The following is a 72089-nucleotide window of genomic DNA, read 5'->3' as shown; positions in this document are numbered from 1 at the left end:
ACTTTATGAGCAAGATGTGTGTTTTAATTTTCTCTCAAAAAAACTCACTTTTGAATACTTTGAAACTCGTTATAAATTGTGAACCCAGGCCACATATTTATAGGGTTATGGAAAGGGAATTGGAATCCTATTCAGATACAAATTAATTAAACCTAGAATCCTACAAGAACTCTAATTTAATTAATTTATCAAATAGAATTAGGAATTTAATCATTAACCGAACTCTGCACGTTTTAGGAAACGTGCACGAACACAAACACTTACGCACACACACACGGCAGCCACGATGGGCCGCCCATGCGTGCGTGCGAGCAGCAGCCCACGCAGCGAGGCCTGCGCGAGCCACAAGCCCACGCAAGCACCCGCGCGCGCTGCGCGCGCTGTGCGCGCTGCCACGGCCTGCTGGGCCTGGCCTTGCGCTGGGCCTGGCGTGGCTGTTTGTGTGGCGCGCTTGGCTTGCTGGGCGATGGCCTGGCTTCGTGCTGGGCCCTCGTCCGGCAGGCCTCGTCCGATGCTTATTCGTACGATACGCTTCCGATTAAATTTCCGATTCCAGAATTCATTTCCGATACGAACAATATTTAACATTTCCGATTCCGGAATTAATTTCCGTTTCGAACAAATATTTAATATTTCCGTTTCCGGAATTATTTTCCGATTCCGGTAATATTTCCGATTCTGACAATATTTCCGTTTCCGGCAATATTTCCGATTCTGGTAATATTTCCATTTCCGATAATATTTTCCGACACGTACCATGTTTCCGTTTCCGGCAACATCTACGACTTGGATAATATTTATATTTCCGATACGATCCATATTTCCGTTTCCGGCAATATCATCGTTTCCGGAGTATTCATTTCTTGCCTGTGACGATCTTAGCTCCCACTGAAACCAAGATCCGTCGGTTCCGAATATTCATAGATGGAGTATTTAATGCCATTAAATACTTGATCCGTTTACGTACTATTTGTGTGACCCTACGGGTTCAGTCAAGAGTAAGCTGTGGATTAATATCATTAATTCCACTTGAACTGAAGCGGCCTCTAGCTAGGCATTCAGCTCACTTGATCTCACTGAATTATTAACTTGTTAATTAATACTGAACCGCATTTATTAGACTTAACATAGAATGCATACTTGGACCAAGGGCATTATTTCCTTCAGTCTCCCACTTGTCCTTAGGGACAAGTGTGCATTTCCTAATTCCTTCGTCGCTCGATGCTTGCTCTTGAACATAAGGTAAGAGTTGTCATCCTTATTATGTCCAGAGGTGTTCCTCGGTTTCAGAGTTCAACTGATCAAATAAACAGATAATCATAGCCTATGATTCATCCGAGCACGGCCATGCATTTCACAGTTTCTAGCTCTCCGAGTGGCCTTGTACAACTTTTAAGCATCTCATCCCGATTTATGGGAGGACAATCCCAATCTTGCGATCTTGAGATTAGACTTCGTTTGATAGGTGATTACCTGAGCGTTGCCTTTATAGCCTCCTTTTACGGTGCGACGGTTGGTCAACGTCAAAGCAACCAGTTCTCAAACAAGTAATCTCAAATCACTCAGGTATTGAGGATTTAGTGTCTAATAATTTAATGAAATTTACTCATGACAGATTTTCATCTCTTACAGTAAAGTTTCATAGGTCTTGTCCGATACTAGTCTTCCCAAAGTAAGTATCTTTGCAAATGATTATGACATTGCCATGTCCACATAGTTCAAGAAACAGAACTACTAGTCATCTTGCATTCTAATCGTCTAACGTTTTCTATGCGTCCAATTTTATAGAAAACTCCGACTAGGGACCATTTTCAACCTTTGACATTCAAGTTCACTTGATAGACATTTCTTAGTCACAGGACTGGTCCTGACAGTCTATCTTGAATATATAGTCAAATTTGAAGGGACTCATCATTTAATACTAAACCAAGATTAAATGGAATATGAAAATACATTTCATATATGATAAATGTTCAACCCCAATGTTTTATAACCATGGGCCTCAAACCCATCTTCTAAAACAATTCATGGAATTCAAAGCTATGCTTGATTTCCAGTGCTACAACGTGAGTGTTGCTTCTCACTTGTTGCATAGGTTTAGTTATCATGCTTTGCCAATCTTAATATCCTTTTCATCGAATGTTCTTCGAGATATGATGATAAGATCTTTTCGAGTTTGTTTATTTTGTGATCTAGTCTTTCTTGCTACATTAGTGGTTCTACGCATTTTGCAATGAAGGACCATCAAGTTAGCAGACGTTTTTCTTGCTTTCAAGAGTGGTTCTGCGCATTTTTCAATGAAGAACCATCAAGCCAGCAGATAGGTGATCTACCCAAGTTCAGTGAAGAACTTTAAACAACTCTGTTTTATTGCTTTGTAGGCAATAATTACTTTTACTTCAACTTTATAGGTTGCTAGTGATGCTTTGTTTGGAATTACTTATCCAAGCAGTTCACAGATATGTGGAATACTTTCCAGCTGTATCTTAGAACATAGAAATTAATATTTTAATTTCCCACGCAACAACTCATGGTCTCCAATCCATGTTGCCATTTCAAAACACGATGCTCTATAGCTCGTCCTTATCAATGGTTAACTCCAAAGGGTCTTGCTTGATCCTTTGCCAGTGTTTATGCGTGTAGCATCAATATTTAGCATATCTTTATTTCCTTGAATCAAGAACTATTCCTATGTACCATTTCAAGTACCATAAGTATTCTTGATCTCAATCTAGTTGATCTTCACTTAGATCAATAGAGATTGGTATATGTTCGTCATGCCTAAAGTCATACGATACGTTTTTGGCGATCCTCATATTATATCATACATGATAAATTCTTTTGCAGAATATTTCCCAATTGAATTCTATTCATGTAACTTTAGCTTATCTAGTTTCAGTAGATACTAAATTCAGCTAAATTCTTTGACATATAATATAGGTTAAGAATCTCATTTAGACTCTTTGATGTTTAACTTAGTAAATGCTTATACATAGTTAAAACATCCTTTACTTAGATTTATTCACATGGGTCGAATATCTCCAATGGAGACTTTCGTGTTTGATTTAGTAAATGCCATTACTTAATCCAAAACAATATCATAAGATCTTTGTAAATAGATCTTAATACCCAGTATGTACTAAGTTTCGCCATGGTCCATCATTGATGAATAATCTCAAATCTAAGTCATTAGCATTTGAATGTTATTTTACAATAGAGAGATATGTGTGTGATACACATAGGACCAATTAAGTTTTTATGTACTCCCACTAAACTTCTTATACATCTATAAGAATCATGTACATTTTATGAAACTAAAATACTTATTAGCTTCACTAAAATACAGTTCCAACTCCCAATTGCTTGCTTAAATCTGTACTTAGATTTCGTAAGCTAGCTTTCTTTTCAAGCATTTATTTGGATCCACAAATCCTATGACATTCCATGTACATAGTTTCTTCCATCATTTGATTGAGGAATACGTTTTGTCATCCAATTGTCATATGTACCAATATGCAATCATTGCTTGAATTATAGACTTGAGCATTATGATTATGCATGAGGTTTCAACACAATCCATGCCATGAATTTGCTTGTAACCTTTAGCAACTAATCTAGCTTTGTGTGTGAACACAATTCTTGTTTGATGGTTTTTATCCTTAAAACAAACCTGCAACCAATAGGTGTGAAACTATTCTTGCAAATCAACAAAATTTCAATTTTGTCATCAAAACATTGAGTATGGTTTATGGCCTCTAACCATTTAAAACATTTGAGTCTATATATGGCCTCTAACCATTTTAGGGAATCTAGGTTTCGTCATAGCTTTCTTACAAGTCACAAACTCATTAATCTACATGATAATAGTTTGACTGCAAGTTGTAGGTTTCTTCACTATTTAATAGAAGAATCTCATAGTTTCATTGACCTGATCTCTATGTTTCTTTACTATCTAATAGAAGAATCTCATAGTTTCAGTGACTTGAATTCTATGCCTACTTGGGTATAGAACATCAAACATTAGAATATCAATAGCCACTTAAAGTCCTTTGAATATTCTGTTCTCCTTGAAGCACTTGTAAAGTCTTCTAAGAGATGTCTATTCTTTAAAGCCACTTCTAAAGTCTTAAAGAATAAGTTCGGATTTTCTGAAGCACTTCGAAAAGCCTCCGGAATGTCCGTTTTATGTTTGTTGTTCGCCTCGAAAACTTTCGAGGTCTATTTTCTCCCACTTGTCATTTTGGAAACGAATCTCCAAAAGGACATTATTTCGAGCAAACAAACATTATGTTCTCAAAAATTCGTGGTAGAAACAATACCCTTGTGTCTCATTTGAATAAATCACAATGAAACATATATCTATACTTGGGCCTTAGTTTGTTGAATAACAAACACTAAGCTCCCACTGAGTTTAGGAACTCTTTAGATATATTATGAAAAGATATTCTGAAATTACTTTTCAATAGCTTTGACGAATTTGGTTTAGTTTGGTGGTAGTTGAGCATTTTGTTTTAGAAATTATAGGAAAAGTCTTTATGATTCATCATTGATCGAATCAAGTACTAATTGACTTCGATCATTCCAACGTAGATATGCCATATCTTATGGAGCTAGATTGTGAAATTACAACACACAATCATTGATGATCATATTTGGTCTCAAGTAATCATCAACATGATCTAACCTAGATCTTTATGATTTCTTGCCAAGTGGATTTTATACTTCTGAATCTTTGAACTAGCCAAACAGATTCAACTTATATCACATTTGAGTAAATAAACCTATATTCACTCGAATCCATGTGAAATAATAAAGTCATAAAATCTTTCTTTAGCTTTGAACTCTATTGTCTAGGCGTTCTAACAATAGTTCATATCTTTTGTTACTTTCAACAAGTAAGACTAGTTGTCTTAAATTGATCTAGAAATCAATGAACTTTCAAAAGTCCATTAAAATAGAGCTTTTGAATGTTAACTTGTTGATATGGTCTAAGTAACAATGCCAAAGATTAGTGGAACTCAAATCAAGGGGTTGATTTGAACCTAGTAAAGTTCTTTAAAGTGTTGTTTGTTTTAATCAAGCATATTGACTCATTCCGTAAATGACCATTTCATTCAAATAAACAAACAAACAAGCATTTTTTTTTTTGTTCTTCTGAATGTGAGTCTTTCTGTGTTTGAAGCAGAAATTTAGGTATGCTGATTATGGAACAAAATAGCCATTTAGTTCCAGCCTTTGAAAGGACTTAAAACAAACTAGATGACCCTACAACTAATGTAGCATTGCCATGCTTCATTTCCCACTTGTAGGTCATTAGTGTATCCTAGCTTCCATTGTTTGAGTTATTACCGAAGTAAGAACCTCAAGCGGTATATGATACCAAGGAAGTTTGATTGCTAGGTCACTTCTCTTTAAACATAAACTTATAGGTAGAAACGGAATCGTAAATTCCTTTCATTTGTTCCTCGTTTTCCTATTTCTTGTACCCTTTCTTATAGTCTTAAGAATTGAATTCTTTAGTGTTGACTTTTATACTTTGTTAGACATGTCCAATGTCACCCCAACAAGGTTTTTACCATTTTAATTTATGTTGAATATTCTGTTTCAACTAGATGATCTTACAAGAAGCTTCTAAAGTTCTCTAAGCATCGATCTATTCGAATGTCTAGGGACTAGACTCATTCGAGAATTAAATGGACAAAGATATTAGGTTGTTAACCATTGGTAAAGCTGAGCGTTTAAGCTCAATGCTTTATGATCTCAAAACTACATTGTATTTTGAATTCACAAGCATCAATTGGTTTGCCATTCGATTTTGATCTTCGAAAACAACCATAAAAGTCGCTAAAAGAAACGTACATTTTAAATTGCTCACTTTCTCTCATTTCCGTGAATCGTTCTTGGATTCACTACCAATCGAGGAAATTTACTGTTACCTTTCTAAAAGGATTTATTGCAGTGCAAGATATTTAATTATAAACAATAATTAAAACATACATTGAAGCATGCAAAGTCTAAACATTTATCATGAATAATAACTTGAAATTAAAGCAACCATGCAATTCAAACAAGTTATTAGCATTTTATTCGATTTTATTGTTCCGGCAGGTGTGAATAAAATGATTCCAAGATCCTAAAATCATTGAAGAACTAAGCACAGTTTGTCGACTTAATCCTAAAACATCTTAGGTAAGCAAAAGCCTTTTGCTAATAGTCTAGAAACTACTCTTGGTTGATAGGTACGTCTAAGAACCTATTAGGTAAACCTATCGATTTTGCCACGACATAAAAGGACTCCTTACTTATATCGTTGAGTTTCACCAAAACTATCATGTACTCACAATTATTTGTGTACTTTGCCCCTTTAGGACCAATAAGTAACACCTCGCTGAGCGAAAACTATTACTAGATTGATGTAAAGGATATCCAAGCAAGTGTATATTTTGGCATGGCACCTTTTAACTCAATTTTTAAGTTTGGAACTTAAGGCTCTTACTATGTTGGTTAGATTTTAAGTGAACTAAAATCCTTCATCATGCAACATAATCAAGCCACAATCTTATGCATAATTAAGACATATTTAAAGCAATAAATAACTTAAAACATGCATAAGATAAATGTGATCTAGTATGGCCCGACTTCATCTTGAAGCTTTAACTTCAAAGTCCGTCTTGAAAATCTCCGTGGGAGGCACCATTTTCTTCAAATAGGATAAGCTATAATTAAAACTAATTACAACTATTTGATGGTACGCAGACCATATTTGAATTGAAAAACAACTTTGGTACTTTAGACCAATTACATTCAAATTAATGGTACGCAGACCATATTTTCTATCCTATTTGGGCCATACTAGTCACTTCATAACCTGCAAAACAGTACATATACAATATATACCATTCACCCATTCATTATCATGAATGGCCCACATAGCTGGTTAGTAAAACACATTATGCATCACGTAAACATTTGCAGCAATTAATCAAGGGCACCAATAATCTACCAATTATTCAGTCCTTATTAATTCTAATCAAGTTGTTTTAACCTTAAGGATTTGTAGACTTAATCAAGAGTTTATGACTAAAAAGCGCTCCCACTTAAACCAATAAATTTATATGCTTTACTAATTTTAAACATAAAAATGTATTTCTAGTCTAACCGGAAACATACAAATTTAATTAAAATTTAAAGCTCATATAAATTTATAATTGAATCCAAATTGTTTAATTTAATTTCAGTCGTATTTAAATTAATTCATGATTTTAATTTTAGTAAAATAATTAGAATAAATAAAATTTATTATAATTACAATATTCAAAATTAAAATCCAAGAAAATAATTTAAATTATTAATTTTAAAATTAATTAAAATTACGTGAACTGAAATTTTCAAATTAAACATTCAAAACGATCTTTAATCGTAACGCAAACACCCTACGCGTTGCACGCCCATGGGCCGCACGCGCACATGGCCATGTGCGCGCGGCCCATGCGCTCGTCGCATAGCTGCTGCATCCCCATCGCAAGCCTCCGCACGCATTGGTGCTCGCTGCGCGCGCCAGCGCTCATCGCACGCGAGCTATCGCTCGCAGTGCGCACGCGACATCGCTCGCTGGGCGCGCGACATCGCTCGCTGGGCGCGCGAGCCATCGCTCGCTGGGCGCGCGACATCGCTCGCTGGGCGGGCGACATCGCTCGCTGTGCGCGCGAGCAATGCTGGCTGTGCGCGCGAGTGCGCGCGAGTCCTCGCTCGTTGTGCGCGCGAGCAATGCTGGGCGCAGCGCTCGTGGCACGCGAGCTTGCGCTCGCTGCGCGCGAGGCTGCGCGCTCTTGTGCGAGGCAGCGCGCGTTGTGGCGCAGCTCGCTTGCTGCCCACACGCGACTGCCTTGGCTCGCCCTTCGCCCATGCCCATTCGTCCATTGCTCGTGGCACACGACACAAGGCAGGGCTGCTGCCTTGTGCTCGTGCACTACGCCCTTGCTCATTGCATTCGTGCCGCACGGGCGACTAGCTCCCTTGCTCGTCGTCGCATGCCCGCATTATACAACACCCCTTAAGGGTAACACGAAGCGTCCATTGCTTCGTGCGTGCAAGTTTTATGAACGAATCGCATAAAAATTTAAAATTTATATTTAAAATTAATGACAAATTAATAAATAATATTAATTTCATAATTTTAGGGCGAAAAATCGAAAATTTATTATCCAATTGATTTACAATTTTTATGGTGGTTTTTAATCATAGGTTTCTAATTAAATTATAATTAATTATGAAAATCAAATTAATTCTAAATTATTCTAATTTTCAACAAATTAATCATAATTACAAATTAGATTGCATAATTAACAAGGCTAGGCATTCAAACTTGTTAAACATATACAGTAGGTCAATCAAAAATTCAAGATTTATCAACAAGAATCGCAAATATTTAATTTAACATCTTAAATTTACGAAATTTTGCATTCGAAAAACTAAAACCTTCGAAAAGTCATAGTTGGGCTTCGAATTTGAGAATTCTGGGTTCGGCAGAAAAATACTAGTTTTGTCAAAATTTTAGAATGCCTTTTACATGCGGAATTGACACAAAAATCACTCAATTCGGATGAGTAACGAAGAAACTGCCGAAAAACTGCGTACGTATAATTAAATAAACGCAATTTGCAATTAATTAACAATTACGAAAATTAATCACCCCTTTTAATTCTTGCAAATTTGTAATATTTAACCATGTTCATGCAATTTAGATTATGAAAATAATAAGGGGCTCGTGATACCACTGTTAGGTTATGATACATATGACATTACATAGATCATGCGGAAACAACCATTAACCCAGGACAACATATTATTTACACATAATCATATAGCATAATTTAGATGCATACTCTTTGTTGCGTGCCCTCCCTAGCTGCGCCCGAACCGAACAAGAACAAGTCTTTAGGACTCCAAGTGTCGTCCCTCCGTAGATAGTCCACAGCACGTCCGGATCCGCCTTAAGATTGACCAACTAGAATCGCCCTTAAGGTACTAGAAAATTTCGGCACTTTATGAGCAAGATGTGTGTTTTAATTTTCTCTCAAAAAAACTCACTTTTGAATACTTTGAAACTCGTTATAAATTGTGAACCCAGGCCACATATTTATAGGGTTATGGAAAGGGAATTGGAATCCTATTCAGATACAAATTAATTAAACCTAGAATCCTACAAGAACTCTAATTTAATTAATTTATCAAATAGAATTAGGAATTTAATCATTAACCGAACTCTGCACGTTTTAGGAAACGTGCACAAACACAAACACTTACGCACACACACACGGCAGCCACGATGGGCCGCCCATGCGTGCGTGCGAGCAGCAGCCCACGCAGCGAGGCCTGCGCGAGCCACAAGCCCACGCAAGCACCCGCGCGCGCTGCGCGCGCTGTGCGCGCTGCCACGGCCTGCTGGGCCTGGCCTTGCGCTGGGCCTGGCGTGGCTGTTTGTGTGGCGCGCTTGGCTTGCTGGGCGATGGCCTGGCTTCGTGCTGGGCCCTCGTCCGGCAGGCCTCGTCCGATGCTTATTCGTACGATACGCTTCCGATTAAATTTCCGATTCTAGAATTCATTTCCGATACGAACAATATTTAACATTTCCGATTCCGGAATTAATTTCCGTTTCGAACAAATATTTAATATTTCCGTTTCCGGAATTATTTTCCGATTCCGGTAATATTTCCGATTCTGACAATATTTCCGTTTCCAGCAATATTTCCGATTCTGGTAATATTTCCATTTCCGATAATATTTTCCGATACGTACCATGTTTCCGTTTCCGGCAACATCTACGACTTGGATAATATTTATATTTCCGATACGATCCATATTTCCGTTTCCGGCAATATCATCGTTTCCGGAGTATTCATTTCTTGCCTGTGACGATCTTAGCTCCCACTGAAACCAAGATCCGTCGGTTCCGAATATTCATAGATGGAGTATTTAATGCCATTAAATACTTGATCCGTTTACGTACTATTTGTGTGACCCTACGGGTTCAGTCAAGAGTAAGCTGTGGATTAATATCATTAATTCCACTTGAACTGAAGCGGCCTCTAGCTAGGCATTCAGCTCACTTGATCTCACTGAATTATTAACTTGTTAATTAATACTGAACCGCATTTATTAGACTTAACATAGAATGCATACTTGGACCAAGGGCATTATTTCCTTCAGGCTCATTTTCCAAATTGGCAGCAATTGAAACATCAAGTGCTGCCAATATTTTGGCAGCACTTGAGAAACATCAAGTGCGGGCAGGCCATGTGCTGCACATGTAAAAGCCCGCACTAAACCCATTAAAATGAGCCCGCACTTGAGGTTTTTTCCTCTAGTGATATTCTACAGGTTCTTTTTTTACATCTTTTGTAAACCTGTTGACAGTAAGTTAGCTAGACATGTAACTACTGTAGTTGTGTTTAGTCATATCCAGTCCTATAATGTACCTAATAGTCATATCAATATAATCATGGATTTAGCTCTTATTTGCCCAGTTAGTAACTGCTTGTGTTGTTGGCTGCCTTGGCCCTGCGTTTTCATTTATTGTAAACTGTGGAACAGATGTCTTGCCTTGGTCATGCCTATGGTCTCTCTTTGGATCTCTAATTGGCTCCATTACAAATGGAGGAACCTGAGAATCAGGATGCTCTTTGTTTGGAACCTCTTAATTGTGTCCAAAGATGACCTGAAGCCCCTATCCTATGATGCAGTACGGATCATCACTTGGTCCCTACCTGAGGATCTCTTTTTTATGTCCATTTTACACTACTGCTTGCTCCCTACTATTCTCTGCACTAAGTGTTTCCTAAACCAGTTAACTATACCTTACTATACTGGATTAACTAAGCATGTCTTATCTTTTGCTCTCAGCTGGATGAAGACTAGTCTTTGCATTACACAGTACACGCCTTCGCTCTTATGGAGAATGTGCAAGCAAAGCCACTTAATTGATCAACACTTTGTAGCTTCCTTAAGCTCTTTCATTTTTCTCATCTTATACCTCAAATGGCCTCTTATATATTTGTCTGTTTCTATTCTTTTAGCTTTTATCTGTGACAACTGGAATCGGACTTTGATCCGCATGGAACTTTATGGGCTAAAGGCCTGTGTTTTTTCTGCACTTTCTTATGAGAATTCTTACATGGAATATACAAGGAGGTAAAAAGCTCCAAGCAATTGGTGTATAACTCACTATATCACTACCTTCAAGCCTGACATCCTATTTGTCCTTGAGACTATGACAGCTAATGCCACAAGCAAAAATGTAATCAAAGGATTTCGTTTTCAAAAACACATAATCATAGATCCACTCAACCATAGTGGTGGTCTATGGGTATGTTGGAATAATGACTCCTTACTTGTACAAAATTACACTCTAGTCAATAGATGTGCTCATCTGAACGTTCTATATAAACCAACCAACGAGCAAATTCTAATTTCAGGGGCTTATTTCCCAGCCCAGAATGAAGATAAACCTTCCTTTTGGGAGTCAATGTCCACTTTTTACGAAAACATTCATATCCCCTGGATCCTAGTAGGTGATTTCAATAAACTCCTACACCCCTCAGACAAAAATGGTGGTAACCCAATCACTCAAAGACAATGCCAAAGATTTCCACGTTTTTTAACACGCACAAACGCTACAGACATAACTTGCGTTCAGCAATCTTTTTCCTGGAAATCACAATCTCACCCAGGATTATATCAACGTCTTGATAGGGCTATCGCAAGCTATAATTTCATAGACAAATTCCCCAATGCAACAGTTAAATATGGTACCTTCACTAGCTCTGATCATGCACCTATGTTTTTCGATACAAATACAGACGTAATTATGGGAAATAGACTGTTCAGGTTCCAAAACTCTTGGACCCTGGAAGAAGAACCAACTAAAATTATTAAATCAAAATTGAATTCCAATATCCAAGGCTCAAGATTTTTTAGAATTCGAACCAAACTAAGCAGTATAAAAGACAATCTGAAAATTTGGGCAAAAGATAAATTTTCGCACAAATCTATGCAGCTGAAGGCTAATGCGAATAAAATTCAAGAATTAGAAGACAAGTTAATAAACCAACCCTTGAACCCTATATGGAGAAATCACCTTCTTAGAATGCTCAATCAGAGAGAGAGAATCCTTCTGCAAAAGCAATACCGCTGGAAAAACGTAGCAAAGAAAACATGGTTAAATCAAGGAGATAGGAATACTAGATTTTTCCACCAACTCATGAAACACATAGCTGCTAAGAACCACATATATAGACTAAAAAATTCTGACAACCAATGGGAGGAAAGACAAGAAAATGTTCAAAAAATTCTTTTTGACTCGTTTAAAGACAGATTCAAATCAGTCGTCCATTCTGGTCGTTCGATTAACCTGGACTTCCTCCCTCAAATAATTTCTAATGTTGAGATCGATAGTCTTTTAGCCCCCTTCTCCGACGAGGAGATTAAAGTTAGTTTCTTTAGCATGAACCCGCTAAAGGCCCCAGGCTCAGATGGTTTCGGACCTAAATTTTTCCAAACTTACTGGAATACAATCGGGCCTGAAATAACGTTAGCAATTAAGAGATTTTTCTCTCACGGGAAACTCCCGCCGTTCTTAAATCATACGCTTATAGCTCTTATCCCGAAAAATGATAATCCTGAAAACCCAAATCACTTTAGACCAATTAGCCTCTCCAACACGATCTATAAAGCTATCTCCAAACTTCTAGTTTCAAGACTAAGCCCCATTCTTCAAAAGCATATAAGCCATTTTCAAAATGCCTTCACACCTGGTAGATCCATACATGATAACCTCCTTTTAGTCCAGGAGATTCTTAATGTTTTTAAGAAATCAAAATCTAAGACGGGATGGTGCGCCCTTAAGCTGGACATGGAAAAAGCCTACGACAGGATAGAATGGGATTTCCTTTGGGCAGCGCTTGCAAAAATGGGCTTTCCCGAGGTCTGGATTAACTGGGTGAAAGCTACTGTAACAACCGTATCTTACTCCATTAAAGTCAACAACTCAACAACAGAAGTCTTTACCCCGTCTAGAGGTTTAAGACAAGGAGACCCTCTGTCTCCTTACCTGTTTATTTTATGCATGGAGGTTTTCATTATAATGCTTAATAATGCCAGCAATAGGCCCAGCCTGGGGCTGGGGTTTAAAATAGCACCTCAAACAACAAGAATCCCCTGTCTCATGTTTGCAGACGATAGTCTACTGTTGTGTAAAGCCACTAATTCTGCATGCCACAATCTACTAAAAGTCATCTCAGACTTCTGTAAACTGTTAGGCCAACTAGTGAATTTTCATAAGTCGGCAATTATCTTCTCGAAAAATATCAGCCATCCCAAAAGGGACTCTTTGGCTAGCATTTTCAACATGACTAAATCAGGTGCCCTAGGTAGATACTTGGGTGCCCACTTCTCAAATTATACACCCACGAGAGTGGATTACTTACGAATCATGCAAAAAAACGAAAGCCGTATTAACTCTTGGCAAGCCAACTTCCTCTGCAAAGCAGGCAGAACAACGCTTATCCAAAGTAACCTAAAGGCTCTTCCCTCTTACATCTGCTCTTCCTTCCTTCTGCCACAAAAGACTTGCCATCAACTGGACGTCATACATCGTCAATTTTTTTGGAACCAATCCAAAATAGGTAATGCGCTCCCCCTCATTGCCTGGAAGAAAGTCTGTAAACCTAAAGACCAAGGTGAGCTTGGGCTAAGAAGAACTTACCCTTTAAATAGAGCCTTCATTGCGAAGCTAGGTTGGAAAATCCTAACAGATGACAATAACCTGTGGGCAAATATTATGAGGAAGAAATATCTACAGAACACCAATTTCTTCTCTGCCAAGAGAAAATCCAGAGACTCGCCTATTTGGATTAGCATTTTAAACCAACGTAACCTACTTCGGAAAGGTATAAGATGGAAACTAGGGAATGAGAGCTCCATTGACTTTTGGAAAGATAACTGGGTAGGTCAATACGCTTTAGCTGACCTACCGGGCATCTCTCCCAATATTAGTATGGAAAATTTTAATGTCAACTCGGTTATAGATGAAACCAAAAATTGGGACCTAGAGAAACTTTTGTCGCTCCTCTCTCCTGTGATTGTGAAAAAAATTAAAGGCATTCCTATTCCGGTGAATGACATTCCTGACAACCCTATCTGGGGATGCACAAACTCGGGCGAATTCTCAGTAAAATCTGCAACCTGGCTAGCCCACGATCTACCCGCTACCAATGAAAAATGGAAGTTTCGTTGGATTTGGAAACTCAATATAGCGCCAAAGGTTAAAATCTTTCTATGGCAAATCTGTCACAATAGAATCCCAACTAAAGAAATTTTCTTCCACATGAAGATTATTCCGTCAAGTTGTTGCCCCAGATGCCAGTTAGCCAGTGAATTCATTGACCACTTATTTCTTACTTGTGAGCACTCAAAAGAAGTTTGGTCTCATAGATTAACTAAGAACTGGATGGGTTTCTCCTTCCCAATGACAGACTTTTTCAAAACCTTGGACTATCTTAGACGTAACCAGGTAGCTCTGCAAAAGTTCATTACCTTGGACAATTTGGAAGGAAAGGAATGCAATGGTTTTCTCAAACACCAAAGTATCCCCTTGTCGCTGCTACTACCGAGCCCTGAACACCTTCAAAGAATGGGAGCTCAGGCTCCGGATAGATGATCAACAACTTAAAGGTCTCCTTTCTTCCCTTTCCTCTCCTCCTAGCACCTCGCAACCCATCCTTGTGAGGTGGTTTCCGCCCCCGCCGGGCGCCTTCAAACTCAATTTCGACGGTTCACGTAAAGCTTCGTCAGCAGCTGGTGGCATCATCATCAGAGACAGCACAGGGAAAGCAATCATTGCAAAATCCTTCAATTTTGGTGATTCTCAAGTCTACATGGCAGAAGCCCTTGCCCTGCACAAGGGCATTCAAGAGGCAATCAACCTTGGCATTAAAGATATTTACATTGAGGATGACAATTTACTGGTTATCAACTCCCTGTCTGGTACCTGGAAGCCCCCTTGGAAACTCCAGAACATTATTCAAGATAGTAAGTTGCTACTTCAACACTTCAGCTCTACGCATATCAAGCATATCTTCCGAGAAGCAAATAGAGCAGCAGATTGGATAGCTAATGTTGGTCATCTTATCATTGATCCCATGTGTATCACCCCGAACTCCAGCCCCAATTTACATAATATTGTACAAACTGATTGCTTAGGTTTCACCCTTGTGCGAAGGGGAACCTAAGTACTTTTTCCTTACCTTTATAAAAAAAATGTACGGAGTACTCATTTGTATTATATATCTTTCCCATTTTCTATACTTTGTAGGTAGAAAGTTTTTTTTTTACGGGTACATATTAAGGTAATTAATTCTGCATATTTTGGATATAATAAATTTTCCACAATGTTGCTTATGATGTTTTCTCTATTCCAAATGAATGTACATAAAGAGTGTTATATTACAACTATATAAGTCATGAAAAGGACGTTATGGTAAATTAGTAGTTTCGATAAGCTAACATGACATTCACTATGATATTGTCTTCATGGATGATACCTGTCATTTTTTATGTTTTTTTTTACCTAGATAAATTTCACTAATAAGTTTTCTAAAAATTAACTAATATACTAAGAGATGCACGGTTGATATTGTGAGGGGGTCGAAAAAGCACGAGTCTAATGCATGACCTCGTCCCTCGTGGGCGTGACGTCGTCAGATCAAGTGTAGTTAAATTTCCTGTGAGTTTACACTCAATCGACTAGTAATATAGGAGTCGTCATTCAGTTTTTAACGAAAATGAGAAAAACTGACAAAACCCGGTTATCGTGACATAAAGGGAGTGCAATTATGTTCGACCACGACGGCCATAGGTTCCCTTGTGATCCCTGGTGTGGGGATCGCTCAACGTACACCCGCAGGGCAGAGATTGAGAGTTCAGGGGACTGTAACTACCAAGAGGAGTGCTCATCGATAACTCCAGAGGAAGGTTATCCTTACTAGCTCAGCATAAATAATTGAAGGGACATGCGTTAACTATTAAACTATTTTGAATTGATTTTAGCAATATGCAACACATAATACTAAATCGATCGTGATTATCTTGTTTAGATTGATTTAAGGTACCTAACATGATAGTTCGTTTGTCCAAGATGTTATCTTTATTAGGTGTGATAGATCAATCAGATTAATAGTTTAACAATTTTATAAAGGGTGATGAAAGCGATTAAATCATGCGAAGGGACACATTACGACGCACCCTTGAGAGGTGCGTCACGGTTCTCAGAAAACTAACCACTTGGCTTTGCTATTTCTCCTTTTATTTAACGAATCTCGGGTTTCCAAGCAATGTTCCAGTATTTAGGCTTAATTCATCAGCTGCAGGGGACAGGATACGTTATGTTCGACTTTTGGGTCGATTGCGACAGAACGCGGGATCAATTTCGCAGCGTGAGGCTTAGGCTTAGCGTTGGAGTCAATACTCAGATTTATGAATTGTGTGTCGTGTTGTGTTGTGTTGTGTTTTTCACGTCGGCTTTAGGGGTCTATTTATAGGAAAAACTGGCGTAGAAAGATAGATTTTCAGGAATATGAATACGAAACGGATTAGGAAAAGAATCCGTCCCAGGTATTTTCGGCGCCCAACACTGGGCGTCAAAGATTTCGGCGCCCAAGGCTGGGCGTTGAAAATAGGATCTGGGAAGAATTCTTTGTCAGATTGGACTGTAGAGTACGGAGTCCATTAAGAGACTTAATCCGAGTTATTTGGTGCATATCAATTTTTGACGGAATGCGTATGGGCCCTTTACGAACTCTAGGTTCGTTATGAGTTTAATTAATACGTTAACTCCTTTATCTAATTGCGATAGGAATAGAATTCCTTTTACAATTTCTATCTCTTTTAGGATTTATGTTGGAGTGCAACACCTAATTCTGACAGGTTTCTATCTTTTTATTCTTACTACTTTTAGCAATTACCTTTTACGGCAGCTATTATTTTTAGCAGGTTTCTATAAATGGAAGCTTTGGCTGAAATGAAAGGGTGATTTGAGATTCGTTATTTTATAGGAGATGCGTTGCCAAGTGGAGATTTATGTTCTCATCATCGAACCTTCCCTTTCGGGAATGGGGACAAAAGTAGGTGTCTACATTTAGCCCCCACTTTGACTGAGTCTTGGAATAAGACGATGGTCAAAGTATTAGACGGAGTGCGTCATACAAGTCATGGTGTATGTGACCTGTTTTGCGAGGGTCTCATGAGCCCCCGAGTGATAACATTTGACTTAAGGGTCATCACTTGAAGTGTTATCATATTCCTCACGTGTCATTGGAATTTTTTAAGTATAGAAACTCCCTCACTTTGTCATTTGAAGTACCTACAGATGTATAGAAACTCCCTCACATTGTCATTGGAAGTATCTACAGACGTTTTCGAAATCAAAGCTATAAAGTGTAACCAGGCCTGGCCAAGCCCGATCAGGAGGTAAAAATGTTTTTAAAGATTCTCATTTTCAAGGTTAGCTAAACGAGAAAACCCCCTTTGTTTTTATAGGACGTAAAACGAAGGAAAATCCAGCACATCGCTCTTTTTTGGAAAAACGAAAAACCAATCCTTTGATTTTTTTGGAAAAGGGAAACCATCCTTTGATTTTTGGGAAAAGCGAAACCATCTTTTGATTTTTGGAAAAAGATAAACCATCTTTTGATTTTTGGAAAAAGATAAACCATCTTTTGATTTTTGGATAAAGATAAACCATCTTTTGATTTTTGGAAAAAGATAAACCATCTTTTGATTTTTGGAAAAAGATAAACCATCCTTTGAATTTTGGAAAAGGATAAACCGGGAAAATTTATTGCTGCAATGACTAAGGACCTGCGCGGTTAGTGGCGCAGACCCCGCCCGCTGAAGGTGGGCGAGCCTATCCGCTGAGGGTGGACGCCCCATCCGATAGAAGTGGACGAATCTGTTTTGATGTTTTTGAAAATAAGGACCTACGTGGTTTGTGACGTAGACCCCGCCGGCTGAAGATGGTGAGCCTGTTTTGTGTTTTTGAAGATTTCATTTTCGAAAACTGAGGACCTGCGCGGTTAGTGACGCAGACCCCGCCGGCTGAAGATGGCGAGCCTGTTTTTGTCTTTAAGAAGAATTTATTTTCTTTCGAGGGATGCTTGGATTTAGTTGCAACCTGAATGTGGGTTGACAACGTGCTTAGACGGACCATTGTCTCGTGGTCATCATCTTTCATGGTTTTGAGCTAGTCTTTACGGCTCAATTTTGCCACTACTTGGGTCCTTGATTAGGGGACTATGTATAGGTATCAACGGCGACCTTTGTCTTGGGGTCGTAATCCGGTTTTATCTTTTGAGATTATCCAAACACGGGACTTCGTACAGCGTAGTCTGGGAATATTGTTTTAACTTTGCATACTCTCTTTTGAAATATATATTTTCTTTCGAGCCCCCAAGCACTCGTGCTTGACGGTCATTTCTTGTCAAAGAGGTTCCTTGGAGATATGTATTTTGTAATGTCCTTGATTATGTTTGGGATCGTGCTCGTAAGTGCGAGCGATCTTTGTAGTGGTGTGCTACTCTTAACAAAGCCGTGAGGTGCGACATTCAGTAAAGAAATCGGCAATTTTCGAGTCGAATGGATACGGCAGGGCCCTATAGAAGTCAGGGCTTCTTTTGGGCCTGGGCTCATTTTCGGCGCCCAGGCCTGGGCGTTAGAAATAATTCACGCCTAGGTAGGGCGTTCAAAATGTTGTTTGGGTTGTTCTTTTGATGACACAGTTGGCCTCTTGTTCGTTCGTTTATTTCACTTGGAAATTCTACGTATTCTCTTCTCTTTTGTTTTTTCCTTTATTTTTTGGAACGTAGAATTTTATTAGAGATCAAAGTTGTGAGGGGGTCGAAAAAGCACGAGGCTAATGCATGACCTCGTCCCTCGTGGGCGTGACGTCGTCAGATCAAGTGTAGTTAGATTTCCTGTGAGTTTACACCCAATCGACTAGTAATATAGGAGTCGCCATTTAGTTTTTAACGACAATGAGAAAAATTGACAAAACCCGGTTATCGTGACATAAAGGGAGTGCAATTATGTTCAACCACGGCGGCCATAGGTTCCCTTGTGATCTCTGGTGTGGGGATCGCTCAATGTACACTCGCAGGGCAGAGATTGAGAGTTCGGGGACTGTAACTACCGAGAGGAGTGCTCATCGATAACTCCAGAGGCAGGTTATCCTTACTAGCTCAGCATAAATAATTGAAGGGACATGCGTTAACTATTAAACTATTCTGAATTGATTTTAGCAATATGCAACACATAATACTAAATCGATCGTGATTATCTTGTTTAGATTGATTTAAGGTACCTAACATGATAGTTCGTTTGTCCAAGATGTTATCTTTATTAGGTGTGATAGATCAATCAGATTAACAGTTTAACAATTTTATAAAGGGTGATGAAAGCGATTAAATCATGCGAAGGGACACATTACGACGCACCCTTGAGAGGTGCGTCACGGTTCTCAGAAAACTAACCACTTGGCTTTGCTATTTCTCCTTTTATTTAACGAATCTCGGGTTTCCAAGCAATGTTCCAGTATTTAGGCTTAATTCATCAGCTACAGGGGACAGGATACGTTATGTTCGACTTTTGGGTCGATTGCGACAGAACGCGGGATCAATTTCGCAGCGTGAGGCTTAGGCTTAGGGTTGGAGTCAATACTCAGATTTACGAATTGTGTGTTCTATTATCCTCCTTTCATGTCGGCTTTAGGGGTCTATTTATAGGAAAAAGTGGCGTAGAAAGATAGATTTTCAGGAATATGAATGCCAAACGGATTAGGAAAAGAATCCGTCCCAGGTATTTACGGCGCCCAGCACTGGGCGTCAAAGATTTAGGCGCCCAGGGCTGGGCGTTGAAAATAGGATCTGGGCAGAATTCTTTGTCAGATTGGACTCTAGAGTACGGAGTCCATTAAGAGACTTAATCCGAGTTATTTGGTGCGTATCAATTTACGACGGAATGCGTATGGGCCCTTTACGAACTCTAGGTTCGTTATGAGTTTAATTAATACGTTAACTCTTTTATCGAATTGCGATAGGAATATAATTCCTTTTACAATTTCTATCTCTTTTAGGATTTATGTTGGAGTGCAACACTTATTTCTGACAGGTTTCTATCTTTTTATTCTTACTACTTTTAGCAATTACCTTTTACGGCAGCTACTATTTTTAGCAGGTTTATATAAATGGAAGCTTTGGCTGAAATGAAAAGGGTGATCGAGATTCGTTATTTTATAGGAGATGCGTTGCCAAGTGGAGATTTATGTTCTCATCATCGAACCTTCCCTTTCGGGAATGGGGACAAAAGTAGGTGTCTACATTTAGCCCGCACTTTGACTGAGTCTTGGAGTAAGACGATGGTCAAAGTATTAGACGGAGTGCATCATACAAGTTATGGTGTATGTGACCTGTTTTGCGAGGGTCTCACGAGCCCCCGAGTGATAACATTTGACTTAAGGGTCATCACTTGAAGTGTTAACACATTCCTCACGTGTCATTGGAATCTGTTAACCAATAGTATAGAAACTCCCTCACTTTGTCATTGGAAGTATCTAAAGATGTATAGAAACTCCCTCACTTTGTCATTGGAAGTGTCTACAGATGTTTTCGATATCAAAGCTGTAAAGTGTAACCAGGCCTGGCCAAGCCCGATCACAAGGTAAAAATGTTTTTTACAGATTCTCATTTTTAGGGTTAGCTAAACGAGAAAACCCCCTTGTTCTTATAGGACGTAAAACGAAGGAAAATCCAGCACATCGCTCTTTTTTGAAAAAGCGGGAAACCAATCCTTTGATTTTTGGAAAAGGAAAACCATATTTTGATTTTTGGAAAAAGATAAACCATCCTTTGATTTTTGGAAAAGGTAAACCATCCTTTAATTTTTGGAAAAAGATAAACCATCTTTTGATTTTTGGAAAAAGATAAACCATCCTTTGATTTTTGGAAAAGGATAAACCGGGAAAAGTTATTGCTGCAATGACTAAGGACCTGCGCGGTTAGTGACGCAGACCCCGACCGCTGAAGGTGGGCGAGCCTGCCCGCTGAGGGTGGACGCCCCGTCCGATAGAAGTGGACGAATCTGTTTTGATGTTTTGAAAATAAGGACCTACGCGGTTTGTGACGTAGACCCCGCCGGCTGAAGATGGCGAGCCTGTTTTGTTTTTTAATAATTTATTTTCTTTTTATTTTTCGAAAACTGAGGACCTGCGCGGTTTAGTGACGCAGACTCCGCCGGCTGAAGGTGGGCGAGCCTGTTTTTGTTTTTGAAGAATTTTATTTTCTTTCGAGGGATGCTAGGATTTAGTTGCAACCTAAATGTGGGTTGACAACGTGCTTAGACACGACCATTGTCTTGTGGTCATCATTTTTCATGGTTTTGAGCTAGTCTTTACGACTCAATTTTGCCACTACATGGGTCCTTGATTAGGGGACTATGTATAAGTATCAACGGCGACCTTTGTCTTGAGGTCGTAATCCGGTTTTATTTTTTTAAGATTATCCAAACATGGGACTTCGTACAGCATAGTCTGGGAATATTGTTTTAACCTTGCTTACTCTCTTTTGAGATATATATTTTCTTTCAAGCCCCCAAGCACTCGTGCTTGACGGTCATTTCTTGTCAAAGAGATTCTTTGGGGATATGCATTTTGTAATGTCCTTGATCGTGTTTGGGATCGTGCTCGTAAGTGCGAGCGATCTTTGAAGTGGTGTGTTACTCTTAACAAAGCCGTGAGGTGCGACTTTCAGTAAAGAAATCGGCAATTTTCGAGTCGAATGGATACGGCAGGGCCCTTTTTTGAGCCTGGGTTCATTTTCGGCGCCCAGTCTTGGGCGTTGAAATAATTCACGCCCTAGGTTGGGAGTTGATAATGTTGTTTGGGCTGGTCCAATGAGATGAGCTTATTTTCAGCGCCCAGAGCTGGGCGTCGGAATATCTGGCGCCTGGTCCTGGGCGTTGAAAGTGCGTCCCAGGCAGGACTTTCTCGTGATGATTTCTCAAGAAGCCGTAGCCGATTGGTGGACTACGGTGTTTGTCGCTTTGGGGCAATTATTTAAAGGAACTGCTGCTCTTAAGGCGTACAGTTATTGCAATAGTCAGGCTAGTCTATATGGCCCGAGGAACATACTTTGAGGCGTAAGACTTTGATCGCTCTTGTTGTTATTTTGAACGTATATTTTTTTTCTCTTGAACGTGTTCGTGAATGTTCGATACTTAGAATGTATGTGCGAACGAGCGTTCATAGAATGGCCGTTGCGTGCGGTCCATTAATCAGTTCGCTTGAATCATTTTGTTTTTGAGCAATGACTGATTGTTGAATAATTTGCTTAGAAGCTTGATAGGGTTCAGGCCCATTCATGAAGTGGGATCAAGCATCGTGCCCTTTGATCGTTCAAACATTTGCTTTTAGACTTTTTTTTATTTTTTTATATTTTGCTATGGTCGTTTCGTAGCTCGGACCCCCAAGCATGCATGTTGGGATGCTTCCTTTTCGCATACGATTTTCGTAGGTTCTTTCGAGAAAGATGCCTTGGGGTTCCGCTCGTGTAGGTGCGAGCTATCCCTTCCGTGGTAGGTAATGTTTTGCTACCTTTAATCCTTAATGTAGAATTCGTGTGGCTTGCATTTTGAATTTGGGCGATAAGTAGTCTTTGCCTCTTTTACACATGCTCTTGGTCGTGCCCGCATTAGTGCAATATGCCTTACTCTTTTTTTCATTTTTAAGACTTGTACCGTGGGATGGTTGAACTTATGGTGCGACGTAGGCTTGTGTGGCCTAACAGCGTGTCTTAGAACATTCCTCCAGGTGTTGGGGTATCATTATTATTTTTTGCATTGGAGTACTTCATCACGCCTCGTTCAGGTGCTCGAACAAGTGTAGCACCTTTTGCGTGGGTGTGCACGGCTTGTTACTTCGTTCGATGCGAGGATTCATAGATGTTTCTTTCTTGTTTTTTCCTTGATTTTTCTTTCGCTTTTGCTTTGGAACGACGTAGACTGTGTAACGGGCGCTTGTAGAGCGAGCGTTACGTGCAGTAGTTTGATCGGAGTTTTGGTGACTCGCGATTTTCAGTTACCCTTGTTAGTGGGGTGACTTTATATATTCTAAGTAGCGCTTAAAATTTGGGAGGGGTTGTAGCCATTCTAAGGTTCGTTTTACACGATCAAACCTTAGGATTGTGCCCCTATGACGTGTGTATAGCATTAGCGTCGAGGATTTGCGATAAAATCGTCATTTCGAGCATTTTTAGAGTGTTTTTCTCAATCCCCCAATTGTAGCTACGGGATTGGCCTGGTGCTATAATGCTTGGCATACGTTTTTATGCATTCATGGTGACATGGATCATGAATAGTTTGAACCAGACTTGTTTAGTGCGAGGTACGTTCGAGTAGTGGTTTGCTACTTCTCTTGTAAATGTCGTATTGTGCGACATTGGCATGGTCAAGGTAGTCACATGTTGAAGTGTGCCTTGACCAAAAGCTAGGTGCTTTTCTTTACCCATAATCATATTTAGAAATCTTTTTGACTCACTTGCAACATCGAGATAAACGCATACTTAGCTTAAACCAACGACACTTTATTATGTTCGAAGAAGTCTTTGAAAATTATTTGAAATCCGAGTCCTACTGTGTACAATCTGAGGTGTCCTAAGTAAGTTGACTTATAGAAGGGTTCGTACAGGATTACATGAGTGAATCAAAATACTGTTACGATTTTTGGAATGCTGTCTAAGGATTTGTTGGAAGCCAGGGTGCATGCGTCAAGATATTACTTGTGCCCGTGTGGCACATGCTTTAGGATTTTAGGGCCATCTTTTCCAGAATTGCGGGAATATAAACCGCTTTCAAATTGACTTATATTTACTTGGTGTATGTCTGTACAAAAGGTCAAGGTATACTTAGTTCTTTCCCTAGCTCTTTCATTTCAATTTTTAGCCCCCAGTTGCTATTATGTCTTCTCATTAATGATGCTTTCAGATTTCGATTTTAGATGTCCGTGTCATATGTCTGAGTAGGGTGAGCCTTGGTTAAGTGCCAAGTCCTATTGACAATGTCTGATTTTTTCAAAGGGGATTCGCAAGCATTTGAATTACCATGAATGGGTGCCCTGAGTTCGAAGGAACGATGGGGAGATGCCGTAGAACGATCCTCTTTATTGCAAGCTTACTGCCTTTACTACTTGTTGGCGATTATGACTGTGTCTAGTAGTGAAAGAAGGTCTTTAAGTGAGTTACTTTGCTTTAGGGAGGGTCAAGTCGAGTACTTTAGAGGTCATGGACGCTCGCGCTAGCCCCATTCAATTGAGGCAAAGCGATCTTTTGAGTCTTGGCTAAGTGCCTAGGAGTGTGAGTGCTCCTTCTGGCAAGGGTACATGCCCTTATTATTTTTCGATGTGTGCTCATTTTGACATCTTGATGACTTGGATTCTTCTTTTGACTTAAATTTTTCTTTCGACTTGGATTGCAAGTAATTAAATTTCAATAAGGGACTCTATTTTTTATTCTTGTTATTTTATAGGCTTTGACATTTTTGCAAATTGGTTGGACCTAATCATGGATTGCCTACGTATCCGCCTTAAATAGATTTAATTTGGAATCAGGTCTTGCGTAGTTCTTAGCCTGAAAATGGTTTCTTAGAATGCCGATTTCAAACAAGTACGTTCGAGTGGAATCGTAATGTTTGAAATAGGATGAGATAAGTGAAGTTCATTATTATTTTAATCTGCTGCTTTGCCGTAGGCCAAAAATTTGTTTCATTTTTTAAGTACATGTATTAGCACAAATCTTTTCATGTATTTTTTTGGTATGTATATCTGAATACGTGTTGTACCCCCCCAAGTGTTTCGTTATTTTTCCGTGTATGTGCGGATAAAATGACGAGCACTTCTGGACAAAATTTGGCAAGCAGAGAGATTCCGGCAGGGGCGTTAAAGATTCCGGCGCCCAGCTCTGGGCGTTGAAAATGATTCCTTCTTTTCGTTTTGTGCCAAATATTTGTGAATTTTTTTGTGCGCTAAATGCTCTTTTTATTTTTTAGACGAACTTTAAAGGTGCTTTGCAAAGTTTTTTTTTTACTATTTTTTTTTACGTTAAGCGTAGAATGTACTTTTCATTTGTCTTTTTTTTTTATTCGTGACTCAAGACGGCTTGAAAGATGGGTTGAATGAGATAGGATAATTTGTATAGATATTAGTCAAGCATGAGGATTGGGAAGGGTAGAAGATCGTTGAACTTTATGTAGTTTTTGTGGTATGATTTGGGTTGGTTGACTCAATTATATTCTTTTCCTTCGTTTACTTGGGTAAATTTCGCACTTTGGGAGGTACGGGCTGAGTATTCCATGGCTCGCTCTTTTCGTCTCCCTTTCTTTCTTTTTTTTCTTTTTTTTGCACTTTGGGAGGTACGGGCTAAGTATTTCAAGGCTCGCTCTTTTCGTCTCCCTTTCTTTCTTTTTTTTCTTTTTTTTGCACTTTGGGAGGTACGGGCTAAGTATTTCAAGGCTCGCTCTTTTCGCTCTCCCTTTTCTCTTTCTCTTTTTTTTTCTTTTTTTTTCACTTTGGGATTCCCCCCCCCCCCCCCTTTTTATTTGGGCTAAAAGGTAGATGGTTGTGGTCTTTGAGTCACGAGGCGAGACTGAGTGAGCCTCGTTTGGTAGGCCTATAGTGGACCTTTAATTTTAGTAGGCCTAGGGTGGACCTTTAAATTGTCTTACTTTGCAAGCGTATTTAGTCGTTTCTTAAAATGTGCAAATAGCGTAGATTCAAAATGTTGTTTTTACTTTATTGAAATTTAACGAAAGAATTACATCGAAAATAATTTTAAAAAAAATTTGCTTCTTTTCAGAAAATTTGCTTCTTTTTCAGAATGCCGTTTTTAAACAAGTACGTTCGAGTGGAATCGTAATGTTTGAAATAGGGTGAAATAAGTGAAGTTTATTATTATTTTAATCTGCTGCTTTGCCGTAAGCCAAAATTTTGCTTTATTTTTTAAGTACATGTATTTGCACAAGAATCTTTTCATGTGTTTTTTTTTGGTACGTATATCTGGATACGTGCTGTACCCCCCCCCCCCCCCCAGTGTTCGTTATTTTTCCGTGTATGTGCGGATAAAATGACGAGCACTTCAGGGCCAAGTTTGGAAAGCAGAGAGAATCAGCGCCCAGGCTGGGGCGCTAAAGATTCCGGCGCCCAGCTCTGGGCGCTGAAAATGATTTCTGGGCAGATTTTTTTTGGTGTGTTGCTTCTTTTCCTTTTGTGCCAAATATTTGCGAATCTTTTTTGTGCGCTAAATGATTTTTTCTTTTTTTAGACGAACTTTAAAGGTGCTTTGCAAAGTTTCTTTTTTTATTATTTATTTTTTTATTATTTTTTTTACGTTAAGCGTAGAATGTACTTTTCATTTGTCTTTTTTTTTATTTTTATTTTTTATATTCGTGACTCGAGACGGCTTGAAAGATGGGTTGAATGAGATAGGATAATTTGTGTAGGTATTAGTCAAGCATGAGGATTGGAAAGGGTAGAAGATCTTAGAATTTTATGTGGTATGATTTGGATTGGTTGACTCAATTCTTTTCCTTCGTTTACTTGGGTAAATTTTGCGCTTTGGGAGGTACGGGCTAAGTATTTCATTACTTAGTCTACACTTCTGACTCTTTCTATTGGTTTTCTATTCTCACTTTTGTTGGTACACTTTTGGCTCTTCTTTTGGTAAATTTCACACTTTGGGAGGTACGGGCTAAGTATTTCATGGCTCGCTCTTTTCGCTCTCCCCTTTCTCTTTCCCTTTTTTCCTTTTTTGCTTGGGATTTCTCCCCCTTTTTATTTGGGCTAAAAGGTAGATGGTTGTGGTCTTTGAGTCACGAGGCGAGACTGAGTGAGCCTCGTTTGGTGGGCCTATAGTGGACCTTTAATTTTAGTAGGCCTAGGGTGGACCTTTAAATTGTCTTACTTTGCAAGCGTATTTAGTTGTTTCTTAAAATGTGCAAATAGCGTAGATTCAAAATGTTGTTTTTACTTTATTGAAATTTAACGAAAGAATTACATCGAACATAATTTTTTGCTTCTTTTCAGATTCCAGTTTCCGGGATTTAATTGGAAGTTGTGATTTAATTAGACTCGAACTTTCATTAATTTTTCTGATTATAACCCGTGTATGAATACGAGGAGGTGGCCTAGACTCAAAATAATGACGTGGCGTAAGCCTATAATACTTGACCAAGCGACTTTCAGACTTAGGCTAATTGGACCATAACTTTCGTTGGTTGACACTTTAGATTTTAACCCTTGGGTGTTGATTTGTCATACGCCATTTTGCTTAATGTTGGCAAGGTAGTTAGTTGGGGAAATCGAATTTTCATTTTTTAAAGACTAGAATCATTAGTGCGGCTTCCCTCTTAGTGTGTATTGCCTTACCCTGATGGTAGCCTTATGGCATGCCGATTTGGGTATTTTCATTGTTCGTCATGTTGCATTCATGGAAAATCTTTTAGTCCGTACTTAGGAGTACTTCAAGGAGCGAGTGGCTCGAGAGGACTATGATAGTCGTGACCCAATGTGATCATAAGCCTTGAGGCCATTAATTTTTTATGCCAATGGTATTGACACCTTAGGCTCACTTTGGGGGTTGTGCGACTATGGAGGAATGACTTTCAGAATGTGACTGTTTCCATTTTGCAAATACTTGAATTACATAATATATTCTTTTTATTGGCGAGAGAGAGTATTGAGGCCGTAGATTCTTAGCAAGGGATGACAATTACATATGGGTGCTTATTGATTTCTTTTAAATGTTAGGAAGGGCGACTCAATATGGTTTAACCTTTTAACTTGCAGAACCACACCAAGCATTAGGACAGATTCTATCTATAAGACAACTAAAACTTAGGATTTAGATTGTACTTTGGCATAGCCTAGGCTAGACTCGGATTTATTTATTTTTTATTCGAACGTTATTTTTCCTTGAAAACTTTATTCGAACATCATTTTTTGAATACTTTGCCCATGTGACATTCAAGGTCATTTAATCAGCGTGCTCAGTTTTGATGCCGGACATTGTCGTCATAGGAGGCCTAATGACGACACAAGGAGTTATTTATTTTATAAGTCGTTCTTAAAATTGGGTGCCTTTTTCGTACGTCCTCGTAGCAAATTTGTTACGAATTATTTTTTATTGTTACGTATATTTTGTGCGTGGGCACCGAGGCTGCGGTGTCTGGCCAAAAGGCCAAGCAGCAACTTCAGCGCCCAGCAGGGGCGTTGAAATAATTGGTGCCCAGCCAGGGGTGCTGAAAATGCGTCCCGGACTGGTACTCGTATTTTGTTCGTCTATTTTTCTTTTCGTACATACGACTTAATTTTGCGTGCTTGTCCAATAACGTCCTTTGCGCGTTATGCAGCGTCGTGGGATCCGTTACAGGCCGTCCTGGGCGTCGCTTATTTTTGTGGCGATCGCCCGGGATTACGGGACACGTATTTAGGTATAACTCTTTGGCCAATTGGTGTTTATGAATGTTTGGGCAATTTTTAGGGTTGTTGGTTTTCTAGAGTTATTTGCCACACACAATCACAACACAATCACGTAATTCGCTACACATAACTAACATTACAACATGAAGCAATAATAATATGTCACGTAGTTTATGATAGGCTTCTATGGGTAATATTTGCGCCGGCTTGGTGCCGTTTCTATCGTAGATCCAACACATGCCCTGGTCGAGGTAGTGCATTCAACAGACGAATTTCATCCCAAGAGGCCAATCACGATGTAAGCCAAGGCGGCATGTGTGAGGGGGTCGAAAAAGCACGAGGCTAATGCGTGACCTCGTCCCTCGTGGGTGTGACGATTATTTTATTCAATCAAGTGTAATTGGATTCCCTGTGAGTATACACCCAATTGACTAGTAATATAGGAGTCGCCATTCAGTTTTTAACGACAATGAGAAAAACTGACAAAACCCGGTTATCGTGACATAAAGGGAGTGCAATTATGTTTGACCACGACGGCCGTGAGTTCCCTTGTGATCCCTGGTGTGGGGATCTCTCAACATACACCCGCAAGGTAGAGATTGAGGGTTCGAGGGACTGTAACTACCGAGAGGAGTACTCGCTCGTCGATAACTCCAGAGGCAGGATATCCTTACTAGCTCAGCATAAATAATTGAAGGGACATGCGTTAACTATTAAACTAATCTGAGTTGATTTTAGCAATATGCAACATATAATACTAGAGCGCCTAGGTCGGGACTGACGGGGCTCGAACCCGCAGCTTCCGCCTTGACAGGGCGGTGCTCTAACCGATTGAACTACAATCCCAGGAAAATTAGGTCTATAGCCTCCACTTTTTTTTCTTTTTTCATTCTATTTATTATAACCATTTAGTTTCGCTTTTGGAAAGATGATCTATTGGCTCACAATTTTTTGAATGAAAGAACGAGGTCAGCGGGCGTACATTACCAGCATTCCCAGGTGTGGGTTAAGCCCAGGGTCTTATCGGTACGTGTTGAAGCTCATCGATCGTGATTATCTGATTTAGATTGCATTAAGGGACCTAGCATGATAATGCAATTTCCCAAAAATATTATATTTGTTAGGCGTGATAGAACAATCAGATTTAGTTAGTTTAACAGTTCATAAAAAGGGCGAGGAAAGCAGTTAAATCATCGATAAGGGACACATTACGGCGCACCCTTGAGAGGTGCGTCACGGTTCTCAGAAAACTAACCACTTTGACTTTGCTATTTCTCCTTTTTATTTAACGAATCTCAATTATGGGACAGGATACGTTCTGTTCGATTTATGGATCGATTGCGACAGAACGCGTGAACGATTTCGCAGTGTGAGGCTTAGGCTAAGGGTTGGAGTCAATACTCAGAATATAATTATGTGTTGTGTGTGTGTTCTTTTCACGTCGAATTTGGGGCTGTATTTATAGGGCAGAGTTTGTGGAAAGATAGAATTGCAGAGCCCTAATCCACAAAGAATTAGGAAAAAAACACGTACCCAGGTATTTTCAGCGCCCAGTGCTGGGCGTCAAAGATTTCGGCGCCCAGCTTTGGGCGTTGAAAATAGGATCCAGGCAATTTCAGCGCTCAGGGCTGGGCGTTGAATTTGCTGTTTGGGCCGTTTCTTAGTCAGATTCGGATTCCTAGAATCCGGAGTGTTTGAGATTTAATCGAGTCTTTTAGTGCGTATCAATTTCATGACGGAATGCGTCTGGGCCCGTTACGAACTCTAGGCTCGTTAGGATTTTAATTAATACGTAACTCTTATTTCCGAATCATATTAGGAATAGGATTCTCGCAGTTTTCTATCTTATTTAGGATTTACGTTGGAGTGCAACACCTAATTCTGACAGGTTTCTATCTTTTATGACTTGCCACTTTTAGAAGCTACCTTTTACGACAGTTACTATTTTTAGCAGGTTTCCATAAATAGCAGGTTTCGGGTGAAATGAAAAGGGGAATTGAGATTCGTTTATTTTATAAGAGATGCGTTGTCAAGTGGAGATTTATGTTTTCATCATCGAACCTTTCCCTTTCGGGAATGGGGACAAAAGTAGGTGTCTACAGTTAGCCCCCACTTTGACTGAGTCTTGGGATGAGACGATGGTCAAAGTATTAGACGGAGTGCGTCACACAAGCCATGGTGTACGTGACCTGTTTTGCGAGGGTCTCACGAGCCCCCGAGTGATAACATTTGACTTACGGGTCATCACTTGAAATGTCGACATATCCCTCACGTGTCATTGGGATTTATCAACGGATAGTATAGAATACTCCCTCACTTTGTCATTGGAAGTATCTAAAGAGGCGTAGAAACTCCCTCACTTTGTCATTGGGAGTAGCTACAGATGTTTTCGAAATCAAAGCTGTAAAGTGTAATTGGGCCTGGCCAAGCCCAACCACGAGGTAAAAATATTTTTAAAGATTCTCATTTTCAGGGCTAGCTAAACGAGAAAACCCCCTTGTTTTTATGGGACGTAACACGAAGGAAAATCCAGCACATCGTTCTTTTTTGGAAAAACGGAAAACCAATCCTTTTATTTTTTGGAAAAAGGGAAAACCGAAAAAATTTATCGCTGCAGCGACTAAGGACCTGCGTGGTTAGTGACGCAGACTCCGCCGGCTGAAGATGGCGAGCCTGTCCGCTAAGGGTGGACACCCCGTCCGATAGAAGTGGACGAATATATTTTTGAAATTTGAAAATAAGGACCTACGCGGTTTGTGACGTAGACCCCGCCGGCTAAAGATGGTGAGCCTGTCCGCTAAGGGTGGACACCCCGTCCGATAGAAGTGGACGAATCTGTTTTTGAAATTTGAAAATAAGGACCTATGCGGTTTGTGACGTAGACCCCGCCGGCTAAAGATGGCGAACCTGTCCGCTAAGGGTGGACACCCCGTCCGATAGAAGTGGACGAATCTATTTTGAAATTTTTTTGTGCTTTTTTGAAAATAAGGACCTACGTGGTTTGTGACGTAGACCCCGCCGGCTGAAGATGGCGAGCCTATTTTAAATTTGAAGATTTTATTTTTCGAAAACTGAGGACCTGCGCGGCTAGTGACGCAGACCCCGCCCGCTGAAGGTGGGCGAGCCCTGTCCGCTAAGGGTGGACGCCCCGCTCGCTGGAGGTGAGCGAACCTGAATTCGTCTTTTCGATTTGGGATTCGCGTGGTTCGTGGCGCGATCTTGCCCGATTGAGGTGGGCAAGTCCCTATTTCTTTTGTTCATCGTGATTTCTTTTGAGAATTTCTTTTATTCATTCTTGTAAGAGCGAATTCTTTCGAGGGATGCTCGGATTTAGTTGTAACCTGAATGTGGGTTGACAACGTGCTTAGACGGACCATTGTCTCGTGGTCATCATCTTTCATAGTTCTGAGCTAGTCTTTTTGAAGGAAATAATGCCTTTGGTCCAAGTATGCATTCAATGTTAAGTCTAATAAATGCGGTTCAGTATTAATTAACAAGTTAATAATTCAGTGAGATTAAGTGAGCTGAATGCCTGACTAGAGGCCGCTTCAGTTCAAGTGGAATTAATGATATTAATCCACAGCTTACTCTTGACTGAACCCGTAGGGTCACACAAATAGTACATAAACGGATCAAGTATTTAATGGCATTAAATACTCTATCTATGGATATTCGGAATCGACGGATCTTGGTTTCAGTGGGACCTGAGATCGTCACAGGCAAGAAATGAATACTCCGGAAACGATGATATTACCGGAAACGGAAATATGGATCGTATCGGAAATGTAAATATTATCCAAGTCGTAGATGTTGCCGGAAACGGAAACATGGTACGTATCGGAAAATATTATCGGAAATGGAAATATTGCCGGAATCGGAAATATTGCCGGAAACGGAAATATTGTCAGAATCGGAAATATTATCGGAATCGGAAAATAATTCCGGAAACGGAAATATTAAATATTTGTTCGAAATGGAAATTAATTCCGGAATCGGAAATATTAAATATTGTTCGTATCGGAAATAAATTCCGGAATCAGAAATTTAATCGGAAGCGCGTCGTACGAATTAGCATCGGACGAGACTTGCTAGACGATGGCCCAGCACGAAGCCAGGCCTACGCTCAGCAAGCCCAAGCGCCCAAAAACACGCTGCCAAGCCACGCCCGGTCCAGCGCAAGGCCAGGCCCAGCAATGGCCTTGGCGCGCGCGCGGGGCTGCGACGAGTGGGCTGGCGCTGTGCGTGGGCCGCAAGGCCTGCGTGCGGTGCTAGCGTATCACTCGAAGTGTGTTACTCGAATCCTAAGGCTACCGGTATTTGTCATATGATTAAATCTAATCCTAAAAGATTTAGTTTATTTAATTTGAGTCATAGTAGGATTATAATTAAATAAATTTGTATCCTAATAGGATTCCAAATCCTTTTCCATAACTCTATAAATAGGTGCCTAGGGTCACATATTTACATAGAGTATTCAAGTATTCAAAGTGATTTTTGAGAGAAAAAATTCAGTCATACAATTGCCTATAAAGTGCCGAAAATTCTAAGTACCTTAAGGGCGATCCTAGTTGGTCAAGCTTAAGGCGGATTCGGACGTGCTGTGGACTATCTACGGAGGGACGACACTTGGAGTCCTAAAGACTCGTTCTTGTTCGGTTCGGGCGCAGCTAGGGAAGGCACGCAACAAAGAGTATGCATCTAAACTATGCTAAATGATTATGTGTAAATAATATGCTTTCCTGGCTTTATGGTTTTTCCGCATGATTTATGAATTGTCATATGTATCATAACCTTACAGTGGTATCACGAGCCTCTTATTATTTTCATAATCTAAATTGCATGAACATGGTTAAATATTACAAATTTGCAAGAATTAAAAGGGGTGATTAATTTTCGTAATTGTTAATTAATTGCAAATTGCGTTTATTTAATTATACGTACGCAGTTTTTCGGCAGTTTCTTCGTTACTCATCCAAATCGAGTGATTTTTGTGTCAATTCCGCATGTAAAAGGCATTCTAAAATTTTGGCAAAAATAATTATTTTTCGGCCGAACCCATAATTCTAAAATTCGAAGCCTAACTATGACTTTTCGAAGGTTTTAGTTTTTCGAATGCAAAATTTCGTAAATTTAAGATGTTAAATTAAATATTTGCGATTCTTGTTGATAAATCTTAAATTTTTGATTGACCTACTATATATGTTTAACAAGTTTGAATGCCTAGCCTTGTTAATTATGCAATCTAATTTGTAATTATGATTAATTTGTTGAAAATTGGAATAATTTAGAATTAATTTGATTTTCATAATTAGTTATAATTTAATTAGATACCTATGATTAAAAACCACCATAAAAATTGTAAATTTATGTTAAATTTTAAATTTTTATGACCAAGACTTGAATCATATCCATGTTAATCGGAAATCAATTGAATAATAAATTTTCGATTTTTCGCCCTAAAATTATGAAATTAATATTATTTATTAATTTGTCATTAATTTTGAATATAAATTTTAAAATTTTATGCGATTCGCTCATATAACTTGCACGCACAAAGCAATGGACGCTACGTGTAACCCTTAAGGGGTGTTGTATAGTGCGGGCATGTGACGACGAGCAAGGGAGCTCGTCGCCCATGCGGTACGAATGCAATGAGCAAGGCCATGGTGCACGAAGCACAAGGCAGCAGCCCTGCCTTGTGTCGTGGGCTGTGTGCAATGGGCGAATGGGCGAGGGCGAGAGCGAGGCACGAGCAGTCGCGTGTGGGCAGCAAGCGAGCTGCGCCACAGCGCGCACTGCCTCGCGCAAGCGTGCGGAGCCTCGCGCGCAGCGAGCGTAAGCTCGCGTGCCACGAGTGCTGCGCCAAGCATCGGTCGCTCGCGCGCAGAGAGCGCTGTTGTGCGTGCGACGAGCGCTGCGCCCAGCGATGGGCTGCGGCAGCATGCTCGTGCGTCTAGCGCTGGCGCGCGCAGCGAGCACCAGCTCGCGTGATGCCTTGCGATGGTGAGCAGCAGCGATGCGACGCAGCGCATGGGTTGCGCGCACATGGCCAGCGATGGTTGTGTGCGTGTGGCCCATGGGCGTGCGATGCGTGGGATTGTTGCGTTGCGATTAGATCGTTTTGAAATTTTAATTTGAAATTTACAGTTTACGTAATTTTAATTAATTTTAAAATTAATAATTTAAATTATTTTCTTGGATTTTAATTTTGAATATTGTAATTATAATAAATTTTATTTATTCTAATTATTTTACTAAAATTAAAATTATGAATTAATTTAAATACGACTGAAATTAAATTAAACTTTTTGGATTCAATTATAAATTTATATGAGCTTTAAATTTTAATTAAATTTGTATGTTTCCGGTTAGACTAGAAATACATTTTTATGTTTAAAATTAGTAAAGCATATGAATTTATTGGTTTAAGTGGGAGCCCTTTTTAGCCATAAACTCTTGATTAGGTCTACAAATCCTTAAGGTTAAAACAACTTGATTAGAATTAATAAGGACTGAATAATTTGTAGATTATTGGTGCCCTTGATTAATTGCTGCAAATGTTTATGTGATGCATAATGTGTTTTACTAACCAGCTATGTGGGCCATTCATGATAATGAATGGGTGAATGGTATATATTGTATATGTACTGTTTTGCAGGTTATGAAGTGACTAGTATGGCCCAAATAGGATAGAAAATATGGTCTGCGTACCATTAATTTGAATGTAATTGGTCTAAAATACCAAGTTGTTTTTCAATTCAAAAATGGTCTGCGTACCATCAAATAGTTGTAATTAGTTTTAATTATAGCTTATTCTATTTGAAGAAAATGGTGCCTCCCACGGAGATTTTCATGACGGACCTTGAAGTTAAATCTTCAAGATGAAGTCGGGCCATACTAGATCACATTTATCTTATGCATGTTTTAAGTTATTTATTGCTTTTAAATATGTCTTAAAATGCATGAGATCAAAAGCTTGATTATGTTGCATGATTAAGGATTTTAGTTCACTTAAAATCTAACCAACATAGTAAGAGCCTGAAGTTCCAAACTTAAAAATTGAGTTAAAAGGTGCCATGCCAAAATATACACTTGCTTGGATATCCTTTACATCAATCTAGTAATAGTTTTCGCTCAGCGAGGTGTTACTTATTGGTCCTAAAGGGGCAAGGTACACAAATAATTGTGAGTACATGTTAGTTTTGGTGAAACTCAACGATATAAGTAAGGAGTCCTTTTATGTCGTGGCAAAATCGATAGGTTTACCTAATAAGTTCTTAGACGTACCTATCAACCAAGAATAGTTTCTAGACTATTAGCAAAAGGCTTTATGAACATTGAATTATGCATGTATGCTAGAATTTAAGTTTATTAAGAGAAACTGTGAATGGTTATTTATTTGTTTATTCTTTTCAATTGTAGTTTTAAATATGGCAAACAACAATTCATTCAACATTCGATCAATTCTCGAAAAGGAGAAGTTGAACGGGAAAAACTTCCTTGACTGGCAAAGGAACTTGCAAATAGTTCTTATGCAGGAAGGAAAGGAGTATGTCCTAGAAGAGGCGATGCCCAAAGCCACAGGCGACGGGGTCACTCAGGCAGCCCTCAATCGTTGGATTGATGCCAACAAGGATGTGAAATGTCTAATGCTCGCCACCATGAGTGCAGATCTGCAGAAAACGTTCATCAACTCAGATGCTTTCACAATCATCAGTGAGTTGAAGAACATGTTCCAAGATCTGGCTCGAGTCGAAAGATTCGAGACTCATAGGAAATTTCTTGAGACCAAGCTTAAGAAAGGCGAGCCCGTAAGTCCACATGTTCTCAAAATGATTGGACTCATTGAGAATATGAGTCGGCTGGATCAGCAATTTTCTCAGGAAATGGCTATAGACACCATCCTCCATTCTCTTCGTAGTGGGTATGATCAGTTCAAACTGAACTACAGTATGAATAGTCTGGACAAAACGCTCACTGAGCTTCACGGTATGCTGAAGACCGCTGAAAAGACGCTCAAAAGTGATAAGCAGGATGTGCTTATGGTGCGTGGGGGCAAGTTCAAGAAATCTGGAAAGAAGAGGAATTCTAAGAAAGGTGGCAACAAGGCCAGCCCAACTAAGCAAACTGGCGCCAAATCTATAAAGAGGAAGGTCAGTCAACCCACTTCTGAATCCGAATGCTTCTACTGCAAGAAGAAGGGGCATTGGAATAGAGATTGCTTGAAGCTAAAGGAAGATCAGAAGAACGGAACAGTCGTTCCATCTTCAGGTATTTTCGTTATAGACTGTATACTTGCTAATTCAACTTCTTGGGTATTAGATACAGGTTGTGGCTCACACTTATGTTCCAATCCACAGGGACTAAGAAGAAGTAGAAAGTTAAGCAAGGGAGAAGTCGACCTACGAGTGGGAAATGGAGCACGGATTGCTGCATTAGCTGTAGGAACTTATTATTTGTCGTTGCCCTCCGGGCTAGTTTTGGAACTGGAAGAGTGTTTCCATGTTCCAAGTCTTACTAAAAACATCATTTCAGTTTCTTGCTTAGATGCTAAGGGATTTTCCTTTTTAATAAAAGACGATAGTTGTTCGTTTTATTTTAAAGAGATGTTTTATGGATTTGCTAGATTAGTCAATGGACTTTATTTATTAGATCACGACAAACAAGTATATAACATAAATACCAAAAAGGCCAAAAAGGATGATTCAGATCTCACCTATCTGTGGCATTGTCGATTAGGCCATATAAACTTGAAACGCTTAGAAAGACTTCAAAAGGAAGGAATTCTAGAACCATTTGACTTAGAGGATTATGGTAAATGCGAATCATGTTTACTTGGAAAAATGACAAAGCGACCTTTCTCTAAAGTTGGAGAAAGAGCAAATGAACTATTGGGTTTAATCCATACAGATGTATGTGGACCAATGAGTACAAATGCTAGAGGTGATTTCAGCTACTTTATCACTTTCACTGATGACTTCAGTAGATATGGTTATGTCTACCTAATGAAGCATAAGTCTGAATCCTTTGACAAATTCAAGGAATTTCAGAGTGAAGTAACGAATCAATTAGGCAAGAAGATTAAGGCACTGCGGTCTGATAGAGGCGGTGAATATCTGAGCTATGAATTTGATGACCATCTGAAAGAATGTGGAATTCTATCAGAATTGACTCCTCCTGGAACACCACAATGGAACGGTGTATCGGAACGGAGAAACAGAACCTTGCTAGACATGGTCAGGTCAATGATGGGTCAGGCCAAACTTCCATTAGAATTTTGGGGACATGCACTAAATACAGCTGCACTCACTATAAATAGAGCTCCGTCTAAAGTTGTCGAAAAGACTCCATATGAGTTATGGTTTGGAAAACCTCCAAATGTGTCTTTTCTTAAGATTTGGGGATGTGAAGTATACGTCAAACGATTAATTTCAGACAAACTTCATACAAAATCTGACAAATGTATCCTTGTGGGCTATCGAAAGGAAACAAAGGGGTATTACTTCTACAATACATCTGAGAACAAGGTGTTTGTTGCTCGAGATGGTGTCTTTTTGGAGAAAGATCACATTTCCAAAATGACAAGTGGGAGAAAAGTAGACCTCGAAGAAATTCGAGTCGAACAACAAACTCTAGAGAATGCTCAAGATGACATTCAGGATGAAACTCAGAGACCTTTAGAAGAATCTGGTGAGAATCATGGTCAATCTAGAAATGTTACCCCGCGTAGATCACAAAGATATAGATCTCAACCGGAAAGATACTTAGGTACTTTGACGAACGAGAGCTACGACGTTCTATTACTTGAAAGTGATGAACCTGCGACTTACAAACAAGCTATGACGAGCCCTAGCTCCAAGCAATGGCAAGAAGCCATGCAATCTGAATTAGACTCCATGTCTGTAAACCAAGTATGGGATTTGGTCGATTTGCCAGATGGCTACCAAGCCATTGGAAGCAAATGGGTTTTCAAACTGAAAAAGGACAAGGATGGGAAACTTGAAGTTTTCAAAGCTATATTGGTTGCAAAAGGTTACAGGCAAGTCCACGGTGTGGATTACGATGAAACCTTTTCACCTGTTGCAATGCTAAAGTCTATTCGGATAATGTTAGCAATCGCTGCATATTACGATTACGAAATATGGCAGATGGATGTCAAAACTGCTTTCTTAAACGGCGTTTTAACAGAAACTGTGTTTATGACACAGCCTGAAGGTTTTGAGGATCCAAAGAATGCTAAAAAGGTATGCAAGCTAAAGAAGTCAATATACGGATTGAAGCAGGCATCCAGGAGCTGGAATATACGTTTTGATGAATCAGCCACTGACTTTGGTTTCATCAAAAACGCAGACGAATCTTGTGTATACAAGAAGGTCAGTGGGAGCAAAATTGCTTTCCTAGTATTATATGTCGACGACATATTACTTATCGGAAATGACATTCCTATGTTGAACTCTGTCAAGATTTGGCTTGGGAAATGTTTTTCGATGAAAGATCTAGGAGAAGCACAGTACATATTGGGCATCAAGATTTACAGAGATAGATCTAAAATGATGATTAGACTTAGTCAAAGCACTTATATCAATAAGGTGCTTGATAGATTCAAGATGGCAGACTCCAAACGAGGCTACCTACCCATGTCTCATGGAATAACTCTAAGCAAGACTCAGTGCCCAAAAACACTTGATGAGCGTAGACGAATGAATGGGATTCCATATGCATCATTGATTGGTTCAATAATGTATGCTATGATATGTACACGCCCGGATGTTGCGTACGCACTCAGTGCTACGAGCAGATACCAGTCAGACCCAGGAGAGGCGCATTGGACTGCTGCCAAGAATATTCTGAAGTACCTGAAAAGGCACAAAGATGACTTCCTGGTCTATGGTGGAGATGATGAATTAATTGTTAAAGGCTATACGGACGCAAGTTTCCAAACCGACAAAGATGATTTCAGATCACAGTCTGGGTTTGTCTTCTGCCTCAACGGGGGTGCAGTAAGCTGGAAAAGTGCTAAGCAAAGCACCATTGCGGATTCTACAACTGAAGCGGAGTACATTGCTGCACATGAAGCAGCAAAGGAAGCTATATGGCTAAGTAAGTTCATAGGTGAACTTGGTGTAGTCCCCTCCATTAAAGGACCAATAGCCCTGTATTGTGATAATAACGGAGCTATTGCACAGGCAAAGGAGCCTAGACACCACCAGAGAGTCAAGCATGTACTTCGTAGATTTCACCTTCTACGAGAGTTCGTTGAAAGAAAAGAAGTCGAGATAAACAAGATTGGAACTGATGACAACATATCAGATCCATTGACTAAACCTCTGCCGCAATCGAAGCACAACTCGCACACTGCAGCTATGGGAATCAAGCATATTGGAGAATGGCTTTGATATCCCTGTTTAATGTTTTAAAGTTTTAGAGTTTAAATCTTTGTAAAACATTATTGGTTAATCATTCACAATAAATGAAAAGAATTCATTTTTTCAATTTAATTTGTGGTTTATTAAATGATGAGTCCCTTCAATTTGACGATATATTCAAGATAGACTGTCAGGACCAGTCCTGTGACTAAGAAATGTCTATCAAGTGAACTTGAATGTCAAAGGTTGAAAATGGTCCCTAGTCGGAGTTTTCTATAAAATCGGACGCATAGAAAACGTTAGATGACTAGAATGCAAGATGACTAGTAGTTCTGTTTCTTGAACTATGTGGACATGGCAATGTCATAATCATTTGCATAGATACTTACTTTGGGAAGACTAGTATCGGACAAGACCTATGAAACTTTACTGTAAGAGATGAGAATCTGTCATAAGTAAATTTCATTAAAATTATTAGACACTAAATCCTCAATACCTGAGTGATTTGAGATTACTTGTTTGAGAACTGGTTGCTTTGACGTTGACCAACCGTCGCACCGTAAAAGGAGGCTATAAAGGCAACGCTCAGGTAATCACCTATCAAACGAAGTCTAATCTCAAGATCGCAAGATTGGGATTGTCCTCCCATAAATCGGGATGAGATGCTTAAAAGTTGTACAAGGCCACTCGGAGAGCTAGAAACTGTGAAATGCATGGCCGTGCTCGGATGAATCATAGGCTATGATTATCTGTTTATTTGATCAGTTGAACTCTGAAACCGAGGAACACCTCTGGACATAATAAGCATGACAACTCTTACCTTATGTTCAAGAGCAAGCATCGAGCGACAAAGGAATTAGGAAATGCACACTTGTCCCTAAGGACAAGTGGGAGACTGAAGGAAATAATGCCCTTGGTCCAAGTATGCATTCAATGTTAAGTCTAATAAATGCGGTTCAGTATTATTTAACAAGTTAATAATTCAGTGAGATCAAGTGAGCTGAATGCTTGACTAGAGGCCGCTTCAGTTCAAGTGGAATTAATTATATTAATCCACAGCTTACTCTTGACTGAACCCGTAGGGTCACACAAATAGTACGTAAACGGATCAAGTATTTAATGGCATTAAATACTCTATCTATGGATATTCGGAATCGACGGATCTTGGTTTCATTGGGAGCTGAGATCGTCACAGGTACGAAATGAATACTCCGGAAACGATGATATTACCGGAAACGGAAATATGGATCGTATCGGAAATGTAAATATTATCCAAGTCGTAGATGTTGCCGGAAACGGAAACATGGTACGTATCGGAAAATATTATCGGAAATGGAAATATTGCCGGAATCGGAAATATTGCCGGAAACGGAAATATTGTCAGAATCGGAAATATTATCGGAATCGGAAAATAATTCCGGAAACGTAAATATTAAATATTTGTTCGAAATGGAAATTAATTCCGGAATCGGAAATATTAAAAATTGTTCGTATCGGAAATAAATTCCGGAATCGGAAATTTAATCGGAAGCGCGTCGTACGAATTAGCATCGGACGAGACTTGCTAAACGAAGGCCCAGCACGAAGCCAGGCCTACGCTCAGCAAGCCCAAGCGCCCAAAAACACGCTGCCAAGCCACGCCCGGTCCAGCGCAAGGCCAGGCCCAGCAATGGCCTTGGCGCGCGCACGGGGCTGCGACGAGTGGGCTGGCGCTGTGCGTGGGCCACAAGGCCTGCGTGCGGTGCTAGCGTATCACTCGAAGTGTGTTACTCGAATCCTAAGGCTACCGGTATTTGTCATATGATTAAATCTAATCCTAAAAGATTTAGTTTATTTAATTTGAGTCCTAGTAGGATTATAATTAAATAATTAGTATCCTAATAGGATTCCAAATCCTTTTCCATAACTCTATAAATAGGTGCCTAGGGTCACATATTTACATAGAGTATTCAAGTATTCAAAGTGATTTTTGAGAGCAAAAATTCAGTCATACAATTGCCTATAAAGTGCCGAAAATTCTAAGTACCTTAAGGGCGATCCTAGTTGGTCAAGCTTAAGGCGGATTCGGACGTGCTGTGGACTATCTACGGAGGGACGACACTTGGAGTCCTAAAGACTCGTTCTTGTTCGGTTCGGGCGCAGCTAGGGAAGGCACGCAACAAAGAGTATGCATCTAAACTATGCTAAATGATTATGTGTAAATAATATGCTTTCCTGGCTTTATGGTTTTTCCGCATGATTTATGAATTGTCATATGTATCATAACCTTACACTTTTCGGCTCAATTTTTCCACTACCTGGGTCCTTGATTAGGGGACTATGTATAAGTATCAACGGCGACCTTTGTCTTGAGGTCGTAATCCGGTTTTATTTTTTTATCCAAACTCGGGACTTCGTACAGCGTAGTCTGAGAATATTGTTTTAACTTTGCATACTTTCTTTTAGGATATATTTTTTTCTTTCGAGCCACCAAGCACTCGTGCTTGACGGTCATTTCTTGTCAAAGGGGTTCTTTGGGAATACGCAATTTGTGATGTCCTTGATCATGTTTGGGATTGTACTCGTAAGTGCGAGCGATCTTTGTAGTGGTGTGCTACTCTTGACAAAGTCGTGAGGTGCGACTTTTAGTAAGGAAATCGGCAATTTTCGAGTCGAATGGATGCGGCAGGGCCCACTAGAAGTTAGGACCCTTTTTTGAGGCTGGGTTCATTTTCGGCGCCCAGGCCTGGGCGTTGAAATAATTCACGCCCAGGTGGGGCGTTGAAAGTGTTGTTTGGGTTGGTCTTTTGATGACACAGTTGGCCTCTTATTCATTCGTTTATTTCACGTGGAAGTTAAGGCATACAGTTATTTCGATAGTTGGGCGAGTCGATATGGCCCGAGGAACATACCTTGGGGCGTAAGACTTTGACCGCTCTTGTTGTTGTATATTTTTCCTTTTGAACGCGTTCGTGAATGTTTGATACTTAGAATGATGATATTTATGTGCGAACGAGCGTTCATAGAATGGCCGTTGTGTGCGGTCCATTAATCAGTTTGCTTGAATCATATTTTTTTGAGCAATGACTGATTTTGAATAGTTTGCTTAGAAGCTTGATAGGGTTCAGGCCCATTCATGAAGTGGGCTCAAACATCGTGCCCTTTCGATTGTTCAAACATTTTCTTCGAGATTTTTTTATTTTGTTATGGTTGCTTCGTAGCTTGGAGCCCCCAAGTAGGCATGTTGGGATGCTTCCTTTTGGTGTACGATTTTTATAGGTTCTTTCGAGAAAGATGCCTTGGGGTTCCGCTCGTGTAGGTGCGAGCTATCCCTTCCATGGTAGGTAATATTTTCCCACTTTTAATCCTTAATGTAGAAGTCGTGTGTCTTGCATGATAAGTAGTCTTTGCCTCTTTTACACATGCTCTTTGGTCGTGCCCGCATTAGTGCAATATGCCTTACTCTTATTTTTTTAGACTTGTACCGTGGGATGGTTTACCTTATGGTGCGACGTAGGCTTGTGTGGCCTAACAGGTGTCTTAGAACATTTCTCCAGGTGTTGGGGTATCGTTATTATTTTTGCATCGGAGTATTTCGTCATGCCTCGTTCAGGTGTTCGAACAAGTGTAGCACCTTCTGCGTGGGTTTGCACGGCTTATTACTTCATTCGATGCGAGGATTCATAGGTGTTTCTTTCTTATTTTTATATCTGGGCAAAACTCGGCTAGCAGAAAGATTCAGCGCCCAGGCTGGCGTTAAAGATATCGGCGCCCAGCTCTGGGCGTTGAAAATGATTTCTGGGTACATTTTGACGGTTCTTATCCCTGATTTTTTTTCTTTCGCTTTTGCTTTGGAACGAGGTAGACTGTGTAACGGGCGCTTGTAGGGCGACCGTTATGTGCAGTAGTTTGATCGGAGTTTTGGTGACTCGCGATTTTCAGTTACCCTTGATAGTGGGGTGACTTTATATATTCTAAGTAGTGCTTAGAATTTGGGAGGGATTGTAGCCATTCTAAGGTTCATTTTACACGATTAAAGCTTAGGATTGTGCCCCTATGATGTATGTATAGCATTAGCGTCGAGAATTTGCTATAAAATCGTCATTTCGAGCATTTTTAGAGTGTTTTTCTCAAGCCCCCGATTGTAGCTACGGGATTGGCTTGGTGCTATAATGCTTTGCATACGCCTTTATGCATTCATGGTGACATGGCTCACGAATAGTTTGAACCAGACTCGTTTAGTGCGAGGTACGTTCGAGTAGTGACCTGCTACTTCTCTTGTAAATGTCGTATTATGCGACATCGCCATGGTCAAGGTAGTCACATGTTGTAGTATGCCTTGGCCAAAAGCTAGGTGCCTTTCTTTACCCATAGTCATATTTAGAAATCTTTTTTACTCACTTGCAACATCGGGATAAGCGCATACTTAGATTAAACCAACGACACTTTATTATGTTCGAAAAAGTCTTTGAAAATTATTTGAAAATTATTTAAAATCTGAATCCTACTGTGTACAATCCGAGGTGTCCTAAGTAAGTTGACTTATAGAAGGGTTCGTAAAAATACTGTTACGATTTTTGGAATGCTGTCTAAGGATTTGGTGGAAGCCAGGGTGCAGGCGTCAAGATACACTTGTGCCCGTGTGGCACATGCTTTAGGTTTTTAGGGTCATCATTTCCAGAATTGCAGCAATATAAACCGTTTTCAAATTGACTTAGATTTACTTGGTGTATGTCTGTACAAAAGGTCAAGGTATACTTAGTTCTTTCCCTAGCTTTTTCATTTCAATTTTTAGCCCCTAATTGCTATTATGTCTTCCCATTAATGATGCTTTTAGATTTCGATTTTAGATGCCCGTGTCATATGTCTGAGTAGGGTGAGCCTTGGTTAAGTGCCGAGTCCTATTGACAATGTCTGATTTTATTTTTTTTCAAAGGGGATTCGCAAGCATTTGAATTACCATGAACGGGTGCCCTGAGTTCGAAGGAACGATGGGGCGACGCCGTAGAACAATCCTCTTTATTGCAAGCTTACTGCCTTTACTACTCGTTGGCGATTATGACTGTGTCTAGTGGTTAAAGAAGGTCTTTAAGTGAGCGACTATGTCTAGTGATGAAAGAAAGTCTTTAAGTGAGTTAGTTCGCTTTAGGGAGGGTCAAGTCGAGTACTTTAGAGGTCATGGACGCTTGCGCTAGCCCCCATTCAATTGAGGCAAAGCGATCTTTTGAGTCTTGGCTAAGTGCCTATGAGTGTGAGTGCTCCTTCTGGCAAGGGTACGTGCCCTTATTATTTTTCGATGTGTGCTTGTTTTGGCATCTTGATGACTTGGATTCTTCTTCGTGCTTTCAATTTTTCTTTCGACTTGGATTGCAAGTAATTAAATTTCAATAAGGGACTTCTATTTTTATTCTTGTTTTTCTATAGGCTTTAATATTGGTTGGACCGAATCATGGATTGCCTACGTATCTGCCTTAAATAGATTTAATTTGGAATCAGGTCTTGCGTAGTTCTTAGCCAGAAAATGGTTTCTTAGAATGCCGATTTTAAACAAGTACGTTCTGAGGTGGAAACATATTATTTGAAACGGTAGAATAAGTGAAGTTTATTACTATTTTAATCTGTTGCTTTGCCGTAAGCCAAAAATTTGTTTTATATTTTTTGAGTACATGTATTTCTTGGTGGTACGTATATCTGAATACGTGTTGTACCCCTCCAAGTGTTCGTTATTTTTCCGTGCATGTGCGGATAAAATGACGAGCACTTCTGGACAAAAATTGGTAAGCAGAGAGAATCAGCGCCCAGGCTGGAGCGTTAAAGATTTCGGCGCCCAGCTGTGGGCGCTGAAAATAATTTCTGGGCGGATCTTTTTTGGTGCGCTAAATGCTTCTTTTTCTTTTTAGACTAACTTTAGAGGCGCTTTGCAAAGTTTCTTTTTTACATTTTTTTATTTTTTTTTATTTTTACGTTGAGCGTAGAATGTACTTTTCATTTGTCTCTTTTTTTATTTGTGACTCAAGACGGCTTGAAAGATGGGTTGAATGAGATAGGATAAGTTGTATAGGTATTGGTCAAGCATAAGGATTACATCTTCTAGGACTCACAATTTGCAGCCTCAAGCTAGTGTCACGAGTTTACATCAATCAAGGCCAATGAGTAGCATAGGGACGGCTCAAGGGTATATCAACAGGACGTATCCAAACCAGTTATATGGTCATTATGCTAATGGTGGTGTAAGAACAGGTTTGGGCTTTAAAAATAACGGGTATGACGCACGTGTCAATGGCCGTGCGTGGTTTGCGGTTGATAACAAGTTCAAAAAACAAGAGTTGAGGTAATGGTTTCTTGGGTTATGCCAATGAGAACATGGATGGGTTAAATGAGCTGAACAGGGACCCCAGAGCGAAGGCGTCTAAGAGCATAAGGATTAGAAAGGGTAGATATCGTAGAATCTTATGATTTGGATTGGTTGACTCAATTCTTTTCCTTCGTTTACTTGGGTAAATTCCGCACTTTGGGAGGTACGGGCTAAGTATTTCATGGCTCTCTCTTTTCGCTCTCCCTTTCTCTTTCTATTTTTCCCTTTTTGCATGGGATTTCTCCCCAGCATAAATCCTTTAGAGTTTTTATTTGGGCTAAAAGGTAGATGGTTGTGGTCTTTGAGTCACGAGGCGAGACTGAGTGAGCCTCGTTTGGTAGGCCTATAGTGGACCTTTAACTTTAGTAGGCCTAGGGTGGACCTTTAAATTGTCTTACTTTGCAAGCGTATTTAGTCGTCTCTTAAAGTGTGCAAATAGCGTAGATTTGAAACCTTGTTTTTACCTTATTGAAATTTAACGAAAGAATTGCATCGAAAATAACCCTTTTTTTTGCTCCTTTTCAGATTCCAGTTTCTGGGATTTAATTGGAAGTTGTGATTTAGACTCGAACTTTCATTAATCTTTCTGATTATAACCCGTGTAGGAATATAAGGGGGTGGCCTAGACTCAAAATAATGACGTGGCGTAAGCCTATAATACTTGACCAAGCGACTCTCAGACTTAGGCTAATTGGACCATAACTTTCGTTGGTTGACACTTTAGATTTTAACCCTTGGGTGTTCATTTGTCATGCGCCATTTTGCTTAATGTTGGCAAGGTAGTTAGTTGGGGAGATCGAATTTTTATTTTTGCGAGACTAGAATCATTAGTGCGGCTTCCCTCTTAGTGTGTACTGCTTTACCCCAATGGTAGCCTTATGGCATGCCGATTTGGGTACTTTCATGGTTTGTCATGTTGTATTCATGGAAAATCTTTTTAGTCCGTACTTAGGGGTACTTCAAGGAGCGAGTGGCTCAAGAGGACTATGATAGTCGTGACCCAATGTGATTATAAGCCTTGAGGCCATTAATTTTGTGCTAATGGTATTGACACCTTAGGTTCACTTTGGGGGTTGTGCGACTATGGGGGAATGATTTTCAGAATGTGACTGTTTCCATTTTGCAAATACTATAATATATTCCTTTTATTGGTGAGAGAGAGTATTAAGGCCGTTGATTCTTAGCAAAGGATGACAATTACATATGGGTGCTTATTGATTTAAATGTTAGGAGAGGAGACTCAATATGGTTTAACCTTTTAACTTGTAGAACGACACCAAGCATTAGGACCGATTCTATGGATAAGACAACTAAGACTTAGGATTTAGATTGTACTTTGGCATAGCCTAGTCAAGACTCGGATTTATTTTTTATTCGAACATTATTTTTCTTTGAAAACTTCATTTGAACATTATTTTGAATACTTTGCCCATGTGACATTCAAGGTTTAATTAGCATGCTTGGTTTTGGTGCCGAACATCGTCGTCGTAGGAGGTCTAACAACGACACAAAGAGTTATTTATTTTTTTATAAGTCGCTTTTAGAATCGAGTGCTTTTCATACGCCCTCGTAGCAAAAAAAATTTACGAAAATTTTTTTTGCTACGTATTTTCTTCATGCGTGGGCACCGAGGCTGTTGTGCCTGACCAGAAGGCCAGGCAGCAACTTCAGCGCCCAGCGAAGGGCGTGAGAAATTCTGGCGCCCAGCCAGGGGCGTTGAAAATGCGTCCCTGGCTGGTTCTCGTTTTCTGTTTGCGTCTACTTTTGTTTTTGCGACTTTAATTTTGCGTGCTTGCCTTATAACGTCCTTTACGCGTTGCAGCGTTTGTGGAATTCGTTACAGGCCATCCCGGGCGTCGCTTATTTTTGTGGCGATCATTCGGGTTTGCGGAACACGTGTTTCGGTATAACTCTTTGGCAAATTAGTCTATGAATGTTTGGGCAATTTTTAAGGTCGTTGGTTTTCTAGGATAGTTTGTCACACACAATCACATATTTTGCTACACATAACTACATTACAAATATGGATTTGAAAATTAAGTATGTCACGTAGTTTATGATAGGCTTCTATGGGTAGTTTATTTGCGCCTGGCTTGGTACCGCTTCTATCGTAGATCCAACACATGTCCCGGTCGAGGTAGTGTCTTCAACAGACGAATTTCGCCCAAGAGGCCAACCCGCAAGTGCAAGCCAAGGGGGCATGCAGGCGAGAGGGACCTAATGAGCGAGCGATTGGGTTCGGGATAGGTGTACTACCTGCACAAGTACCGAGTGGGCAACATGCGCGGCGTATGCACCCCCCTATTGGCGGAAAAAGGTATCCTTAGTCCCCAACTCCCGAGGGAGCCGAGATTCGTTATGCGGTTCTGCCCTTCACATTAATATGCTGATTTTTCAAGTCGTCCCAACTTGATGGGGAAATAAACGCGGGGTAGGATCGTTTCACCCTTCGGCTATTTTGATTACCTACAAGCACGAGTATTTCCTTCACTATCCCCAGTTGAGTCGCCACTGTGAGGGGGTCGAAAAAGCACGAGGCTAATGCGTGACCTCGTCCCTCGTGGGTGTGACGATTCTTTTATTCAATCAAGTGTAATTGGATTCCCTGTGAGTATACACCCAATTGACTAGTAATATAGGAGTCGTCATTCAGTTTTTAACGATAATGAGAAAAACTGACAAAACCCCGTTATCGTGACATAAAAGGAGTGCAATTATGTTTGACCACGACGGTCGTAGGTTCCCTTGTGATCCCTGGTGTGGGGATCTCTCAACATACACCCGCAAGGTAGAGATTGAGGGTTCGGGGGACTGTAACTACCGAGAGGAGTACTCGCTCGTCGATAACTCCAGAGGCAGGATATCCTTACTAGCTCAGCATAAATAATTAAAGGGACATGCGTTAACTATTAAACTAATCTGAGTTGATTTTAGCAATATGCAACATATAATACTAGATCGATCGTGATTATCTGATTTGGATTGCATTAAGGGACCTAGCATGATAATCCAATTTCCCAAAAATATTATATTTGTTAGGCGTGATAGAACAATCAGATTTAGTTAGTTTAACAGTTCATAAAAAGGGCAAGGAAAGCAGTTAAATCATCGATAAGGGACACATTACGACGCACCCTTGAGAGGTGCGTCACAGTTCTCAGAAAACTAACCACTTTGACTTTGCTATTTCTCCTTTTTATTCAACGAATCTCAATTATGGGACAGGATACGTTCTGTTCGATTTATGGATCGATTGCGACAGAACGCGTGAACGATTTCGCAGCGTGAGGCTTAGGCTAAGGGTTGGAGTCCATACTCAGAATATAATTATGTGTTGTGTGTGTGTGTTCTTTTCACGTCGAAATTGGGGTTGTATTTATAGGGAAGAGTTTGTGGAAAGATAGAATTGCAGAGCCCTAATCCACAAAGAATTAGGAAAAAAAACACGTACCCAGGTATTTTCAGCGCCCAGTGCTGGGCGTCAAAGATTTCGGCTCCCAGCTCTGGGCGTTGAAAATAGGATCCAGGAAATTTCAGCGCCCAGGGCTGGGCGTTGAAATTGCTGTTTGGGCCGTTTCTTTGTCAGATTCGGATTCCTAGAATCCGGAGTGTTTGAGATTTAATCGAGTCTTTTAGTGCGTATCAATTTCATGACGGAATGCGTCTGGGCCCGTTACGAACTCTAGGCTCGTTAGGATTTTAATTAATACGTAACTCTTATTTCCGAATCATATTAGGAATAGGATTCTCGCAGTTTTCTATCTCATTTAGGATTTACGTTGGAGTGCAACACCTAATTCTGACAGGTTTCTATCTTTTATGACTTGCCACTTTTAGAAGCTACCCTTTACGGCATTTACTATTTTTAGCAGGTTTCCATAAATAGCAGGTTTTGGGTGAAATGAAAAGGGGAATTGAGATTCGTTTATTTTATAGGAGATGCGTTGTCAAGTGGAGATTTATGTTTTCATCATCGAACCTTTCCCTTTCGGGAATTAGGACAAAAGTAGGTGTCTACAGCATGCACCAATGAGAGGGACCTTAGTGGGCGAGCGATTGGGTTTGGGACGGGTGTACTACTAGCGAAAAGTGCTGAGTGGACAACATTAGAAGCGTATGCACCCCCCGGTTGGCGATGGGTATCCTTAGTCCCAACTCCCGAGATGAAACATGCCAAGGGAGCCGAGATTCGTTATGCGGTTCTGTCCATTCACATTAATATGCTGATTTTCAGGTCGTCCCAACTTGATAAGGAAATAAACGCGGAGTAGGATCGTTTCACCCTTCGGCTATTTTGATTACCTACGAGCACGAGTATTTCATTAACTGTCCCCAGTGGAGTCGCCACTGTGAGGGGGTCGAAAAAGCACGAGGCTAATGCATGACCTCGTCCCTCGTGGGCGTGACGTCGTCAAATCAAGTGTAGTTAAATTTCCTATGAGTTTACACCCAATCGACAAGTAATATAGGAGTCGCCATTCAGTTTTTAACGACAATGAGAAAAACTGACAAAACCCGGTTATCGTGACATAAAGGGAGTGCAATTATGTTCGACCACGACGGCCATAGGTTCCCTTGTGATCCCTGGTGTGGGGATCGCTCAACGTACACTCGTAGGGCAGAGATTGAGAGTTCGGGGGACTGTAACTACCGAGGGGAGTGCTCATCGATAACTCCAGAGGCAGGTTATCCTTACTAGCTCAGCATAAATAATTGAAGGGACATGTGTTAACTATTAAACTATTCTGAATTGATTTTTGCAATATGCAACACATAATACTAAATCGATCGTGATTATCTTATTTAGATTGATTTAAGGTACCTAGCATGATAGTTCAATTGTCCAAGGTATTATCTTTATTAGGCGTGATAGATCAATCAAATTAATAGTTTAACAATTTTATAAAAGGGTGATGAAAGCGATTAAATCATACGAAGGGACACATTACGACGCACCCTTGAGAGGTGCGTCACGGTTCTCAGAAAACTAACCACTTGGCTTTCCTATTTCTCCTTTTATTTAACGAATCTCGGGTTTCTGAGCAGTGTTCCAGTATTTAGGCTTAACTCGTCAGCTACAAGGGACAGGATGCGTTCTGTTCGACTTTTGGGTCGATTGCGACAGAACGCGGGATCAATTTCGCAGCGTGAGGCTTAGGCTTAGGGTTGGAGTCAATACTCAGATTATGAATTGTGTGTTGTGTTGTGTTGTGTTGTGTTTTTCACGTCGGCTTTAGGGGTCTATTTATAGGAAAAAGTGGCGTAGAAAGATAGATTTTCAGGAATATGAATACGAAACGGGTTAGGAAAAGAATCCGTCCCAGGTATTTTCGGCGCCCAGCACTGGGCGTCAAAGATTTCGGCGCCCAGGGCTGGGCGTTGAAAATAGGATCTGGGCAGAATTCTTTGTCAGATTGGACTGTAGAGTACGGAGTCCATTAAGAGACTTAATCCGAGTTATTTGGTGCGTATCAATTTACGACGGAATGCGTCTGGGCCCTTTACGAACTCTAGGTTCTTTTAGTGTTTAATTAATACGTTAACTCTTTTATCGAATTGCGATAGGAATAGAATTCCTTTTACAATTTCTATCTCTTTTAGGATTTATGTTGGAGTGCAACACCTAATTCTGACAGGTTTCTATCTTTTTATTCTTACTACTTTTAGCAATTACCTTTTACGGCATCTACTACTTTTAGCAGGTTTCTATAAATGGAAGCTTTGGCTGAAATGAAAGGGTGATTTTGTTAGGTTATGATACATATGACAAAACATAAATCATGCGGAAAAACCATAAAGCCAGGAAACATATTATTTACACATAATCATTTAGCATAGTTTTGATGCATACACTTTGTTGCGTGCCCTCCCTAGCTGCGCCCGAACCGAACAAGAACAAGTCTTTAGGACTCCAAGTGTCGTCCCTCCGTAGATAGTCCACAGCACGTCCGGATCCGCCTTAAGCTTGACCAACTAGAATCGCCCTTAAGGTTGCTTAGGAATTTCGGCTACTTGGGTGCAAGTGTTTGGTTGATTTTTCTTAAAAACCTTACCTTTCAATACTTCAATTGTATCTATAAATTATGACCCTAGGCACCTATTTATAGAGATATGGAAAAGGAACTATAATCCTACTAGGATGTGGATTTATTAATTAGAATCCTATTTGAACTCTAAATAATAAATTTAATCTATTAGGATTAGGATTTAATCAATACACGAATTCCGATAAGATTAGGATTCGTTACGAACACGAGCGTCGTATGGCCACGAGCATCGCACCACCCGCGCAGGCCTTGCGGCCCACACGAACAGTCGTTGCTCGCAGCCCACGAGCACGCTCAGCGCGCGCGCCAAAGGCCTTGTTGGGCCTGGCCTTGCGTTGGGCCTGGCGAGGCTGTGGCAGATCCGTGTTTGGGCGCTCGGCTTGCTGGGCGCGGGCCTGGCTTCGTGCTGGGCCTTCGCCTAGCAAGCCTCGTCCGATGCTAATTCGTACGATGCGCTTCCGATTAAATTCTCGGTTCCAGAATTCATTTCCGATACGAACAATATTTAATATTTCTGATTCCGGAATTAATTTCCGTTTCGAACAAATATTTAATATTTCCGTTTCCGGAATTATTTTCCGATTCCGATAATATTTCCGATTCCGACAATATTTCCGTTTCCGGCAATATTTCCGATTCCGGTAATATTTCCATTTCCAATAATATTTTCCGATACGTACCATGTTTCCGTTTCCGGCAACATCTACGACTTGGATAATATTTATATTTCCGATACGATCCATATTTCCGTTTCCGGTAATATCATCGTTTCCGGAGTATTCATTTCTTGCTTGTGACGATCTCAGCTCCCGCTGAAACCAAGATCCGTCAATTCCGAATATCCATAGATGGAGTATTTAATGCCATTAAATACTTGATCCGTTTACGTACTATTTGTGTGACCCTACGGGTTCAGTCAAGAGTAAGCTGTGGATTAATATCATTAATTCCACTTGAACTGAAGCGGCCTCTAGCTAGGCATTCAGCTCACTTGATCTCACTGAATTATTAACTTGTTAATTAATACTGAACCGCATTTATTAGACTTAATATTATATGCATACTTGGACCAAGGTCATTATTTCCTTCAGTCTCCCACTTGCCCTTAGGGACAAGTGTGCATTTCCTAATTCCTTTGTCACTCGATGCTTGCTCTTGAACATAAGGTAAGAGTTGTCATCCTTATTATGTCCAGAGGTGTTTCTCGGTTTCAGAGTTCAACTGATCAAATAAACAAATAATCATAGCCTATGATTCATCCGAGCACGGCTATGCATTTTACAGTTTCTAGCTCTCCGAGTGGCCTTGTATAACTTTTAAGCATCTCATCCTGATTTATGGGAGGACAATCCCAATCTTGTGATCTTGAGATTAGACTTCGTTTGATAGGTGATTACCTGAGCGTTGCCTTTATAGCCTCCTTTTACGGTGCGACGTTTGGTCAACGTCAAAGCAACCAGTTCTCTAACAAGTAATCTCAAATCACTCAGGTATTGAGGATTTAGTGTCTAATAATTTTAATGAAATTTACTTATGACAGATTTTCATCTCTTATAGCAAAGTTTCATAGGTCTTTCCGATACTAGTCTTCCCAAAGTAAGTATCTATGCAAATGTTTACGACATTGCCATGTCCACATAGTTCAAGAAACAGAACTACTAGTCATCTTGCATTCCAGTCGTCTAACGTTTTCTATGCGTCCAATTTTATAGAAAACTCCGACTAGGGACCATTTTCAACTTTTGACATTCAAGTTCACTTGATAGACATTTCTTAGTCACGGGACTGGTCCTAACAGTCTATCTTGAATATTTCGTCAAATTGAAGGGACTCATCATTTAATAAACCACAAATTAAATGGAAAAATGAATTCTATTCATTTATTGTGAATGATTAACCAATAATGTTTTACAAAGAATTAAACTCTAAAACTTTAAAACATTAAATAAGGACATCAAAGCCATTCTCCAATATGCTTGATTCCCATAGCTGCAGTGTGCGAGTTATGCTTCGCCTGCGGCAGAGGTTTAGTCAATGGATCTGATATGTTGTCATCAGTTCCAATCTTGCTTATCTCGACTTCTTTTCTTTCAACGAACTCTCGTAGAAGGTGAAATCTACGAAGTACATGCTTGACTCTTTGGTGGTGTCTAGGCTTCTTTGCCTGTGCAATAGCTCCGTTATTATCACAATACAGGGCTATTGGTCCTTTAATGGAGGGGACTACACCAAGTTCACCTATGAACTTCCTTAGCCATATAGCTTCCTTTGCTGCTTCATGTGCAGCAATGTACTCCGCTTCAGTTGTAGAATCCGCAATGGTGCTTTGCTTAGCACTTTTCCAGCTTACTGCACCTCCGTTGAGGCAGAAGACAAACCCAGACTGTGACCTGAAATCATCTTTGTCGGTTTGGAAACTTGCGTCTGTATAGCCTTTAACAATTAATTCATCATCTCCACCATAGACCAGGAAGTCATCTTTGTGCCTTTTCAGGTACTTTAGAATATTCTTGGCAGCAGTCCAATGTGCCTCTCCTGGGTCTGACTGGTATCTGCTCGTAGCACTGAGTGCGTACGCCACATCCGGGCGTGTACATATCATAGCATACATTATTGAACCAATCAATGATGCATATGGAATCCTATTCATTCGTCTACGCTCATCAAGTGTTTTGGGGCACTGAGTCTTGCTTAGAGTCATTCCATAAGACATGGGTAGGTAGCCTCGCTTGGAGTCTGCCATCTTGAACCTTTCAAGCACCTTATTGATATAAGTGCTTTGACTAAGTCCAATCATCTTTTTAGATCTATCTCTGTAAATCTTGATGCCCAATATGTAATGTGCTTCTCCTAGATTCTTCATCGAAAAACATTTCCCAAGCCAAATCTTGACAGAGTTCAACATAGGAATGTCATTTCCGATAAGTAATATGTCGTCGACATATAATACTAGAAAATCAATTTTGCTCCCACTGACCTTCTTGTATACACAAGATTCATCTGCGTTCTTGATGAAACCAAAGTCACTGACTGTTTCATCAAAACGTATATTCCAGCTCCTGGATGCTTGCTTCAATCCGTAGATTGATTTCTTTAGCTTGCATACCTTTTTAGCATTCTTTGGATCCTCAAAACCTTCAGGCTGTGTCATAAACACAGTTTCTGTTAAAACGCCGTTTAAGAAAGCGGTTTTGACATCCATCTGCCATATTTCGTAATCGTAATATGCAGCGATTGCTAACATTATCCGAATAGACTTTAGCATTGCAACTGGTGAAAAGGTTTCATCGTAATCTACACCGTGGACTTGCCTGTAACCTTTTGCAACCAATCTAGCCTTGAAAACTTCAAGTTTCCCATCCTTGTCCTTTTTCAGTTTGAAAACCCATTTGCTTCCAATGGCTTGGTAGCCATCTGGGAAATCCACCAAATCCCATACTTGGTTTTCTGACATGGAGTCTAATTCAGATTGCATGGCTTCTTGCCATTGCTTGGAGCTAGGTCTCGTCATAGCTTGTTTGTAAGTCGCAGGTTCATCACTTTCAAGTAATAGAACATCATAGCTCTCGTTAGTCAAAATACCTAAGTACCTTTCCGGTTGAGATCTATATCCCTGCGATCTACGCGGGGTTACATCTCTAGATTGACCATGATTCTCACCAGATACTTCTAAAGATCTCTGAGTTTCATCTTGAATGTCATCTTGAGCATTCTCTAGAGTTTGTTGTTTGACTCGAATTTCTTCGAGGTCTACTTTTCTCCCACTTGTCATTTTGGAAATGTGATTCTTTTCCAAAAAGATACCATCTCGAGCAACAAACACCTTGTTCTCAGATGTATTGTAGAAGTAATACCCCTTTGTTTCCTTTGGATAGCCCACAAGGATACATTTGTCAGATTTTGGATGAAGTTTGTCTGAAATTAATCGCTTGACGTATACTTCACATCCCCAAATCTTAAGAAAATACACATTTGGAGGCTTTCCAAACCATAACTCATATGGAGTCTTTTCAACAGCTTTAGACGGAGCTCTATTTATAGTGAGTGGAGCTGTATTTAGTGCATGTCCCCAAAATTCTATTGGAAGTTCGGCCTGACCCATCAATGACCTAACCATGTCTAGCAAGGTTCTGTTCCTCCGTTCCGACACACCGTTCCATTGTGGTGTTCCCGGAGGAGTCAATTCTGATAGAATTTCACATTCTTTCAGATGGTCATCAAATTCATAGCTCGGATATTCACCGCCTCTATCAGACCGCAGTGCTTTAATCTTCTTGCCTAATTGATTCTCTACTTCACTATGAAATTCCTTGAATTTGTCAAAGGATTCAGACTTATGCTTCATTAGGTAGACATAACCATATCTACTGAAGTCATCAGTGAAAGTGATAAAGTAGCTGAAACCACCTCTAGAATTTGTACTCATTGGTCCACATACATCTGTATGGATTAAACCCAATTGTTCATTTGCTCTTTCTCCAACTTTAGATAAAGGTTGCTTTGTCATTTTGCCAAGTAAACATGATTCGCACATACCATAATCCTCTAAGTCAAATGGTTCTAGAATTCCTTCTTTTTGAAGTCTTTCCATGCGTTTCAAGTTAATATGGCCTAATCGACAATGCCACAGATAGGTGAGATCTGAATCATCCTTTTTGGCCTTTTTGGTATTTATGTTATAAACTTGTTTGTCGTGATCTAATAAATAAAGTCCATTGACTAATCTAGCAGACCCATAAAACATCTCTTTAAAATAAAATGAACAACTATTGTCTTTTATTAAAAAGGAAAATCCCTTAGCATCTAAGCAAGAAACAGAAATGATGTTTTTAGTAAGACTTGGAACATGGAAACACTCTTCCAGTTCCAAAACTAGCCCAAAGGGCAACGACAAATAATAAGTTCCTACAGCTAATGCAGCAATCCGTGCTCCATTTCCCACTCGTAGGTCGACTTCACCCTTGCTTAACTTTCTACTTCTTCTTAGTCCCTGTGGATTGGAACATAAGTGTGAGCCACAACCTGTATCTAATACCCAAGAAGTTGAATTAGCAAGTATACAGTCTATAACGAAAATACCTGAAGATGGAACGATTGTTCTGTTCTTCTGATCTTCCTTTAGCTTCAAGCAATCTCTCTTCCAATGCCCCTTCTTCTTGCACTAGAAGCATTCGGATTCAGAAGTGGGTTGACTGACCTTCCTCTTTTCAGATTTGGCGCCAGCTGGTTGCTTAGTTTGGATGGCCTTGTTGCCACCTTTCTTAGCATTCCTCTTCTTTCTAGATGTCTTGAACTTGCCCCCACGCACCATAAGCACATCTTGCTTATCACTTTTGAGCGTCTTTTCAGCGGTTTTCAGCATACCGTGAAGCTCAGTGAGCGTTTTGTTCAGACTATTCATACTGTAGTTCAGCTTGAACTGATCATACCCGCTATGAAGAGAATGGAGGATGGTGTCTATAGCCATTTCCTGAGAAAATTGCTGATCCAGCCGACTAATATTCTCAATGAGTCCAATCATTTTGAGAACATGTGGACTTACGGGCTCGCCTTTCTTAAGCTTGGTCTCAAAAATTTGCCTATGAGTCTCGAATCTTTCGACTCGAGCCAGATCTTGGAACATGTTCTTTAACTCACTGATGATCGTGAAAGCATCTGAGTTGATGAACGTTTTCTGTAGATCTGCACTCATGGTTGCAAGCATTAGACATTTCACATCCTTGTTGGCATCAATCCAACGATTGAGGGCTTCCTGAGTGACCCCTTCGCCTGCGGCTTCGGGCATCGCCTCTTCCAGGACATACTCCTTTTCTTCCTGCATAAGAACTATTTGCAAGTTCCTTTGCCAGTCAAGGAAGTTTTTCCCACTCAACTTCTCCTTTTCGAGAATTGATCGAATGTTGAATGAATTGTTGTTTGCCATAATTAAAACTACAATTGAAAAGAATAAACAAATAAATAACCATTCACAGTTTCTCTTAATAAACTTAAATTCTAGCATACATGCATAATTCAATGTTCATTAAGCATTTTATTCAAGTTATGTGTTCCGGCAGGTGTGAATAAAATGATTCCAAGATCCTAAAACCCATTGAAGAATTAAGCACATTATGTATTTAGACTCAATTCTAAAATCTTTTAGGTAAGCAAAAGCCTTTTGCTAATAGTCTAGAAACTACTCTTGGTTGATAAGTACGTCTAAGAACTTATTAGGTAAACCTATCGATTTTTCCACGACATAAAAGGACTCCTTACTTATATCGTTGAGTTTCACCAAAACTAACATGTACTCACAATTATTTGTGTACCTTAGCCCTTTAGGACCAATAAGTAACACCTCGCTGAGCGAAAACTATTACTAGATTGATGTAAAGGATATCAAAGTAAGTGTTTATTTTGGCATGGCACCTTTTAACTCAATTTTTAAGTTTGGAACTTAAGGCTCTTACTATGTTGGTTAGATTTTAAGTGAACTAAAATCCTTAATCATGCAACATAATCAAGCCACAATCTCATGCATAATTAAGACATATTTAAAGCAATAAATAACTTAAATCATGCATAAGATAAATGTGATCTAGTATGGCCCGACTTCATCTTGAAGCTTCAACTTCAAAGTCCGTCATGAAAATGGATTGAAAACTCCGTCTTGAATTTCACCGTGGGAGGCGCCATTTTCTTCAAATAGGATATGCTATAATTAAACTAATTACAACTATTTGATGGTACGCAGACCATATTTAAATTGAAAAACAAATTTGGTGCATTAGACCAATTACATTCAAATTAATGGTACGCAGACCATATTTTCTATCCTATTTGGGCCATACTAGTCACTCCATAACCTGCAAAACAGTACATATACAATATATACCATTCACCCATTCATTATCATGAATGGCCCACATAGTTGGTTAGTAAAACATGTTATGCATCACATAAATATTTGCAGCAATTAATTAAGGGCACCAATAATCTACCAATTATTCAGTCCTTATTAATTCTAATCAAGTTGTTTAACCTTAAAGGATTTGTAGACCTAATCAAGAGTTTATGACTAAAAATGCTCCCACTTAAACCAATAAATTCATATGCTTTACTAATTTTAAACATAAAAATGTATTTCTAGTCTAACAGGAAAAATACAAATTTAATTAAAATTTAAAGCTCATATAAATTTATAATCGAATCCATTAATTTAATTTATTCCAGTTGAATTAAACGAATTTAAATTAATTCAAGATTTAATTTTAGTAAAATAATGAGTATAAATAAAATTTATAATAATTATAATATTCAAAATTAAAATCCAAGAAAACAATTTAAATTACGAATTTTAAAATTAATTAAAATCGTTTCCGAACTGAAAATTAAAATTAAATTCAAAACACATCAATCGGGTCAAGACGAGGCCATGGGCTTGCGCCCATTCCCCGTCGAGTCCACGAGGCAGCATCGCCCCTCACGAGTGATCGCACAGCAAGGCACGAGCAGCTGCCACGCGCAAACGCAGCAAGCCAAGCCAAGCTTGCGCGCAGCATTGCTCGCTGGCTTCGTAGCGCAGCAGCTGCTTGGCGAGGCTGGGCGAGGCAGCGCTCGTGCTGCGAGGCACCCCTCGCTGCCCGCGCGCGCGCCTGCCATCACTCGCTCGCCTTGCTTCTTCGCCCATCCGCCCATGCATCATCGCAGCACTCGACGCAAAGCAGGGCCACTGCCTTGTGCTCGCGTGCCACTCGCCTTGCTCGCTGCATTCGTACCGCATGGGCGATGAGCTCCCTTGCTCGTCGTCGCATGCCCGCACTATACAACACCCCTTAAGGGTAACACGTAGCGTCCATTGCTTTGTGCGTGCAAGTTTTATGAGCGAATCGCATAAAAAATTAAAACTTTTATTTCCAAAATTAATGACAAATTAATAAATCATATTAATTTCATAATTTTAGGGAGAAAAATCGAAAATTTATTAATCAATTAATTTCCGATTAACATGGATTCAAATCTAGGTCATAAAAATTTAAAATTTAACACGAATTAACAATTTTTATGGTGGTTTTTAATCATTGGTACCTAATTAAATTATTAATTAATTATGAAAATCAAATCAATTCTAAGTTATTTGAATTTCAACAATTAATCATAATTACAAATTAGGTTGTATAATTAACAAGGCTAGGCATTCAAACTTGTTAAACATATACAGTATAGGTCAATCAAAGATTCAAGATTTATCAACAAGAATCGAAAATATTTAATTTAACATCTTAAATTTACAAACTTTTGCGTTCGAAAAACTACAACCTCCGAAAAGTCATAGTTAGGCTTCGAATTTGGGAATTCTGGGTTTCGGCGAAAAAAACTCTTTTTGTCAAAATTTTAGAATGCCTTTTACATGTGGAATTGACACAAAAATCACTCAATTTGATTGAGTAACGAACATTCTGCCGATAAACTGCGTACATATAATTAAATAAACGCAATTTGCAATTAATTAACAATTACGAAACTTAATCACCCCTTTTAATTCCTTGCAAATTTGTAATATTTAACCATGTTTATGCAATTTAGATTATGAAAATAATAAGAGGCTCGTGATACCACTGTTAGGTTATGATACGTATGACAAAACATAAATCATGCGGAAAAACCATAAAGCCAGGAAACATATTATTTACACATAATCATTTAGCATAGTTTAGATGCATACACTTTGTTGTGTGCCCTCCCTAGCTGCGCCCGAACCGAACAAGAACAAGTCTTTAGGACTCCAAGTGTCGTCCCTCCGTAGATAGTCCACAGCACGTCCGGATCCGCCTTAAGCTTGACCAACTAGAATCGCCCTTAAGGTTGCTTAGGAATTTCGGCTACTTGGGTGCAAGTGTTTGGTTGATTTTGCTTAAAAATCTTACCTTTGAATACTTCAATTGTATCTATAAATTATGACCCTAGGCACCTATTTATAGAGATATGGAAAAGGAATTATAATCCTACTAGGATGTGGATTTATTAATTACAATCCTATTTGAACTCTAAATAATAAATTTAATCTATTAGGATTAGGATTTAATCAATACACGAATTCCGATAGGATTAGGATTCGTTACGAACACGAGCGTCGTATGGCCACGAGCATCGCACCACCCGCGCAGGCCTTGCGGCCCACACGAGCAGTCGCTGCTCGCAGCCCACGAGCACGCTCAGCGCGCGCGCCAAAGGCCTTGTTGGGACTGGCCTTGCGTTGGGCCTGGCGAGGCTGTGGCAGCTCCGTGTTTGGGCGCTCGGCTTGCTGGGCGCGGGCCTGGCTTCGTGCTGGGCCTTCGTCTAGCAAGCCTCGTCCGATGCTAATTCGTACGATGCGCTTCCGATTAAATTCCCGGTTCCGGAATTCATTTCCGATACGAACAATATTTAATATTTCCGATTCCGCAATTAATTTCCGTTTCGAACAAATATTTAATATTTCTGTTTCCGGAATTATTTTCCGATTCCGATAATATTTCCGATTCCGACAATATTTCCGTTTCCGGCAATATTTCCGATTCCGGTAATATTTCCATTTCCAATAATATTTTCCGATACGTACCATGTTTCCGTTTCCGGCAACATCTACGACTTGGATAATATTTATATTTCCGATACGATCCATATTTCCGTTTCCGGTAATATCATCGTTTCCGGAGTATTCATTTCTTGCTTGTGACGATCTCAGCTCCCACTGAAACCAAGATCCGTCGATTCCGAATATCCATAGATGGAGTATTTAATGCCATTAAATACTTGATCCGTTTACGTACTATTTGTGTGACCCTACGGGTTCAGTCAAGAGTAAGTTGTGGATTAATATCATTAATTCCACTTGAACTGAAGCGGCCTCTAGCTAGGCATTCAGCTCACTTGATCTCACTGAATTATTAACTTGTTAATTAATACTGAACCGCATTTATTAGACTTAATATTATATGCATACTTGGACCAAGGGCATTATTTCCGATTCCGGTAATATTTCCATTTCCAATAATATTTTCCGATACGTACCATGTTTCCGTTTCCGGCAACATCTACGACTTGGATAATATTTATATTTCCGATACGATCCATATTTCCGTTTCCGGAGTATTCATTTCTTGCTTGTGACGATCTCAGCTCCCACTGAAACCAAGATCCGTCGATTCCGAATATCCATAGATGGAGTATTTAATGCCATTAAATACTTGATCCGTTTACGTACTATTTGTGTGACCCTACGGGTTCAGTCAAGAGTAAGTTGTGGATTAATATCATTAATTCCACTTGAACTGAAGCGGCCTCTAGCTAGGCATTCAGCTCACTTGATCTCACTGAATTATTAACTTGTTACTTAATACTGAACCGCATTTATTAGACTTAATATTATATGCATACTTGAACCAAGGGCATTATTTCCGATTCCGGTAATATTTCCATTTCCAATAATATTTTCCGATACGTACCATGTTTCCGTTTCCGGAAACATCTACGACTTGGATAATATTTATATTTCCGATACGATCCATATTTCCGTTTCCGGTAATATCATCGTTTCCGGAGTATTCATTTCTTGCTTGTGACGATCTCAGCTCCCACTGAAACCAAGATCCGTCGATTCCGAATATCCATAGATGGAGTATTTAATGCCATTAAATACTTGATCCGTTTACGTACTATTTGTGTGACCCTACGGGTTCAGTCAAGAGTAAGCTGTGGATTAATATCATTAATTCCACTTGAACTGAAGCGGCATCTAGCTAGGCATTCAGCTCACTTGATCTCACTGAATTATTAACTTGTTAATTAATACTGAACCGCATTTATTAGACTTAATATTATATGCATACTTGGACCAAGGGCATTATTTCCTTCAGATTTGAGATTCGTTATTTTATAGGAGATGCGTTGCCAAGTGGAGATTTATGTTCTCATCATCGAACCTTCCCTTTCGGGAATGGGGACAAAAGTAGGTGTCTATAGATATTAGTATACATAAATTAATACAATACTCTATAAAATTTTAATACTAAATTCGATAATTATTACCGTCATTGATTTATAATATTTTATATATTTTAATTTCAATAATTGTCACCGCCATTAATTGTATATTTTACTACTTAAAAAAATATTAATTTCCTTACACATGAGGAAAACTTGTGTAATCTAATCCATCTATTACTATACTATGTAGTTCCTTAAATTTTTAGAAAAAAACGTAATTTCCTTACACATGAGGAAAGCTTTTGTTTTTATCCTAAAATAGTGGAAGAAGTAGTAAACAAAAAAAATCGATGTACAAACATATATGAAACACTTTAACATAAAGTTAGATTACTTCAATTCATATTTGCATCGAGTCGCTACATAATTATGAGATAAATTTAGATATTAATATTGGGAATTTATTGATTTAAAAGTTGTTATAATTAAATTATGCAAAATCTATTTTGATAATTCTTACAAGTAATTTTTTCATACTTTCTTACTCCTTCACAAGTATAATTATTACTATCATATTTCTAAATATTGTTATTACAATTCTTTTATTTTTATATCAATATATATACCACCTCAAAAAAAAGTATATAGATTATCAAACCTCTAAAGCCTACAATCTCAAAATTTAGGAAACTTTGTGTCGATAGTAGAGAAAATAGAAGCAAGGAAAATAGAAGCCTATCAAACATGACTACCATCATACATATTAATTAAAACAAAATTATATCACCGAGGATACAATAAAAGGAACATTAATAAATAAATTTAAGAAAAATTAAATTTGTATTTTATAATTTATATTAAACTCGATAAAAGTTGATGAACAATATTGTGGTTATATCTTATAAGGATTTATACATATATATTTGGGGTGGTGGGACAGGGATGATTTCGAAATTTCGAACCTATATATCATGAACTTTACAATGGTTGTATCATATAAGGGTTTATATTGTTATACTTTATATTTAAATATTGACTAATAAATTGTGATTTGGTGTCGGCTAAGCGAGTATAAGGATAACATGTACCCACATTGGTGATGGGATGAATTTGAATTTATCGAATTTAGAACACATACTCGACCAAAATATTGTCACTTTTTTTAAATAATTTTATCAATATTTTTGGTATTGATGAAATCAATTATAATAATAATTTTACGTCAATATATTCAAAAACCAAAGAAAAATTAAAGTAGGTGAAATTATTGATTGAATGAATATAAGGATGTCAGATTGTCAAAGGGGTGGATTTTTGGTAAAACGCCCTCGCATCCTCCCCGAGTGGGGGGTGGGGGGGAGGGTGAAGGAAATTTTGGTTGGTGATGGGAATATAAAATATAATTGTCGTTGGTAACAGGCGAAAATGAATTCTAGGTTGGATCCCTATTAATTATGAATATTAACATTTTTTTACTATTAACCTACATATATAGCGTTTTTATTTATTTACTTCATTACTCTACCAGACAACTTAATGGTCAAATACTCTAGAATAACTGATTGTCAAAATTCAAAATTTCCCCACCAAAAAAATGTCGGGTCTAATGATGGATTTTAAGTGGACCTGGATACCGAGTCAGGGATGGAGTGTGGATGAATTTTATTTTGTACCTCACGATCGAGTAGCGAGGCGGGGATGGCCGGATAGGTACCCGTACCCATCATGGGTGGCGGGTATGGGGTGAGATTTTTAGGCGGATACATGGGTGGAGGGACTATATATCCTCTGCACCAATCCCGACCCTTCGCCGAAACCATCTCTAGCTGAATAAAGTAGATATTGGAGATGTTAAGTGGTGAGTATGAATACTGAAGTAAACAACGGATGAAAATAAGTTTATGTTTGATACGAGATGGACGGGATTTAAAATAATTTTATCTATATGCACACTTATTTGTTTTATGTTTTTTTTAAAATAATACATTGAACGAGACAATAAAAATCTATCCAGTATCCATCATTAACTTAATTCGAATAGTATATGTAAGATCTATTTAGATGATCATTGTTTACAACTATAGTTTAGATGTCATGCAAAATTTAATATGAGATCATATAAACGGTGCATCGCACGGGTACTATACTAGTGATAAATCTATACATGAAGTAACTAATTAGACCTCTTCAAATTTCAAAGTATCAGGCAACTAAAAGTCTATTAAAGTAGAGTATTAAAAATGTATTACTAGAAGTATATATTATAGAATTTACAAAATCTTTTGAAGAAAAAAATAACACTACAATTTTTTTGTATTTTTGTAAAGCAAAATCATAAATCATTATAGAACAACAAAATAAAAAATAAAAAGTGATGAAGAAAAAATGACTTACAAAGGCAAAAGGAAAAATCCAAAAAAAAAAAACATGAAGAATTAGAGTAAAAAAAAAAATATCATGTTTAATGTCTTCTCAAGGAATTGAACCTAGATTGCCTACATGGAACATTAGTTAAGCAGCCATCATGCCAAAGGTATTTAATTGTCATTATTATAACTTTATTATATACGAAGTATATTTTAACTATTTAAAGTGAATTAATTACACCAACATCAGTTTAACAATTTTTTTTGAAAAGAATGGGGTCCTTTTGGACCCCTTCGGGGACACATAGGTCCGCCCCTGCGTACTATGGTCATGTCTCTCCGAATTCTGCAAATGCGCACGTATTCTCTTATTAACCTATGGTTGTTTTTCTTATATTTTAAAAATCCATGTTCAGTTTATTTCAAATTTGAGTTTTATTCAAATCAGGCCATCGTGTATTATTGTCGAGCTAAAGGTAATTTTAAGTTAATAACTGATTTTGTTTGAACTTTCAAGTGGTGTAACTATTACACAAGTAGAGAACGTAAGTTGTTCCTCAAGCACTTTGCTCTTTTGCGCAACAACTAAAATACCTTAACTTTCTTTTGCAAACTTACTTTACTTACTCATAATATTAATGAACTGTTCATGATTAATTGAGTAACCGTACCAAATATACCCAATTAACTGCGTAGGTGGTAGGCGGTAGCCGGTCCAAACAGTACTTTTACAAAAATGTCGAACCAATACTTCTAGTAATCTTACTAATGTATTATTCTCATCCACGAATGAACATCCCTAATTCAGGCTTTGCACCACAAAACCGATTGAATCATGGGGGTCATTTAAGGGTCAAGTACTCGGACCTCTATTTCCCATCTTAAGGCTGACACATAAATTATGGGAGTAAGAAATTTTTTTTTATAAAATCCCCTAATTTATTTATTTTACAATGCGTTCACAACCGTTAATTCAAGAATTGGACTATCCGTTGACCACCTTAAGGGGTTTCAATTGCCAGTTGTAACAATTGGTTATAGACTTATAGCATGCATGATCTGTAGAAGATCAAGTAAATTGAATGGTAGTAATTTGACAATGTGATGATAAAAGATCGTTTTATTATGACCTTATTTCTCAAAGGGTTAATTGTTACTCCGGAATCTTTAGAGGCCAACCAAATATTTAGTGGCCTTTGATGATTTTGATTGTGTTAGATTTTAATACTCTTTAAGAGTATGTAATCTTTGTTTTCATGACCTAATACAATTCAATCAATTAAGTACTAAAATTTTTCTCCATTGATTCCTAAGTCTTAATCAATACTATAATATTCGAGTTCATCATATAGGTCGCCTCCCCCTAGGTTATGTCTTGAAATATCACTATCATATAAATTAGAAAATTTTGTGAAACACCACGTAAATTTAAGTTTAGTGGTTTTGTGAATTGCTGCATTTAAAAAAAAAAAATTAATTAAATTACCTTATAAGTTTGGTTTGTTTGACTAACACTAACATTTGACGTTTTTCCTTAATGTTAGTTTTTCGTCGTGTATTTCTTATATTCTTTTAAATAGTTATGTTCGTTTGCCGTTTTGTTCATTTCCCATATTAAAAACCCGTTGTAGTGGGGTTTAAAGACAGAAAAAGTTAACGAAAAACGTCTAATGGTAGTGTTAGTCAAACAAACCAAAATTATAAGGTAGTACGTAGTAAAATATAATTCTAAAAGGTAGCAATTCACAAAACCACCAAACTTTAAGGTAGTATTATCAATTTCCTATAAATTATATAAACTTATGTTCTTCTATTCATGTTATTCTACTTTCTATTAATGTTATTCTACTTTGAGTACTTGATCGGACTATATCAGATTAGAAAAAATTCAGATTAGGTGAATCAGGCGGGACTAGAAAAATCTAGACCAAATTCAACCTAGACAGGGGAAAAAAAACATTTGCATACACGAAAACATTCAAACCAAACCAATTTAGACCATTGGAAATTAGGGTTTGAGTTTTTAGGTTACTTGCACTCTCGCAGTCACTCACCACTCTCTTAGCCTCTCTCACATAGTCGCCGTCGGTCACTCGGTCTATCTCCTTGGCTCTCACTCCGACGGAGATCAACGGCTCCTCTCTCAGTCACTCACTACGGCGGATCCGCGGAGGTCAACAACTCCTTCTCTATCAGTCACTCACTAAGGCGGAATCGCGGAGGTCAACCATCGTCGTCGGCGAGTAGATCTACAACTTGTAAGTTCTATTCTCTCTTCCCCTTCTAATTTTCCATTTAATTTCTCTAATTTTATCGATTTTAATTAGTCTTTGACGCATTTGTGATTGTCTAATAATGTCCATGGCTCAACTCTTAAATTTGTACCTTAATGTTTCGTCAATAACTGTTATAATGTATTGCTTGTGCTAATATGAGTATTAGATATGGATGAGTAGTTGATGGATATCTGTATCAATAACGAATTGGAAATTATGATGGAAATTAACACAGTAGTAGTTGTAGGAAATAACAAAATTATTATAGTTGTCTACTTGTCTCCATGCTTTTGGTCGTTTTGCTTAAAGATCTTGTATTACTGTTTAGAATTTGGGGGCATGTGATTAATTAGGTAGGAATTTTGGTGGATCAAGGTCACATTTTTTTTTATTCTGTGACTTATCGTTCTGGTTTAGATAGTATCATTCTCTATCTCAACCACCAGTTGTGTATAAACAGGAGACATTGTAGTATAGTTGTAATAATATTTAGACTACTGTTGGTGTTAGTGAACAGTGGATATGTTTATTTTCTATTCACTGCAGCAAGCAGAAGCAGAAAGCACATCGAAAATGGCGGAGATATTGAGTTTAGGTATTCTCATTGATATTGTTGATGAAGATTGGATGAGAGATACTCTTCCGGATGATGGTAACAATCCATATTTCTCTCTCTTTCAACTAATTTTAGTAATTGTCTTCTTTCTTTTATATTTCTGATTTTTGCCCAATTTTTATGGGGTTGAATTTTGTTTCAGAGATTGTCTTACCACCAATTGCAGTTGTTCGGACTGAAGATGCCGACGAACCCAGTAAAATCCCTCTTTCTCTCTCCATTGTTCTTCAATTTGTTTGCATAATTACTAACTTGATTGATGATGGGTGTTAATGAATTACGTCGTAATTTTAGTTAGATTGATGGGGTTTGTAGGAGATGAAATTCTGGAAGTTTTTTGGGTGAATCGCTAAAATATGATGCTTTTATTAGAAGTTGTCATTCTATTAATTATGAATGGCAAATGCATCAAGGGTTTTAGTGGGGTTTTCTTTGTTTAGGTTTTCAGGATGGTTTTCATGCGATTTTTGTATAACTAGTTGTCGGATCGTGCGCTAGCGCGCACGGTCCCCCAAGGTATACAAAAAAAATTTGTAAAAATATTACGTAAAATTCAGAAACTTGCGGTTTATGGTAAAAACAAGAAGCATGATCAAAGTTAGAAATGATATGGTAAAGTTACATGTAATAGAGAGTACAATAGCAAGCCAAAAGATGATATCTCCTAGAAACATGAGATTTCGAACTCCTCCATATTCCTAAAAAATAACCTAGCCACAATACATAGAGTTAATGCTACAATAATAAGGTTTAACATGCGATTCCCGAAGATAGCAAAATGTAATGATTTTAGATATTGAATATCGATTTTGGTTGGGTTATACAAAATCAATCTTTGTTAAAATAAAAAATGTAAGCAAATAAGTTCTAACTATGATATGGCTAAGCATATCTCATATTCATATTTCTAATACAGGTTTCTTTTTGTAGAGGGATTGGCCATTGATGGTCTCCTAATGGGCTCTATTTTCTGTCTGAGCATTCAACGTATTTACGTTCCTTGTGTATTTCCCGCCTTCATTGTCTAGAGAGTTAATTGTGTTGTAGTAATCATCCTGCCACCAAAAAGAGGAATTCCACTTAATTGTAATTTTGATCTGAAAATTTTCTATCATGAACCAAATTCTAAAATGGATGTTTAGGCATCCTGTTCCACGTAATTTGAAGGTGAGTAGCTAGAATGAAACTTTACTAAATGGGTAATATAAATCATGTTTCCTTATAGTTGAAAGTTGCTTTCCTGACATTGCAAGCTACCTTTTTGTGCAATTGATGCTCCACTTTCTTCAATATCCCTCTGAAGTTCCCTAAAATAGATACAACATTGTACTTGTCAAATTATTGGGATGACGGAAGGTTGAGAACAAAAAGATTTGAATCAATATTCATTTGATGTTACCTTTGATCATCAGCTCCATGCATATTCTGAATTATAAGCTGTTTTAAAATAACTACCGATCAGAGAAATAAAACACAATACATTTTCGGATAAACTGTAAACAGGTATACTTGTTCTCTTTGGTTTCCTCACCTTTTTTCATCTAGATATGCAATAACACTCGGATGTTCCACATTAGTGCATTACAGTGACAATGGGTAGAAACTACCAAACCCTTTATCCTTTCTGATACTTGTTAATTGAGTTGAGTAATATCTTGGTGAATTATATGGGAAAGGGTGATAGTATGTCCACTCTTTACTTCTATTCATGTTATTATTATTTGGTTCTGGGAAGGAGTAGACAGTTGACCGTTAGTTTGTTAAAAATAAGTTAATAGAGCCAAAGAGATGTAAAGAGCTCACATGCAGATCGAATTGCTCCAGCAATTAAGGACTTAATTGGCAAGGAGATTGTGGATGGTATTGTTGCCTCAAGGTTAACCAACACTTCTCCCAGGAAGCCAAATTGTGATGGTCCCTAGCAGTGTATGTCAAGATATTAATTTCTTTATAAATTCTGACGTTTCACCTAACATCATCTTAAGCGCAAGGTAATTCAGAAAATGCTATTCACATTGATCAGGAACAGCTAGATTTGAAATATGGAACAAAATCATACAAACAACTCCTCATGGGGCTAAAACTTGGGAATGTAACAAATACTCACATAAACACCTAGAAAGTTAGTATCAGCTGTCACAAATTTAGATTTGTAGATAGATTATATTGTAGTCAATCATCAATTGCTAACAAAATAAGCTTTGACAGAATGCATTAGTCCAAATGAATTGGAATTTAATCAAAATAAGATAGCAGCAAGTTTGTCATAAAGTGCTATGAAAATGAATGATGATTAAATTCCTTACCTCAATATAAGCTTGTCTCAGTTTCTGAACCCAACATTCATGAGATTATGAGCAGCAACATCCCTCAATTTTTTGCTGCCGCCAACAGGAAATCCCTGAATCCCACACTTGAAACCTCCTCATAGAGCCTTAAGTTGGGTTCAATAACTGGAGCCACAACCTTGCGAACCCATTTATCAAACTCTATATCTATCAAACAGCCAAACTACAATTGTCCACAAATTTACACATATCATATACAACATTGTAAAAATTCGAAACAATTCATCGAAAAACACAAATTAAAAATGAATATGGCTTCATTTAAATAAAATATAGAAATTGGAGATCAAAACGAAGTTAACATATTTCATGAAAATACCCATAATACTTAGGCTCTGTTTGGCAAACATTTTCAGTCATCTTAAATGATTAGGTGCTAATGATATAAGCCACCTTAAATGATTAGATGTGTTTGTTAAATAGCTGAAATGCAATTTAAGGTGAATAAGGTGATTGATCTTCAAACGTTATTCTGTCTAACGTTTCAAGATCAGTCGCCTGAAACTTTTTTTTTAAAAATAAAAGTAATTAATACACTTGTCTAATATAATCACAAAGCTCAAGCACATAATTATATGTTGATCCTAACATGCATCCCCGGACACGCTAGAAATCCTGAAGAGTCATCGACTCGAACCGACAAAGATTGATGGCAAGCCGACATGGAAGCAATTGTGGTGGTCTCTAATAAAAAAAATTGGTTGAGGGTAGCAATGGTTTGATGATTATTAATACGGAGGAGCAAGGGGTTAATGGAATACGAGTAGGAGAAACTCCGAGAAGGAGAAGAAGATGGTGCCTGGTAGACCTGTCAAACGGGTCAGGTCGGGTCGGGTTATAGTCGGTCAATTTCGGATTCGGGTTTTATCGGGTCGGTCACTTTCGGGTTCGGGTTAACAAATGCTTGTTCAAGACCCAGAGTGTTCGGGTTCGGGTTGACCCAACGGGTTAAGCGCTTTTAATGCGCCTTTTTAAAAAAAAAATTATTACGACTTTTGAAAAAAAAAATTATTACGCCTTTTTTTTGTTGTATACGTCATCCCGTATACCTTTTTAAGGTTTCAAAAACTAACTCCGTGTGATGATTATTATTACTACTTGGTATTAGATATTATGTATAATGAATTTAAATGTGCATGAAATCGAAAGCAATTTTAACTTTGAGAGATCTAGGTACATGATCCAGTATATGTGAACTGAGATTCCCCTTTTTAGCTGA

The 72089-nt window shown here is 38.8% G+C and overlaps 1 protein-coding gene and 1 non-coding gene across 3 annotated transcripts in view; one reads left to right on the top strand and one right to left on the bottom strand.

Annotated features, from left to right (window-relative positions):
- Positions 1 to 29342: 29342 nt before the first annotated feature.
- TRNAD-GUC (transfer RNA aspartic acid (anticodon GUC)) lies at positions 29343 to 29416 on the bottom strand. Its single transcript has one exon. It is a non-coding gene; the product is annotated as a tRNA-Asp (tRNA).
- A 38150-nt stretch (positions 29417 to 67566) lies between these two features.
- The window catches only part of LOC110793963 (anaphase-promoting complex subunit 13), a 16606-nt gene continuing 12083 nt past the window's right edge, over positions 67567 to 72089 (top strand). The window contains exons 1-3 of one of the 2 annotated variants that reach the window (XM_056834272.1): positions 67567 to 67888; positions 68453 to 68558; positions 68665 to 68718. In XM_056834272.1, the coding sequence (XP_056690250.1) occupies positions 68480 to 68558; positions 68665 to 68718 (133 nt within the window). In that variant the 5' untranslated portion in view covers positions 67567 to 67888; positions 68453 to 68479. The remainder of the gene's footprint in view (positions 67889 to 68452; positions 68559 to 68664; positions 68719 to 72089) is intronic. The other variant, XM_021998901.2, reaches the window with a different exon arrangement.

The sequence above is a fragment of the Spinacia oleracea genome, chromosome 1, assembly GCF_020520425.1.
Source record: "Spinacia oleracea cultivar Varoflay chromosome 1, BTI_SOV_V1, whole genome shotgun sequence".
NCBI lineage: Eukaryota > Viridiplantae > Streptophyta > Magnoliopsida > Caryophyllales > Amaranthaceae > Spinacia > Spinacia oleracea.
This window is presented reverse-complemented; position numbering and strand designations above follow the sequence as displayed.